The 72,089-nt window shown below is 36.3% G+C and overlaps 1 pseudogene; it reads right to left on the bottom strand.

The window, feature by feature from the left end:
* Positions 1-34,913: 34,913 nt before the first annotated feature.
* Positions 34,914-50,395, bottom strand: LOC134738447 (putative uncharacterized protein encoded by LINC00470; annotated as a pseudogene).
* Between the last annotated feature and the right edge of the window lie 21,694 nt (positions 50,396-72,089).

The following is a 72,089-nucleotide window of genomic DNA, read 5'->3' as shown; positions in this document are numbered from 1 at the left end:
TCTGTTCTTGTGTTAGTTTGCTGAGGATAATGGTTTCCAGCTTCATCCATGTCCCTGCAAAGGACATGACTCATCCTTTTTTATGGCTGCATAGTATTCCATGGTGTATATGTGCCACATGTTTTCTTTACCCAATGTATCATTGCTGTAGTTGTCTAACAGCTTAAGGATTTTTTATTGGCTATGGAATTTTCTATATATAGAATCACGTAGTCTGCAAACGTGATAGTTTGACATCCTATCTTCCTATTTTGATGCCGTTTATTTCATTCTCTTGTCTGACTTCTCTGGTCAGGACTTCTAATACCATATTGAATAGGAGTGTTGAGAGAGAACATCCATGTCTTGTGTCAGTTTTTGCCCATTAAGTATGTTGTTAGGTGTGGGTTTGTCATAGATGGCTTTTATTATTTTGAGGTATGTTTCTTTAATACCTAGTTTATTAGAGTTTTTAACATGAAGGGATATTGAATTTTATTAAAAGATTCTTTGCATCTATTGAGATAATTGTGTAGTTTTTGTATTGAATTCTGTTTTTGTGATGAATCACATTTATTGATTTGTGTATGTTGAACCAACTTTGCATACCAGGGATAAAGCCCACTTGATCATGTTGGATTAGCTTTTAGATGTGCAGCTGGATTTGGTTTGCTAGTATTTTGTTGAGGATTTTTGCATCAATGCTCATCAAAGATGTTGACCTGAAGTTTTCTTTTTTTGTTGTTTATCTGAAAGGTTTTGGTATTAGGATAATGAAAGCCTCATTGAATGAATTGGGAGAGCATCCCTCCTCTTCAATTTTTAGAATAGTTTTAGTAGAAGTGGTACCAGCTCTTCTTTGTACATGTGCTAGAATCTGCTAGAATCTGGTCATGGGCTTATTTTGGTTGGTAGGCTATTACTGATTCAAGTTTGGAGCTTGTTATTGTCTGTTCAGGGATTCAGTTTCTTCCTGGTTCAGTCTCGGGAAGGTGTATGTTTCCAGGAGTTTATCCATTTCCGTTAGATTTTCTAGTATGTTTGCATAGAAGTGTTTATAGTAGTCTCTGATAGTTATTAATGTATTTTTTGAAGTCAGTGGTAACATCCTCTTTGTCATTTCTAATTGTGTTATTTTTGGATCTTCTCTCTTTTCTTTTTTATTAGTCTAGCTAGCCTTATATCTTATTAATTTTTTTCAAAAAAACCAACTCCTGGATTTACTGATCTTTTGAATGGTTGTCTGAGTCTCAATTTCCTTCAGTTCAGCTCTGACTTTGGTTATTTCTTGTCTTCTGTTAGCTTTGGGATTAGTATGCTCATTATTCTCTGGTTCTTTTTGTTGTGATGTTACGTTGCCAATTTGTGATCTTTGTAACTTTCTGATATGGGCACTTAGTGTTATAAATTTCTCTCTTAATTCTGCCTTAGCTGTGTGGCAGAGATTCTGGTATGGTTTATCTTTGTTCTCTTTAGTTTCAAAGAATTTCTTGATTTTTGCCTTAATTTCATTATTTACCCCAAAGTCATTCAGAAGTAGGTTGTAAATTTCTATGCAATTGCATGGTTTTGAGCAATTTTCTTAGTCTTGATTTCTATTTTTATTGTGCTGTTGTCCAAGAGAGTGGTTGGTTTGATTTTGGTTCTTTTACATTTGCTGAAGAATGTTTTATGTCCAATTGGGTGGTCGATTTTGTAGTATGTGCCTTGCAGTGATGAGAAGAATGTATATTCTGTTGTTTTTGGGTGGAGAGTTCTGCAGATTTCTATCAGGTCCATTTTGTCCAGTATTGAGGTCAGGTCCTGAATATGTTTATTAATTTTCTGCCTCAGTGATTTGTGTAATACTGTCAGTGGGGTTGTGTGGCAGTCCAAATCTCTTTGATAGTTTCTAAGAACTTGCTTTATGAATCTGGATGCTCCTGCACTGAGTGCACATATATTTAGAATAGTCACATCTTCTTGTTAAATTGCAGCCTTTACCATTGTGTAATGCCCTTCTTTGTCTTTTTTGATCTTTTTTGGTTTAATGTCTGTTTTGTGTAAAATTAGGATTGCAACCATTGGTTTTTTTTCTCTTTTCCATTTGCTTCTTAGATTTTCCTCCATTGCTTTATTTTGAGCCTATAGATATCATTGCAAGTCAGATGGGTCTCTTGAAGACAGCATACCATTGGGTCTTGCTTCTTTATCCAGCTTGCCACTCTGTGCCTTTTAATTGGGGTATTTAGCCCATTTAAATTCAAGGTTAGTATTGATATGTGTGGATTTGATCCTATCATTATGTTGTTTTCTGGTTGTTATGCAGATTTGTTTGTGTGGTTGCTTTACAGTATCACTGGTCTGTGTACTTAAGTGAATTTTTGTAGTGGCTGGTAATAATATTTCCTTTCCATATTTAGTGCTTCTTTCAGGAGCTCTCGTAAGGCAGGTCTGGTGGTAATGAATTCCCTCAACATTTGCTTGTCTAAAAAGAATCTTATGTCTTCTTCACTTATGTTTAGTTTGACTAGATACAAAATTCTGTGTTGGAATTTCTTCTTTAAGAATGTTGAATATAGGACCTCGATATCTTCTCACTTGTGGGGTTTCTGCTGAGAGGTCCACTGTCAGTCTGATGTGCTTCTCTTTGTAGGTGACATGATCTTTCGTTCTAGATGCCATTAACTTTTTTTTCTGACCTTGGGGAATCTGCTGATTATATGTCTTGGGGCCGATCTTCTTGTGAAGTATTTTGCAGGTGTTTTTCACATTTCCTGGTTAAATCTGGCTTCTCTAGCTAGGTTGGGGAGGTTCTCATGGATGATAACTTGAAATATATTGTTTAAATTGCTTCTATTCTCCCTATCTCTTTCAGGGACACCAGTGATTCACAGATTTGGCCTCTTTTTATAATCCCATATTACTCAGAAGTTTTGTTCATTCCTATTCTTCTGCTTCTTTGTACTAAATTAGTGTTTTCTAGATTATATATGTTACAAACCTAATGATATATCATTATAATTATTACTTTATACAACTTTATGTCTTTTAAAGAAGCTGAGAAAAGAAAGAAGAGCAATTAAATATTTATGCCCTGTTATATTAATCTTTTTAGTTCTCTTCATTTGCTCCAGTGAATTCCAGGTACTATTGGTATCATTTAATTATTCCAATACTGTTTTGCTCTAATTCACCTTATTTGTGATATTTTCTAATATATCACATTTCTATGTGTTACAGGCCCAATAATACAATTATATACATATTATTCATATGATTGCTTTTAATTCAGTCAAGAAATTTGCAAATATAGTTTTTAAAAATAATTACATAAACAAGTACTTTTGCTGGCACTCTATTTTATCATGTGGACTTGAACTATGGTCAGAGTTCACTTTCATTTAGAACTTTAATGTTTGTTGCAAGGAATATCTGCTTACAACAAATTCTATCCATTTTTGTTCATTTGAAGATGCTTTTATTTCACTGTCATTTTTTAAAGTTAGTTTTATTGGATATATGTTATTTCTCAACAGGGTTTTTTTTTTCCTTTCAATTTATTACTTTACTTTGAATTTGACTTTCCACTGCCTCTGTCCTCCATTGTTTCTAATGAGAAGTCAGCTGCAAATATTTCAAAGCAAATATTAACTATTACAGTTTACTTGAAGTGATGGGTTGTTTTTCTCTTGCTGTTCTCAGAATTTTCTCTTTGCCATTGTCTTTCAACATTTTGAACATAATTTTCTGGATGTGAATATCTTTTGCATTTATCCTACTTGAAGTTTCCTGATCTCCTTGGATTTGCAGATTAATATTTGTTTTTTATTAAATGTAGAAAGTTACCAGCCACTATATCTTCATTACATCTTTGAATATTTTTGTACCCCTTTCTTCCTCTCCTCTCCTTCCTGTAGTCCTACTATATCTATGTTGTTGCACTAAATGTTGTCTGACATGTCTTTGAAACTCTGTTCATTTCTATTCATTCTGCTTTTTCATATTCTTCATATTTCATATTCTCTAATAATCAATCTTCAACATCACGCATTCTTTTGCCAGTTCAAACATACCATTGAGCCCCTCTATTAAATTCTTAACTTTGTTTATTGTAGTTTTCAACTTGAGAATTTTCACTCAGTTTTTAAAAAAATAATTTATTTCCTTCTTTGTTGACATTCTTTACATGATGAAACATTGTCATCATACCTTTTTCTTTTTAAGGCATGATTTCCTTTAGTTCCTTGAACATATTTTTAATATTTGCTTTGAAATTTGTCTGCTGAGTCTAACATGTAGATCCTCTCAAAGGCCGGTACTATTGCCTTTTTAAATTTTCTCTACAATTTACTGTTTTTACTTCTATGCAGATGTCATAATTTTTTGTTGAAAACTGGCCATTTTATATAATATTGAACTCTGAATACCTATTCTTTCTTTCTTGGGGCTATGGGTTCTAGTTATTTTGTTTGCCTGTTTATTTTTTTAGTTACTTTGTTGGAGTACTTTAGTGAATTTCATTTCCCCCACAGTGTGCATTCCCTGATGTCAGTTCAGGAGGGAAATCTTGGGCATATACATATACATCTTAGGATGAAAGTTCTTTTAGAAAGGCAATTTTTTACTATCTCTTTCTCTGATATCTCTAGCAAGCTACATATTTCTGTTAGCGTCACACTGAGCAGTTAGCCTCCACTAATTGCTGGCTGATCATGTCATTATTTCCATTAATTCCCTGGACATAAGTTGCTCCATAGTCTGATCCAATTAAATTTGGGCCCCCTTGCCAGGTTAATCTTTGAAGCCAGTCTATGAGGTTTGTTCCAACCCAACAACTGTCTCTTTCCCTGATTCTTTTTATTAATCTTCTGGTTAACTATCATTTAGCTCTCATGGTACTACCAGCCTCTTCTTAATTGCTTACAGCTCATTTACCATGTCTTTCTGTATTCTGACATTTTAATCTGGGGGCTTTTCTGATCCTGTAGGGAATGCCCATAACCAGGGTTAATCAATTACTAGAGATAGTAAACAACTCATGTGGGAGCACACTTTTCAAATGCAAACCAACCAATTCATAGCCCATACCCCTAACCACCTCTCTTATAAGGCTCTCACACTGACTCTACTATTTATCTGTCCTAATCATCCCAGAGCCAAGTATCAGAAGTCTAGGGATATTTTTTATATCCCAGAGCTCACCGAAATTATTTAAACTAACCAATCTTAAGCCTGTTTACCATCCCTTACTCTTTTCCCCATAGAAAACACAATAAAGGCTCTTAGTCACACTTTTCCCTGCTTCCTCAGGTCCTTAACAACTCCAGTGTTTCCCTGTGTGGCCTCCTTGTTTGGTGTACCATGCCTCCCATTTCCAGGAATCTATAAATATAATAAACTTATTATTTCATGACAACCAATTCTGATGTCTTCCCATCTTACCATGCCTGATTAAAACAAATCCAAGGTACTCTTGGTACTCATCTATTTTTTCAATAGTGCCCAGAATATTGAACTATACCGAATAAAGTCAGTTCCCTTGAAATAAGCTGTGGAACTCCCTGCTCTTACAGAATGCCCCTCCACCTGGGAAAAATCTCCATAGCCCTGCTCTCTAGGACAATTTCCAAAGTATTTAAGGGCTTGGGTGATTTTTCTTCTATAATTTTTATCAGTTATGGTTGTTTAATTAGGGAAGGGATTCACAGAGTTTTTCATGCACCATTCTGGAAGTTACCACTCAGGCATAGTCTTTGAGTTTCCTTGGCTTCAGGCTTTAATCTTATGTATTTTGCCATTCTTGCATTGCTATAAAGAAATGCCTGTGACTGGGTCATTTATAAAGAAAAGAGATTTAACTGGCTTATGCTCTTGCAGGCTGTACAAGCATGGGGCTGGCATATGTTCAGCTTCTGAGGAGGCCTCAGGGAGCTTTTACTCATGGTGGAAGGCAAAAGGGGAACAGGCATATCACATGGCAAAAGCTGGAATAAGACAGGTGAGGAGCCACATACTTTCAAACAACCAGATCTCATGAAAACTTACTCACTATTGCGAGTTACAGCATGAAGAGGATGGTGCTAAACCAATCATGAGAAATCTGCCCCAGTGATCCAATTACCTCCCACCAGGCTCTGCCTCCAACATTGAGGATTATATTTCAACATGATATTTGGACAGGGACAAATATCCAAACTATTTCACCTTGCAATCTAGCTTATACCTACTTCTGGCTCTTAGAAATCTATCTAGGTCTAGAAGTCTGTTTTCTACTTGTCCACAAGAACAGTTTGACACTCAGTCCTCCTTAGTCAGCTTGGATTGCTATAACAAAATATGACATATTGGGTGGCTTAAATAGCAGACATTTACTTCTCACAGTTTTGGGAGCTGGGAAGTCCCATATCAAGGTGCCAATATATTCAGTTCTTAATGATACGGCTCTTCTTAGTTTGCATATGGCCACCTTCTCACTGTGTCTTCACTTGTGGGGCAGGGGGAGAGAGAGCTCTGGTGTCTCTTGCTCATCTTATAAGGACACTAGTCCTATAAGTCTCCATCCTCATGACCTCATCTAAACATAATTACCTCCCAAAGGCCCCACCTGCAAATAAAATCACTTTGGAAGTTGGGACCTCAACATGTAAATCAAGGGGGGGATACAAATTAGCAGTCCATAGCATCTTTAATCGAAAGATGTACATTAAAGACACTTTATATTTCTGTGTAACTAAATACAATATTTGGCTCTTTCTTTTGAGGTCTTCACAATCCGTGAGATTTGAGAATACTTCAAACTTATTTTGATACATACACTTCCAATGTTCACTATGAATTTAAGATTATATTTGAAAATTTCTTACCTGATATTTTAAAAATAAATTATATTGGTCCTGGCATAAATATGCTTACCTATCTATATAAAAGGCTGGGAGCGTCACCACAGATTTATTTGATTAAATGCTAGATTCAGAAAAATAAAGGCAAGGAAACTATTTGGTCCTATATCATTGCATATTGACTTATAATGTGCCTAAGGAAGTTAATATTATAAAAAAATCTTGTCAAATTATAACATATGCCATATAAAATGTACTGTACTTGCAGAATGTCAAGTAAATTAGTAGAATGCATCAAGTAAAATATGTGATGAGGATAAGGGCAGTAGAACACAGAAATAAATTATGAAAAGAAAGAACAAGTGCCTTAAGTATAATTTATTAGTCTTAGTCTATCAAATCCTAGTTCAGCTCTTAAAAATTATTATTAAAAAAACCTAACAGTCCACAAAATTGAATGAAAATAAGAAAACTCAAACATGCCCATGCCTTTTTCTCACCATTTCTTCTATTCGTCATTTCTAAATATAACCAGTGAACAGGTGCTGTTCCTACTAGCCTGAAAAAGTCAATGCAGATTCCAAGAACCAACTTCACACTCACCAATAAATGCATGTCTTCTTATTGCCTAAGGATCCATTTGAATGTATCTAGGACTAATTATTGATTTGCTGAGCTCCAACTATATGTCTATCATTATACAGGGCAGTGTGGAACATACGGCAAAAGCATGATACAAGACCTCTAGTCTTAAACATTTTATGTTCTATTTGAGAAGAGAACTTTAATTAAAAAAGGATTTAATCATATAAAATATAACACAAATATATTGTACATAGTAATGAAGATCATTGTATGCTGAGATAGCTAAGAAATCAAATCTTAAATTACCCTATAAATCAGAAGATGTTGTTTTAAATCTGGCTTCCACTGCTTCCCAGTGGTATGATTTTAGGGAAATCACCTCATTTCTCTGACTCTTGGTCTCCTCATCTGAAAAGGTCAGTGATAGTACTTATGTCAGAGGTTTCTTTGGAAGATAAAAAAATGAGGCACTAGAAATGTAATGCGTGACATAAATAAACCATGTAATCAGCATTAGTTGAATTAGAAGATGAGAAGGATCTGGACAGGCTAAAATAAAGCAGGCAGATATTTCTAGGAGAAGCAAAACATAAATGTAAAATGTCAAACTTTAGGATATAAATAAATAACTTGTTTTCTCTTTTGTTTTAGACTAAGGTATATTGAAAATTTTGGTGGTCCTGTTAATTCGAATCACCAACACATTAATTTCTCAGTTGTATCAGAAATATTTTCTCTGGAAGTATTTGCTAAATCTGTGCCAGTTCTGAATATTTTTTGGCAGGAAGGGTGGGGACTATTTGGACCATTGTATCTTTTCAGATCTCTACTTAGAACCCTGTAAAATATTGCATACTCAAAATGGAATTCAAAGCATGTAATTCTGTATCAGCTCATAAGTAATTTTCTGAATTGTCACCTTTTCCTAATTTTGGATTGTGTTTTCTATTTCGAAATGAAATGTTGGCATGCCTACTATTTTTTTCTTCTTCAAATCTGGATACCCAACTGTCGAACTTCTAAAATTTTACTTCCTACAGCAGAATGAACATGTTCTTAAATACACTTTTAAATTTTTGCTCTGAGTTATTTTGCCAAAGCAAGGGAGTCTTTATGACAGAAGAGAGTTGCTTGCAACAAACAAAGAAGGAAGAATGAATTTTTCCAAACACAGACATTTTATAAATTACCTAATACGTGCAAGAGGTTATTGAAGCTGTCTTTTCAAGAGCTTACACAATCTCTTTGGCTTTTTTTTAATATTTCACATTTTAAATTTTGCTGCTGTCATCTGTATTTAGAGTCACATTATTTAAATGCAGCCACAAATAAGAAGATTTTGCAAAAGATTCAAATCTGTAGCATTTTTAGCTCACAAACAATTCCAATAGTGGTGTGTAATTGAAAGACTGAATTCTGGTACTATTTAGACTTAGTTTAAAATATGGGTCTTCCATTCATTAACTTCATGGCTTTGAAGAAGTCACTTCTTATCCCAGAGTCTGTTTCCCAATCTGTGAATTGGGGATAATAATAAATAACGAGCACATAGAGTCTATAAGGGTCATATTTGATAGTAAATGTAAAGGTAAATGGAATAAGATAGTGGAGTAAGACTTTCCAGCATTGTCTCCACACACACAAAAATACCAATTTAAACAATTGTCCACAGATGAAAATACCTTCACTAGAGCTAAGAAAACCAGGTGAGAGATCACAGTTTCTGGCTGTGGCAAAATGATGTAAAAAGATGCATTGAATAGGGTAGAAAGGACAATTTTACATTACCCACACCACCCTTTCCCCAGTCCCAGGCAGCACAGTGTGGAGAGAGATAGCATCTGCTTGGGGGAAAGAAAGGGAAGTGAGCCCAGGACTTTGTCTTGGACCCACATTGGGCCCACCAGAGTAAAACCCAGCACTGGGCAGACTCCCCAAGGACCCGTATACTAGGCCAGTATCACAGACTGAGCCCCTAGACCCACCCTGGCATGAGGTGGAATCATACAGCCCCAGGCTTCAAGCTTGTATGGTGAACTTGACCTATGGCCTGCACCAACACCAGACCAATGTCAGCAGCTTTGGGCTCTGGATAGCTCTAAGTGGCCTCTGGCTATAGGCACCTCAGTATTATATTAGCCAGAGCTGCCTCAGGCTTATCATGTGCTTTAGCACACATTTGTCATAGCAGGCCACAGGCTTCTGGCAACACTATGACAGCCATATCTGCCCCAGGCTACCAGCCTATACCAGGACTATACCTGCTGCAGGGCTTTCCAACACAAAGCCAGCCTGTGAAAACTGGAATAACCCAGTTCTGTACCCACTTCTTCAAATGTGCAGACATCAGTGAACAATAAGAAGAATCAAGAACAATCAGGGAAATAAGACATCACCAAGTGGACAAAGTAAGGTGCTAGTGACTGACCCTAAAGAAATGGATATGTATAAAATGACTGACAAATAATTCAAAATAACTGTTTTAATGAAGTTCAGCAAACTTCAATAAAACAGAGAAACAATTTAATGAAATGAAAAAAACAATGTAACCAGAATGAGAAATTTAATAAAGATATTAAAATAATTCAAAAAATCAAACAGTAAATGTCAAGTGGAAATTAAAAGGAGCTCTTTAATTATAGCTATTATTATTTTTATTAGAGAAAAAAACTGATCATCGTTCAAAGCATATGAAAAAAATTGTGGCATGGGGATATTGAGAAAGTGTGGTCAATTTCAGCTTATAGACCCTGAATTATGTAGGTGGTATCGCAAAATAACATATAATAGAGAACAAAATGAATAGGACAGGCAACAGGTGTATAGGAGTAATTGTTCATAATCTAAAATCATCAGTGCTTTATTTAGTGAAAATCAGTCATTACCTCATTTTCTCCAGGAAGATTTCGTAGAGGCAAATGGTAGCAGAAGGGATTCTTTTGCCAATGGTCAATGGGAAATCAAATCATTTTTGACATTAAAAAGACAAGCCCAGCTTTAAAAGTCTAAATATTCCTCAGTAAATGTATACTGGAAAAATCCCTTACTACATTTATTTTCTCTCTTAAGAACTTTAGAAAGGCAATTTACACGGCATTCAAAATTGTCGATATGGTAGGCTGAATAATGGTCCTACAAAAGATATCTTTTCATCACCAGGATTTGTAAATGGTACATTACATGGCAAATAAAAAGACTAAGCAGGTGTAATTAAATTCAAGATCTTAAGATGAGAAGATTATCCTGGATTATCCAGGTGGGCCCTAATGCAATCACAGGACTCCTTATAAGGAGAAGCAGAGAGAGAGACTTGACACAGAATAGAAAGAAATGAGTGAAAGAAGCAGAGTGAAGTAGAGTCAAAAGAAAAGATATTTTGCAACTGTCTTTGAAGGTGGAGGAAGGGGCCATGGGCTAAAGAATACAAGAAATGCTGTTCTAAACACTGGAAAAGGTCGGGATGTAAATTCTCACCTCAGTCCTCTTGAGGGAGCATGAACCTGTTGTCACTTTCATTTCAGCTCAATGATCCTTATTTTAAATTTCTGTCCTCTGGATCTGTGAAAGAATGTTTTTTTTTGTTGTTCTAAACTACAAATATTTTCCAGGCATAGGAAATTAACACAGTAGATAAAACATATGTGTCTATATATTTTTCTCCTAAATATCCATTAAACATAAGAAATTTTAGTTTTTCAACTATAACAATTAAAATAGGAGGGATAGCATGGACAAGAAATGTCAACAGATTTCTGGTAGAAGATAAAGTGACATAAATATATGCAGAGGAGGCTGAATTGTGAAAGGGCATGGGTGCCAAGAAGAACATAAGAGAAACTCAAGAATCTGTGAGGGAAGTGGTGGTGATGGATGGAAAGGAGTAATACACAGGACTAACAAGATGAATATTTACCAAAAATTTCTACATTGTTCACTTAGGGTCCTCAAGCCCCTCTTGCTTCTACATTCAGGATGATCTCCAGTCAGACATTCACATCCAGTTTCCAAAAAAGCACAGTTCTTTTTAAAACTAAAATTGAATAAACTGTATAGAGGGAACCAGGCAAATTTGTTTGGATGCTGGTATCTGGAAGAAAATCTTGCATTTTGGCATGTTGAGGAACTGTAGCATAACAACTTCCTGACCTTTCAGGCTGAAACAAATCCTGCTGTTGGCCCAGAGGACAGAGTTAGCCATCTATCTTATTTCTTCACATTTAAGTTTGAACAGGCAACAACACATTACCGCCTTTTGAAGAAAGCCTGCAAGAGAAAATGTAAGATAGAGAAACTGATCCAAGAAAAAAACATTTATCAGGAAAGGTAAAAAAAAAAAAAAAGTTACATTACAATTGTAACTAGATCCACTTTGATTTTGAAGATGTTTTACACATCAAGTAAGAAAAGGATGTCACGAATAAGGAACAGAAGACAGAATTTACAATTACAAAAAAGAAATCCAGAATTGAAACGTAAAAATTAATAAAAGCTTCCAGAACCTATTATAAGGACAAAGACAGAAATATGAGAAGGAAGAAAATAAAATGTATAAAACAGGAGTTCTAACATCAAATTAATGATTTTTTTAAAATAAATGGTAGGAAGGAAATTAGGAAAGTGAAGAAAACCTTCCAGAATTAAACAAAGCAATGAGTCTTCCAATTTAGAGGCTGACCGAATACTGACAAATTAAGTGTACTTAGACATATCATTGCGAAATTTTCTCACATTAGGTATTCTTAAAATTTCCAGAGAGAAACATACTTTATAAAATGTTTTTAAAAAGATGCAGAATCAAATTGGTGTCAGACTTCCCATAAGCAGCACGCAATGCTTGAAAACAATGCTCTGAGGGAAATGATTTTTAACCTAGAAAAATCTACTTAGTGAAACAACCAATCTACTGGGAGAGAGACAACTTGCATACATTTTCAGCATACAAGGATTTAGAAAATTTACCTCCCACACTCACTTTCCTAGGAAGCTTCTTGAGGGTGTATTCTAAAAAATAAGACAAAATATAAGAAAGAGGAAGTCATGAGATTCAGGAAACAATGGCTGAACGCCCAGGAGAAGAGTGAATGCAAGTGCCAGGACTGCAACTGCATAGCAGATCTAGGAAGCAACCAGTCAATATTGGAGCAGGAAGATGCAAAACTCTGCAAGAAATACCTCTGGGAAATAAAGAGAACACCATACAATAATAGTAACTGTGTGAGAGAGACTAGAAATATGAAGAACTGGATAAAAATTTTAAAAAATGCAAGAAAATAAAGACTACTCAAATTTCAGGAAACAAAAGTCAACAAGAGTCAAGTAGAACAGCATGGGCTACAGGCAATTGAGAGAATAAATATGAATTGGAAAAATATTGTGATTAAGTTTCTATTACCAGTAATAGTGAAAAATAGAAGCAGAAATTATAGAAAGCCAAATAAAACTCAAGAAATACACTGTCAAAATACAAAGTAAATAAAAGTTGTATCATGGTTTTAAGCATAGGCTGGGTATGAAAAGAGATTCATCATTTGAACATGATGCTAAGAGTACTTTCCTTTGGATATCTCCAAAATAGTGAGATGGAAATGATAATATCTCATTAAATAGCCCTGTAGTAGTTAGATCATCATGATAACTTAAACAAGGTTTGCCATTTCAGCTTTTAGAATCAACCTATATACAGAGCATGAAAGCCCTAATTATGGTCACGATAAATGAAAATATTATAAATTTTCATAAGGCAAGAGTAAAAATGACAGAAGTAGGGAGGTGGTTGGTATAGGGAGACATTAAATGGAAGGAAGGGTAAAGATACTAATACCATTATCTTAAAGAATTATGGCTTTACTTAAAGGAACAAATAGAGGTTTAAGTGCATTATTTAATGGGGCTTGATATAAAATTTAAAGTGAGTTAGAGTAATATTTATGCAAACAAAAGATGATACAATGATATTAGTAGAGAAGAGATTGATATAACTGAATTAAATTCTAGTCTATCACAGTAAAAATCAATATGTTGTCTTAAGTGTATAAATAAAAACTATAGTATATTACTTAGCAATATATTAATGCTTAGTAATATACTAATGTTGGATATTGTTGGATATAGAAATGTACTACTGCTGGATACACCAACAAAAGATTTTTATTTTTTTAATGTTAAAAAATAAATAAAATCTCTGAAGAAGAAAGGGACCAGATGTTAATACTTACTGAATCTCGATGGTCAATACACAATCCTTTGGATTTCTCTATACTCAAACACATACACACACACACACACACACACACACACACACACACGATTATGGAATAAAAAAAGACTCAATCAAACACAAATACCAGAACTAGCTATGTGACTTAGGGCATCTTCAATTCTCTGAACATTAGCATCCTGATCTGAGGGGTAGAGAGTAGTATCTATAATACAGTACTGTTGTAAGAATTAAATTAGTTTAAATTTTCAAAGGACTCAGTGTAGTTTCTGGCACCAGAAATCTACATAAATGATAGCTTTCTTACAGGAAAACTATCATTTATTCCCCTTTTGTGCAGTTGATAATAGAGAGCTGGAACCTGAGGTCCATTTATCTATATTAGCTCAAAAACAGAATTTCTGAAGACAATAAAAAAGTACCAAGCTTTATTATCTAAACTTTATAAAACACAGTCCAGAGAAGCAAAGGGTAGATCATCTTAACATAGATTTATGAAATAATTAAAACAATCATTCAAGGAAACTTTAATCAAAAAAGTATTAACAACCACCCCTTGCTCACTAATAATGTCATAATGTATGGTTCTATAACAATCCTGTTTACTATTTTATAAACTCCATGACTGAATACTGTTAGCACCTAATCAAGCAATTAATACATCTCTGTTGAACATTTATTAAATTCTGGGCACTACAAAATAGTATTTTAAGGGATAATTGGAAGGACAGCTGAGAAAGGAATGAAGCCAATAGACCCAAGTTTCAGGCACGCTGATTTATTGTCAGTCTTGCCAGGCTACCTCCTGACAAAAGCAGAGGAGGCAGCCCCGCTTATGGACTACAGCAGGACTTTACAGGGTGACGAACTGGGTCAGGGTTGGGGAGCTGAGTTGGGTGTGCAGGAGGGCTGAGTCGGGGTCGGGGAGCTGAGCTGGGTGTGAAGGAGGGCTGAGCTGGGGTGGGGGAGCTGAGTCGGGGGTGCAGGTGTCTTGACCGCGTCCTGGAGATGTTTTTTGTCAGCTTTGTTATGCGAGGTGAACAGACATGTTAACCGCATCCTGTAACTGTCTGGACAAACAGTTACTGGAGGGGTCTGTGAAGGGGGGGTTTGTCTTTTGCCCTGGGGTAGCTGTGTGGAGAGCGTAAGAGACTGTATTGTAAGGCCTGTGGGAGGGGAAGGGAATGGTCTGGTGGGGGTGACCCTAACAAGTATTCTCCAAGTTCTTATGATATGGTAGGAATATGCACAAAAAGGCACACCAGGCAGTATTTGATAAGCCCTAGACTTGTCCATGAGAATTATAATTAAGATCGCCACCACTACAAATAAAGGAGGATGTTGCAACAGAAATAGCACTAGCATTGATGTCAAGAGACCTGGTTTATAAGCCAGCTCTTTTGGGTGACTGTGTTACATTGTCACTTAATCTCTCTGAGCCTCGAGTTGTTCACTTGATATACCACCTGGCCTGACTACCTCAAGCACTGTTGTGAATGTTAAAATGAGTTGACACATGAGAAATTGCTCCTGGAGGACATATAAACTCTTGCTGGGAAGCTGTTCCCAGCTGTGTCCAAAAGAGTAGCTAAATGTTCATTGATTTCCCTAGAACAGATCCTCCAGTTTCCTGCTTTCATTTCAAAAGCTAATTTCAATCTTCTTTGCTCTTCCTGATACCCCCTCTCCTGCTGCAGCAGTTACAGAAAACAAGATCAAATCAGCAGAATGGCTTTCTTTCCAAGGGGACAAAATTATCTTTACTTACGTGTATAAATTCCTGGGGCCAGGAAAAGGGCAGATCTAGCTTAGGACTGCTGACTCCTAGCCCATTACTTTTGCAATGTCAAATTGCATATCTGTCTATCCAGTGAAAATTATAGCAGGGAAAATATGGGCACTTACAACTGGAAATTAAACAGTCCACTACCCAGCATTGCCACTGCCTCTACTTACCCACTAGTTGTCAAGAGGTCCAAATTATAATTGTTATCTTGACAATGCCAAATATCAAATTTCCCCTATTTTTCCCTTTCCCCTACTCTCCAATGTTTGATGTTATTGTCTGAGTCTATTTTGTGTTGCTATAAAGGAATACCTGAGGCTGGGTAATTTATAAATACAAATAGTTTATTTAGCTCCTGGTTCCGCAGGCCACATGAGAAGCGTGGCATCAGCATGTCCTTCTGGTGAGGGCCTCAGGCTGCTTCTACTCATGGCAGAAGGTAAAAGCCAGTGTGTGCAGATACCACATGTTGTGAGAGGAAGCAAGGCAGAAAGAGGGAGGTGCCAGGTTCTTTTTCACAACCAGCTCTGGTGGGAACTAATAGAGTGAGAACTCATTCACCCCTGAGGGACCGTATTTATTTATTCTTGAGGGATTCATCTCCATGACCCAAATACCTCCCGTTGGGCCCCACCTCCAACACTGAGGACCAAATTTCAACATGAGGTTTGCAAGGAATAAATATCCAAACCATAGCAGTCATTATGTAAAGTCTGAAAATATTTGTTAAATATCAGTAAATTTAGAGCAGTTGTTATTGGCCGATATCGTTATTGGTCTGTTGTGGATACTCTAAATGAAGAATTATTTTCTTTAGCTAATTGGATATGCCGGTAATACCATGAAACAAGCCAAACTTTGCAAACTTTCAACTATGAAGACCGCAATATTGTCTGAAGCTCTTCAGAATTGATGCTTTCCAAACCCAGAGAGGCAGGCTGAACTTTGCATAGAATATCTTATGAGTACAAACTCTTATAGCTGCATACAACTTCACATTTTTGTTTCTAGGCAACCAAAAACACAGAAATATGGCAGCCTCATATTTGTAATGCAGAATTCTGCTGTTTCAAGATTATTTATTGTAATAATTTCTGCCCTTTATATAAACTTACAGGCTTAAATTAGGCCCTGGCTGATTAAAGAAATGTAAAGGACTATAATTTTCTTTCCATAGGGTTCTAACTATGAGTCAGGCACCATTTAAAGGATAAAACTAATGCAAGATCCCTTCCCTAAAAAATCTTACAATATGACAGGGAGCTCTAACACTCTCGTAAATATCTAAATGAAACTGTTACAACAAATGTTATCCATTTTTACTGCAGCTATTTTCTTTCTTTATTTATAGTAATTGCTGTGTGCCTATTATTTATGCCAAAGACTGTATGAGGAATTAGGACTCAAACATAAGTGACGTATTATTGCTGCTCCCTAAGCTTGCAATCTAGAGAAAGAAGGAAACAATCAGAAACTGATTTTACATCATAAAATAATAAATACTATATAAGATGTTCAGATACAATATATGGCAACACCTGAGGAAGACATTTGGGCCCTGTTTTAAATAATTCCCTCCACTTAAAATGTATTTCTCCACTCCTTACTCCTTTACCATCTTGGTAACTTACTCACTTTAAAGAACTAAGCTCAATGCTAACCTTCGCTGACACCATCTTTACTATACATCTCAGGCAACTGTAGCTGCTATATGCCCTCTATGCCCATGTTAGCCAACTCTTGCATTGCTATAAAGAAATATCTGAGGCTGGGTAATGTGAAAAGAGGTTTAATTGGCTCACAGTTCTGCAGGCTGTATAAGCATTGTTCCAGCATCTGCTCATAGTGAGGGCCTCAGTAAGCTTCCAATCATAGCAGAAGGTGAAGGGAGAGCAAGCAAGTCACATGGTGAGAGCGAAGAAAGAGAGAGAGGGAGGAGGTGCCGGACTCTTAAACAACTAGATCTCGCAAGAACTTACTCACTATCCCAAGGACAACACCACGCCATTCATGAGAGATCTGATCCCAGGATGCAAACACCTCCTACCAGGCCCCGTCTCCATTGGGGATTACATTTCAATATGACATTTGGAGGGGACAAACATCCAAACTTTATCAATGCCTGCACCAATTCTTAACACGTAGTTAGGAAATTTGTAGCCTTTTTTTTCCCAAAGGAATGACTCTGAAGTGAGAATACTGGTATTTTCCTGTATCAAGTTTTTCTAAGACATGTACCTTTCTTCTTGAAGAACCAAAAAATATTGGCTACTAGCCATATATAAACACTGACGTTGAGTAGTTATTAAATTTAATTATTCATGATGTCTACACTATATAAATTAAACATGACATAAGTACAACTTTTTCCAGCTTACTAGGGGACCATTCTTAGTATACAGCAAGTGAATGCATTCCGTTCAATAGCTGGAGCATATTGCCTGGTGAGCACCCATATGCACATCAAGTGCTTATGAAGTTAACGCTGAATTCCAGTTCTGTGCATTTTAAAGAGAGAACCCTATCCACACTATATACATCTGTCTGGCTCACTAACATACAGTGATTTCTCACTTTTCATAAACTAGATTGTTAACTGCCTTAAAATATCTGCTTATTCAGAGGCAACATTAAACAGCTGCCTAAAGAAATACTAGTACTGGAGCAACATCCCCTTCACCAACCATCTTCTTGTTCAATATTTTTCTTAGAGTCTCTTTTTAGTTTTCTTCTTCCCTCTTTTTCTTTTCTGTGTAGATTTTGAAACATCATTTTGTTTTTCTTTGAGACGGAGTCTCTCTCTGTTGCCCAGGCTGGAGTGCAGTGGCATGATCTTGGCTCACTGCAACCTTCACCTGCTGGGTTCAAGCAATTCGCCTGCCTCAGCCTCCCGAGTAGCTGAGACTACAGGTGCATGCCACCACGCCTGGCTAATTTTTTTTTGTATTTTCAGTAGAGATGGGGTTTCATTTTGTTAGTCAGGATGGTCTCAATCTCCTGGCCTTGTGATCCACCTGCTGCAGCCTCCCAAACAGGCGTGAGCCACCATGCCTGGCCCAAACATCGTATTTTTTATGGTGCTCAAGACTACTCCTTTTATTCAATTTATCTATCTTGGTATTCCTTCTTTCAGGCAAAAGAGTTACTTTAAATGTTTGACATGTAAATACAGATAAACATCTAAACACTACAATTAAAATTCAGAGAGTATCTAAAATGATAAGTTAAAAAACAGATAAATAAATAAAAAAGTAAAGTAAGTGAGTTTCTTACAGGCAACCTATAATTACTCTTTTTCTCTTTAAAAGCCTGGCTATATTAGCTTTAGATGTTTTTAGCTCATGCAAAGTCTCAAAATATTATATTAAAAATTTACAGCAGAGTTGTTGTAGATCAAAATTTTACTTAAAATATTCAGAAGCATTTCCCCCTCTCTTAGAAAGCCAATCTAGTTGTTCCTTAAAATCCATTATATAATAGAGTGAAATACACACACACACACACACACACACTTCTCCATTAGATTTTCCAATCTAAGTATTGTAGATACAAAACAAGGACAGCAGGATTATCAATAAATTGATAAAATTATAAGTACAAAATTTGTTTAGAAGCCGTGGAATGTTATAATTAAAAATGAAAACCCCAAACAAGTAACCAATATCTTTGCTTTGGTTGATTGCTGTGTAACAAACTACCCTCAAAATTCAGTGCCTTAGGCTAGCACTTAATTATTCTCTCTCACACTTCAGTGTGTTGATTGGGTGAATATGGTGGCTCTCACTTGGGGTCTGTCATTGAATTCAAATAGCTGCTGGTGCTCGAGCTTGCTAAAGGCTTTACTGGCCTGGACATATACAATAGCATCTACACTCACATGTCTTCTCCTTGGCTGGGTTGACTGAAATAGCTGGAGAATGTCCACATATCCCCATTTTCCCCATGTTGCTCCACTGCTTGGCTAGGTTGGGCATTTGCTCACAGCGTGGTGTCTGCTGGCTTTTTCCAGAGTACTCATTCCAAGAGACCCAGGTGAAAATCTGCAAGGAATCTTATAATTTTATCTCAGAAGTCAGGCAGTATCACTTCTACCATGTTCTTCTGGTTAAAAACAAGTTACAGGGCCATCTCAGATTCAAGGAAAGGAGGTACACAGGAGTGTGAGTACTGAGATGCATGGCTCAAGTGTGAGCTATTTCTGAGGACCTGCCAGTCTAACCTCTAATAGTATTTGCTTAACAATAGTGATAACCTTAATTTAATTCTAAATTTTCTGTCCAATGGGTGGTACCAAAAGGGTTGGCAGAGAATAGAAATGGACACATCCCTCAATGGATTTTATAGGATAGTGTCTCACAAAAAGATAACTCACATTAGCAAGTGAAAAATGTATTTGATTTTTAAATTTTCTGCATTTGTGAATAGTTCAAATATAAAGATAATTTATAGATAATTCATAGGTACTCCTTTCTGTCACTATTATCAATCATTATTCTTTAAAAAATACTTCTATAAAGAAAGTAATAAAAATATTTGTTTCATATTTCTATAAAAATGTTGTTTTAAGGAAAAGCATTTGATGCATTTAAGTCTTACCTCATTTGCTTTGGTGCATATGCTAACAAGCAGCAGGCAGGCAATAAAAAAAAATTATTAAACAATAATATGCCTAAAAGATGGTATAGAAAAATGAGGAGTGCTGTTCCTTCCTGTGACTACAAGGGATGTAACTAAATAGCCTAAGGCTTGAGGGAGCCATGTACGTCAAAGGAAGCAAGCTCTCTACCACAACATGAAAAGACATTCTTCAACTCTAAAGTTTTATATCTCCCTGCTGAAAAGGCCTATGTTGCTTACATTTGAGATCAGTATGACTATGCATACTAATAATATGACTTATTCCAGCAATCACTGTTTGGTTAGAATTTATAACTTGATTTGGACCTGACTAGAGATGTGATTCTGTTCACTAATCCACTTTTGTCTTAGAACAAGCAGATTATGTTTGTCAGTTTTTGAATGCTATTACGTTAATTTGATTTAGAGAAGCTAATTGGTTCAGTGTGTTATTTTTAAGAGGAAAAATGATTCCAAACCTAAGATAGACAATAGATATGCGTGCTATCCCACACTGCTAGGAAAGTCTTGAAGTGTTTATAGAGTCAATAAAGTTACTCACAGAGGTGGGTGTTTCACATGGCCCCAGGCATGAATCGGACACCCCCTGAGTGTCTGCAGTTTTGAAAATGTAATGTGAGCAACAGAGTTTGTGGATTGCCTTAGAACAATGATTATATTTTCTTTTTTCTGAGATCATGTTACAAAAGGAAAAACTAGCTTCTTAAGTAACTAGGTAAGATGACGTGCTTCAAGCTGGTCTAGTTCTTGAGGTCTCATTAAACCTAAAGATTATTCATCATGCTGTGAGTTTGAATTGCTCTTTACAAAACTTTTCAAGATGTCAGTTTAAACATGCAAGTGTACAGTATTCTAAGAAATGAGAGTTTAATAGCCTGTATTGATTCTTCTGTAAGTTTCAGGCATTCATATGCTGCTTATAGTCTCTGGTGACTCAATGACTAATTTCTATCTAAGCTGTATGAACATCATTTTCTTTAGCCAATAGCCAAATACTGTGTTCCATTGTTTAGCATTGGCAATAGTGTTTCAGCTGAGGAGATAAGCCACAACCCAGATAGTTTGTTGCATTATGGTATATTTTGATTTGTAAATTGTCAGGGACAATAAATGTATGTTTTATCTTTTTTGACATATTTGTTTTCAAAGTAAATAACAATGTTCAGATACTTCTCTATCTAAAGCAATAATCTCACCTCAACCCATGGATCTTTTTGTTACTGGTTATTTGGAGTGTAAGATGTTGGCTAATATGGATCAGAAAATAAATATTTTATATTGAAGGAGAGAAATGTATCAGGATTTGTTTGTGGAAATAGAATGCATGAAGCCATTGAATTCCAATGAATATTTACAAATCTCTATGTCATTCTGGAGGAACGAACAACTAAGGACAAGAAGATTGCAAAATATTTACTTTCTTGTGACTCTGTTTGAGGTAAGCCAGAAATGGAGTTGAGAATTGACAATGGAGCGCAGAATTCAGCTGACAGTAAATTGTAGAGGCCCGGTTCCTGGTTGTCCCGGTAACAGCACCACCTCCTTATAATAAGGGTTTTATTACATGAAAAGACTTAAGCAAATGAAGCAACTATGGTTTAGAGGTAGAGCAATACATGGTCTGGATCAAGGGTTGGCAAATTACTGACACTGGCCTCTTTTTATATGGCCCTCAAATTAAGAATGGTTTCTACATGCAGTAGGTATTCCTAGTAGCTACTAGGTCAGAGGAATTTGCTTAAAAATTCAATCAGTTGCTAGTTAATGTTATGGGATCAGAAACAAAGTACTCTGACAACTTTAAAACTAAATAAAACATTTTTTATTTTCTGCATTTTCTGTCTCCTTGTTTATAAACACAAAATCTGTAGCAGTTATAACTCTTCACAGACATCTTCCTACTATATGAAATGTTAGTAGAAGTTTAATTTTCCCATTTACCTCATTAGTACTTCTAATCACCATGACTCAGATACTACAATTCCTAAAAACAGAAGTGGTCAAGAAGTGGCATTGTTTAATAAGAACCCATTTTATCTTGGTCAGTACATTCCACGAAATGCTCGGGGTTGGATACTTCCACATCTAGTTGAATGTCAGAAGTCAGAGCCTGTTAACGCTTTTGCAAAGACAACTAGAAAAATCTAACAAACTAAAATTCTAGAGGAGAAAAAGTATATCTTAGGTGAGCTTACAATCACCTAGGGGCATTTATCGATTCTGAGAGTGGGCTGAGGATCAGATTTAGCCCAGGCAAAAAGTCTCCATGGGAAGGTGAAGGGAGGAAAGTTGGGAGGTGGGTGGGATGTGGGGATGTGGGTGGGAGAGAGAAGGAAAGCATAAGCACTTGAGAGACCATGTGAGGCTGGAGACATAAATTCCAAACTCGAGGGGCCTCACATGCACTGTCTGTTTTTCCCAAAGAACATTTGCTGAGTTTAGAAGCAGTGTCGGAGGCCCAGGAGTTTGGAAGAAAGCTTCTAAAGACTGTAAATCTCCCACAGTCTCACAGTACAGAGGAAATACAAATGTGTTGGCGAGAGGGCCTTCCTCATCTACATGCCAATCTCCCCTTCAAGACATTTGTCATATTTTGAAGTTGCATGTGGCTGGAGTCCGGAGCTCTGACCTAGGAAAATCAGGGCAGAGCTTAGTCATCTCAAGACATTCCAGAATGTAGACATAGACATTTTGATAGCACTTAATCAAGAGCCTGGAAGGTCCCATGAAGAAATAGTTGTAAACTGAACCTTACTAAAACTATAACCCCTCTTCAGTACAATTCAGTCCCTGACAGGCTTGAAGTGATCAATCCCTAATCCTAAATGCCTAGTGAAGGAAAGTGAGATAACTCTCTGATGAATATGGAGGTCATCTGAAATCTTTGTAACTCACAATGTCTGGTTTATAATAAAAAATACTGATATGCGAATAAGCTATGTATAATACATAAATCCAACAATATCCAGATATATATATATATCTCCAACAATATCCAGATATATACATATCCAACAATATCCAGATACATATATATATATATATATATATCCAACCATGAAAATAAAAATAGGCAATAGAAGTCGACTCATTGACAAGCCAAGCAAGAACTTTAAAATAGCCAATAATTATGTATTTTTTTTTAAATAGAGGAACTCCATTTCCAGTTTCTGGTCTGGCATGTAAGAAGCTTGGAAGGCATCACTCTTATTCACACAACAATAAAAAAGCATAACAAACTGAAAGTCAACCATTTCTTTTTACATCCATTAGAGAATTGACAGCATAGGGCAAACCACTGCCTCAAGAATTAGAGAGACAGGCAGATGGAGAAAATCACAACTTGAGCAGAAACACAAGAGCAGAAACCACCACTGGAACCAGTACTGGAGTCAGAAAATCTCAATTACAATTGGAAAACTGCTGGAGGGTTTGTGTGTACAAATCTGAGAGTTAAAAACTCCCGTGGGCTCAGTACTTGGAGGCCCCATCCTTTTATGAGTTTTACCTCCAGGAGTTTTCTCAGGATCTGAAAGTGAAAATTGGGGAATAACCTCTACTTGATTTTGGAAGAGGGAAGGGGAAAGCAGCCATCTTGAAATATGATCAGAGAATTCTGTATTTCTTAATAAGACCTGTTCTCAAAGGAAACAATTTCACTAGAGCCTAATTGACTTTAATTTTACAAGAGGCTATCCAACCTGGGGGAAGGAAAATATCCAGCTGTAGCCTGCTCTAGCCTTTCACTTGGGAGAAGCAGTTTGCCCAGCTCTAGCCTCTCTCCACTTCCCATCCCACTGAAGGAGGGGTGGGAACTGAGAAGCATTTATGAAGGTTATAGCCCAAGGGCAGAGATTCCCTAAAGGCCAGAGATCTAAGTATAGAAACATAGAATACTTTCCATTTCCCTGTATCTTACTACCACGTCAACAGGACTCCTGTGTAATAACAGGATAATATAACTAAAGAACTGCATATTAGACCTGATTTAAGAAGTCAGTAGGAAACCCCAAAGACATCAAGGGAGACAACATCATAAGCACCAGAGGAAACTTTAGCTTCTGATACCTAAAGCTGCAGCTAATAGTAAACACAACCTAACCCCTAAAAGCCAGATAAAAATAACACTTTACACGAAGAAACCTGTTTACTAGTTACTTTTGCCCAGAACCTTATGCCCAGCTTTCAACAAAATATTACAAGGCATAATAAAAGACAAAGACCACAGTTTTCAGAGATAGAAGAAGTACCAGAACCAGACACATAAATGGAAGATATATTGAAATTATCAGACAGGGAAGTTAAAACAACAATAATTAATATGCTAAGGGTTCTTATGGAAAAAGTGGGCGACATTCAAGAACACGTGGGTAAGAAAAAATCAAAATCACATGTAAGAAATCAAAAACACTCAACTGGGTGTGGTGGCTCATGCCTGTAATCCCAGCACTTTGGGAGGCCGAGGCTGGCGGATTATGAGGTCAAGAGATCGAGACCATCCTGGCCAACATGGTGAAACCCCGTCTCTGCTAAAAATACAAAAATTAGCTGGGCATGGTGGCACACGCCTGTAGTTCCAGCTACTTGGGAGTCTGAGGCAGAAGAATCGCTTGAACCTGGGAGGAGGAGGTTGCAGTGAGCTGAGATCGTGCCACTGCACTCCAGCCTGGCGACAGAGTAAGATTTCATCTCAAAAAAATAAAAATAAAAATAAAAATAAATAAAAACCACTCTAACAGAATTAAAGATTGCCTGTGATGGCTTCCTCAATAGACTGAACATCACCAAAGAGAAAAATAATTAGCTTAAAGATATGTCAATAAAAACTTCTAAAATGGAAATGTGAAGAGAAAAAAGAATGGAAAAATGGAACAGAATATCCAACAACTATGGGACCATTAGAAAGCTGCAACATATACACACTGGGAATACCAGAAAGAAAAGATAGAGAAGAAGAAATGAAAGAAATATTTGAAGCAATAATGAATGAGAATTTGACAAAACAAATGATAGAAACCAAATCACAGATCCAGGAAGCTCAGTGAACACTAAGAAGAATAAATGCCAAAAACATCTACATCTAGGCATATCATATTCAACAGGAAAAAAAAAAAGAAAAAAATACCTAGCAGACAAAGGAAATACATTGAAAGAAGCCAGGAGGTTGAGGGGAAACCTTACCTATAGGAGAGCTAGGGTAAAAATTAGATCAGATTTCTCTTCAATTACTATACAAGCAAGAAGTAATTGGAGTAAAATATTGGAAATGTTAAAAGAAAAAACTGCTAAGTCAGAATTCTGTATTTAGTGAAATTATCCTTCAAAAGTTAAAGGTCACCAGTAGACCTGCCTTGTAAATAATATTAAAACATATCCCCCAAACTCTTATACACTGTTGGTGGGAATGTAAACTAGTACAACCACTATGGAGAACAGTATGAAGGTTTCTCAAAAAACTACAAGTAGTTTTGATGGCCCAAAAATCCCACTCCTGGGAATTATCCAAGGGAAAGGACATCAGTATATCATGGAGATGTCTGCACCCCCATGTTTATTGCAGCAGTATTCATAATAGCCAAGATATGGAATCAACTTAGGTGTCCAACAGTAGATGAACGGATTAAAATGGTGACATATATATATATATGTACATATATATGTATATACACACATACATACATACATGCACACAGTGGAATACTGTTCAGACATAAAAAAGAATAAGATCTTGTCATTTGCTGTAATGTGGATGGAACTGGAGGGATTATATTAAGTAAAATAAGCCAGGAGCAGAAACTTAAACACTGCATGTTCTCACTCATATGTGGAAGCTAAAAAAAAGAGTAAATCTTATAGAAATAATAAGTAGAACATAGGATACTTGATGCTGGGAAAGGTATAGAGAAGAGGGGACATGGAAAGATTTGTTGAGGGACACAAAATTAGAGCTAGATAGGAATGAGTTCTAGTGGTTTTTTTGTTTGTTTGTGAGACAGAGTCTTGCTCTGTTGCTTAGGCTGGAGTGCAGTGGTGCTATCTTGGCTCACTGCAACTTCTGCCTCCAAGGTTCAGGCAGTTCTCCTGCCTCACTCAGCCTCCTGAGTAGCTGGGAATATAGGTGTATGCCACTAGCTCAGCTAATTTTTGTAATTTTATTAGAGATGGGGTTTCACCATGTTGGCCAGTTTGGTCTCGAATTCCTGACCTCAAGTGATCCACCCACCTTGGCCTCCCAAAGTGTTGGGACTACAGGCATGAGCCACTATGCCCAGCCAGTTCTAGTGTTTTATAACACTGTAGGATGACTATAGTTAACAATGATATATATATATAAAATATATAATTTCAAATAGATAGAAGGAGGATATTGAGTCTGTGTTCACAGATGCCCACATCGAAAAGTTAGAAAGCTCTTAAATTAATGACCTAACAATGCAACTAGAGGTACTAGAAAAAAAAAGAACAATACAACTGCAAAGCTAGTAGAAGAAAATAAATAACCAAAATTAGAGAAGAACTGAATGAAATTGAGGCCCCCAAATCCATATAAAAGATCAACAAAACCAAGAGTTTTTCTTCAAAAGAATAAACAATGTTGATAGACTGATAGATAAGTTAACAAAGAAAAAAAGAAAAGAGATGATCCAAACAAGCACAATCAGAAATGGTAAAGATGACATTACAACCAATCCCACAGAAATACAAAAGATCCTCAGAGACTGTTATGAACACCTCTATGAACAGAAATTAGAAAATCTAGAGGAAAGGATAAATTCTTGGATGCATACACAACCTCTCAAGTTTGAACCAGGAAGAAATTGAAACCTTGAACAGACCAAAAACAAATTTGGAAATTGAATCAGTAATAAAAAACCTACCAACCAAAAAGAGCCTTGGATTAGATAAATTCACAGCTGAATTCTACTAGATTTACAAAGAACTGATACCAATCCTACTGAAACTGTTACAAAAATCGAGGAGGATGTACTCCTCCCGAACTCATTCTGTGACGCCAGCATCAGCTTAATACCAAAATTTGGCAGAGACATGATAAAGAAAGAAAACTTCAGGCTAATTATCTCTGATGAATGTAGATGCAAAAATCCTCAACAAAATACTAGCAAGCTGAATCCAGCAGCACATCAAAAAGTTAATTCACCAAGATCAAGTAGAGTTTACTTCTAAAATGCAAGGTTGATTTAACACATGAAAATCAACAAACGTGTTTCACCACATAAACAGAATCAAAAACAAAAATCACAGGATCATCTCAACAGACACAGACAAAGCCTTCTATAAAATCCAACATCTCTTTATGATGACTCTCAGCAGACTAGGCATAGAAGGAGCAGACCTTAAAATAATAAGAGCCATCTATGACAAACCAACAGCCAACATCATACTGAATGGGCAAAAGCTGAAACCATTCCCCTTGAGAACTGGAACAAGACAAGTGTGCCCACTCTCACCATTCCTATTTAACATAGTACCAAAAGCCCTAGCCAGAGCAATAAGGCAAGAGAAAGAAAAAAAAAAAAGGCATCCAAATAGAAAAAGAAGAAGTCAAATTATGACTCTTCACTGATGATATTATCCCATACTTAGGATAGCCTAAAGACTCTGCCAAAAGGCTCCTGGAACTGATAAATGAATTCAGTAAAGTTTCAGGATACAAAATCAATGTACAAAAATCAGCAGCATTTTAATATACCAATGACATTCTAGCTGAGAACCAAATCAAGAACACAATCCCATTTATACTAGCCACAATGAAAATGAAGAGTATAGGAATTCATTTAACCAAGGAGGTGAAAGATCTCAACAACAACAACAAAACCTAAAAACACTGCTGAAAGAAAGAAATCAAATATGACACAAATAAGTTGAAAATATTGCATGCTCATGGATTGGAGAAATCAATATAGTTAAAATGGCCCTACTACCCAAAGCAATTACAGATTCAATGCTATCCTTATCAAAATACCAATGTCATTTTTCACAGAATTAGAAAAGTCTATTCTAAAATTCATTTGGAACCAAGAAAGAGCCTGAATGGCCAAAGCAATCCTGAGCAAAAAAAACAAAGTGTCAGAGGCATCATATCGCTTGACTTCAAACTATACTTTAAGGCTATAGGAATCAAAACAACGTGATACCAGTACAAAAACAGACATGTAGAGCAGTGGAACAGAATAGAGAACCCAGGAATAAACTGGCACACCTACAACCATCTTCAACAAAATTAACAAACATAAGCTATAGGAAAAGGACTCCTTAGTCAACAAACGATGCTGGCATAACTGGCTAGCCATATGCAGAAGCATAAAACTGGGCCCTTACATCTCACTAAATGCAAAAATTAACTCAAGATGGTTTAAAGGTTTAAATGGGATACCTCAAACTATTAAAATCCTAAAAAAAAATCTGGGAAATACCATTTTCACCATAGGCTTTGGCAAATAATTTATTGTTAAGTCCCAAAGGCAATTTCAACAAAATAAAAATTGATAAGTAGGACTTAAGTAAACTAAAGATCTTCTGCAAGGCAAAAGAAATTACCAATGGAGTAAACAGAGAGCCTATAGAATGGGAGAAAATATTTGCAAACTATGCATCTGACAAAGCTCCAATATCCAGAATAGACAAGGAACTGAAGCAAATCAACAAGCAAAAAAGAAAAAATTCTATTAAAAAATGGGCAAAGGGCATGAACAGACACTTCTCAAAATAAGACATACAACTGTCCAACAAACATTAAAAAATGCTCAACATCACTAATCATTAGGGAAATACAAATCAAAACCACAACGAGATATCATCTCATACCGGTAAGAATGGCAATAATTAAAAAGTCAAAAAACAAAAAACAAAAAGAAACAAACAAACAAACAAACAAAAGGCAGATGCTGGTGAGGCTGAGGAGAAAAGCAAATGGATATACACTGTTGGTGGAAATGCAAACTAGTTCAGCCACTGTGGAAAGCAGTTTGATTTCTCAGATAACTTGAAATGGGATTGCCGTTTGACCCAGCAATCCCACTTCTTGGGTATATACCTAAAGAAAAATAATTCATTCTATCAAAAAGACACATGCACCTATATGTTCATTGCAGCACTATTCACTATAACAAAGAAATGGAATCAACTCAGGTACTCATCAAAGGTAGATTGGATAAAGAAAATGTGGTATGTATACACATGGAATACTACACAGCCATAAAAAGAATGAAATCATGTCCTTTACAGTAACATGGATGGAGTTTGAGGCCATAATCCTAACTGAACTAACATAAGAACAGCAAACCAAATACTACATGTTCTCACTTATAAGTAGGAGCTAAACATTGAATACACATGAATGTAAAGATGGCAACAATAGACATTGGGGACCACTAGACGGTGGAGGTAGGGACAGGAGTGTAGCCTGAAGAACCATCTGTTGAGTACTATGCTTACTTTCTGGGTGATGAAATCACTGGGACCCCAAGCTTCAGCGTAATGCAATTTGCCTATGTAATAAACCTGTATGTGTACCCTTTAATTTATAATGAAAATTATAATTATTAAAAAATTTTTATTTTTTACTTTATTTTTTTGTTGTTGTTGAAACTAAGACCAAACATACACATTAGCCTGTTAGCTTAGGCTTGCACGGATCAGGATCATCAATATCATTGTCTTCCACCTCCACACTTTGTCCCACTGGAAGGTGTTCAGGGGCAATAAGATGCATGGAGCTGTCATCTCCTAGGATAACAATACCTTCTTTTGGAATCCCTCCCGAAAGACCTGCCTGAGGTTCTTTTACATTTAAGACTTTTTTTTAATAAGTAGAAGGAGTACACTAAAAAATAACAATAAAAAGTGTGGTGCACACATAAACCAGAAACATAGTAGTTTATTATCATTATAAAGTATCATGTACTGTATATAATTGTATGCGTTGGCCTTTTATACTATTGGCAGCACAGTAGGCTTTTTTACACGAACATCACCACAAACATGTCATTAATGTGTTGCACTACAAAGTTATGATGGCTGAGATGTCATCAGACTATAGGAATTTTTCGGCTCCATTATAGTCTTACGGGACCGCCATTGTATATGTGGTCTGTCAGTGACTGAAGCATCATTATACAGTGTGTGACTGTGCATCTATGGCAGGAATATCACAGAAGTGATGTTTTCCTCTCCTTGCATTCTATCAGGTTGCACTTGATTTTGACATATCCTATTACTTATGGTGTTCACTTTGATTATTTGATTAAAATGGTGTCTCTCCAGCTTTTCCATTGTAAATGTAAGCCTTTTCCACTTTACACTGAATAGGCATATTTTGTGGGGAAGTGCTTTGAAACTATGTAAGATTCCTCTTCTTCATCAAACTGTTAATTAATTCACTTGTATTAGTAGGGGGTTCATGGTTTTCTATTTAATTTAATGTGTTACAATCCATTGCTATCATTTTTTAAATCAACTTTGTCAACTAAGACATAATTACGTATTATGAAATATAGCTGTTTTAGATATAGGGGTTGATGAGTTTTTAAGAATATGTGCGCCTATGTAACCACCACACCAATCAACATATAGAAATTTTTCTTTCTTTCTTTTTCCTTTTTTAAATTTTATTTATTTATTTATTGAGACGGAGTCTTGCTCTGTAGCCCAGGCTGGATGCAGTGCAGTGGCGTGATCTAGGCTCACTGCAAGCTCCTCCTCCCGGGTTCACGCCATTCTCCTGCCTCAGCCTCCCGAGTAGCTGGGACTACAGGTGCCCACCATCATACCCGGCTAATTTTTTGTATTTTTAGTAGAGACGGGGTTTCACCGTGTTAGCCAGGATGATCTTGATCTCCTGACCTCGTGATCTGCCCACCTCGGCCTCCCAAAGTGCTGGGATTACAGGCATGAGCCACCGTGCCTGGCCCTTTTTATTTATTTTTGAGACAGGGTCTCACCCTGTTGCCTAGGCTGGAGTGCAGTGGCACAATCACAGCTGACTGCATCCTTGACCTCCTGGGCCCAAGTGATCCTCCCACCTCAGCCTCCTAAGTAGCTGAGACCACAGGTGTGCACCACCACGCCTGGCTAAATTTTTTTATTTTTTGTATAGAGACAGGGACTTTCTGTGTTGCCTAACCTGGACTTGAATTCCTGGGCTCAAATAATCCTTTCACCTTGGCCTCCCAAAGTGCTGGGATTATAGGTGTAAGCCACTGTGCCTGGTCCAAAAATTTTCATCACCTTAAAAAGTTTCCTGGTAACTATTTGCAGTTAACCTACTTAACCACTTACTTGTTTTCTGTCAAAATACCTGGACTTTTCCTCTTCTAGAATTTTATATAAAGGGAATCATACACTACGTACTCTTAAAACATAATGTGTTTGAGATTCACCCTTGTTGTTGCATGTATCCATTGCTCACTCCTTTTCATTGCTGAGCAGAATTTCAATATATAGATATACCACAATTTATATCTCTCCAGTTGATGGACATTTTGAGTTTTCCTATTTAGAAGCAATTTTGAACAAAACTGCTGTGAACATTTGTAAACAAGTATTTGCATGAACATATGTTTTATTTGATATGTATTTATTGAACCTTATAACACATTGCCAAACTGTTTTCAAACATTTCTTAATCCCACCATCAATATATGAGTTCCAGTTGCTCTACATCCTCATGGACATTTAGAATTGTCCTTTTTATAATTAGCCATTCTTGGTGAGTGTGCAGTGTATCTCATTGTGGTTTTAATTTGCATTTCCCTGATAACATCTTTTCATGGGCTTTTGGCCATTTGTATACTTTTGGAAGAGTCTTTTTATACATTTTCCCCATATTTACTGGGTTGTATGCCTTCTGAATAATGTGTCTCAAGAGTTGTTCATAGCTATATATCCCTTGGTGAATTCATCTGGGTATAAACATAGGATAAATCCTTACAAATGTAGTTGCCAAGTCAAAGAATGTACTTTTTAAACTTTTGAGAGATCTGATTAATCACCCTCTATAGAAACTGTACCAATGTATAATCCCCTAAACAATGTAGGCGACAGAACAAAACTATCAATATTATAAAGTTCAAATTAATTTTCAAATTTTATAGATATCAAAAAATGTGGACACAATGCACCTGGGGTAGAATTTCTTCCACATTACTTCATATAATATAGATAAAATCATTGAAATAATGGAATGTAGCCAAGAATTGTTTTTAGGAGAAAATTTCTTTGCAGAAATTTTGATTCTTTGCAGAACCAAAAAATATTATTGTTATGGCAAGATTCTGGTATCAAATAAATGCTCAAAAATAAAATTACAAATTAGCTTATAAAAAATTTCTTATAACAGGTCCTAATATATGAGTACATAAATTCAACTTACCTAATTAATTAAATATATTTGGAAAAAGCCTCTCTTTATTTAAAATATTGCTACAATATAAGACACTGCTGTAAATATATTTAAATACCAAAGATAAATTTTATGGTAGTGTAAATAGATCAAGGTGACAAAATTATTCAAAATATAACTCTTTAATGAGTGCAGAGTTTTAGTTGGGGATGATGAAAATGTGCTAGAGATGGAGAATAGTGATGCTTACATAATAATGTAAATATACTTAATGCCACTGAACTATACACTTAAAGTGGTTAAAATTGTAAACTTTATGTTACATATATTTTACCACCATGAAAAAATATAGACAAAATCTAACTATTGTATTAATTCAATATTTTTCTATATATCTATGTGTATTTAAATGATTTCACACCATGTAAAAGCTTTTTATCTTACTAAAGTGAAAACCAACAAAAAGCCACTTCCTGTCCCTAAGTTTTTTCTGTAACCCTTTGTTTTAATTCTACATTATATCAATATTTGATGATCAATATATTTCATATTTCATCAGATAATATATCTGTTTCTAAAACCTATTTGAAAGCTTTTAAGAGGCAATGAATGATTATGTAAAGTCATTATCCCATTACCTATTTCCCCAACTAATCTATTTTGCAAATACGGGTTTTCATATGTGGAGTTTCTTAAACACCTATATTATTGTTAAAACACTTTGTTTGAGTTTTCTTAATAATTATGATTCCATTGCCTGTTTGCAAACTCCTGAAGTTTTTATTGACAAAGAAGACTCATCATTTTCAAAAGAAAAGGTCACTATATGAAATAGTCATGGTTCTGACTAAATAAAGATTTATAAAGACATTACAGATTTTATTTACTGCAATTATATTGAAAGCTCTTTCTCATAGAAAACAAACAGAAAGGATTATCTCCTTCACTAGTATAGCATTAAGCTTTTATGAGGAAATAATTGTATTTTACATAATGGCATTTGTCAATGCTAAAGGTTAGCATGTCCAAATATAAGATAAATGATAGCAATTTCCATTTGTGGGTTTTAGGTTTCCGAAGAGTTTCCATTGCTTCTTTTGATGGAGCAGTCTGGTAGCACAGTATCCAGGGGTTTTATTCAAATATTTTACAGAGAGATAACTGAGGTTTAAAAAAATTCAGTGAGTTACCCAAAATCTCACACTGAAAGACCTCCATCTTGAACCAGGGTTCTTTGTGTCATTCCCAGATTGTCTCCCATGACTATAGTAACAGACTACCTTAATCCTTGGTTCATCACTAGTTACAATTGTCACAGGCAACAAAAAGGCTGGCAGAGTATGTGGAATTGTGTAATGCGACTATTACCAATGTAGGAACACCTTAAAGAACATATCTTCATGATGTCACTGGCCTACTTTTTATGAAATAATAAAAGCTCACAAAATTCTGTAAAGTTGACCTACCATTTCTGCGTTTATTATTCTATTTGATATTCAGGTATACTTACAACACATCTGTGAGGTAGCAGATAAGGCAAATGGCTGACAAACTCATTCATTTGGTAAATGGATAAACCAAAGCTTAGGGAAGCCAACAGATTCCTGAAGCTCATACAGTCAAGTGTGTTGCATAGTTGAGTTGGGATACAGTGCTAATTGTGCCCAGGTCTTCTCAGTCCAAATATTAAGTGAGTTTCATTAATGTGGAAGATAAATAAAAACATGGTGGATTTCATTACCAACATTATCTAAACTTTCTAGCACCTAATAATGGGATCTTATGTTAAATGAATATTTTCCAGTCTAAAGTTTTAAATTTTTACCTCTAGAAGATACATTTTTGATTTAAAAATTATACCCAAATAGCTATGCTTAAGATATTTGAGCTGAATTCAAGAAATCCTTCAGTTTCACAGCAGACATCTGTAATGCCTAAGCTCTCAAGCCAGTTACTGAGAAAAGCAACTTGATATTTTTTCTTTCCTCTCTAAAAGATGAAAATGAAGAGTTTTCTCCTGAGAAAAGTGAGACACTGAAATATTTTCTGCCAAAAGAAATGTTATTAAAAAGGTGAGGTGTGTGCAACAAAATTCTGAGGTACCCTTCTATAAAATTAGAGATTGAATTCCCTCATCAGTAATTATATAAATCATATTTATGGAATTCTGCTTTTCACCAAATGAATAAATCATAGCTGCTAAATGCTGAGTATACCCATGTTCCACGTACATGTCCTGTGGTCCCTGTTGGAATCCTGTTCCCTTGAACCATGCATTCTAGCCTCTGGCTGCCAAGTATTTTTATGTCTTCAATAAACTAAACTGAACCAAGCTATTATTACTGAATTGCAGACTATTAGAAGCCAAATGTAGCTGTTGGTGTATCACCATGGGAAATAAAAACTTATTATGTTCATTTTGTATGTAACCTAGACAGTTGCATTTGCAAGCAATCAGCATTTGCAGGGGCTGTTTCAGATCTGGAGAGGTTGCACAGGAGACCTCATCATGGTTTCTATGCCTGCTTGGGATTCCTAAGCTACCTGCCACAGAATTAATTGTGCAGAAATTGAAGGATCAAAGTTGTTTCCCAGGTTGCAGTGATATCTTGTTCAGTTGCTTAAAATAGTCTTGTTCTTCATGCACACGTAAGTGGGCTCTGTGTAAAAACAATAATAATAACAAAATAAAGTAATGGAGGATGAGCAAGAGCCATGTACATGGATTGCATGAGGTTAAAATCAACAATGAATTTAATGTTATAGATAGTCATCTCCGAGGAGACTGTAAATTTCCAGAGAAACATTGATTTTTAAAACATTTGTTAAACAGAAATAAAAAGTTGTTTTTCCCAACACAATATCTATAGCAAAAGTAGTTTGACTGCTAGCTAGTATCTCTACCTCCATTAAGTGGAAGCCAAAAGTAGATATAAAAACAAAGCCCAGATTAAAGCAATTATCAGTTTAATTATTGAAGTCTCTCCTAGTCAAAAAGCTATCAAAGCCATAGCTAAGTAATCCATATAGCACAAGTTTCCAAAGCCATGTAAAGTGTTTTAGGCAATAACTGCACAAAATCTGGAGGCTTTCCCAAAACTTATCTTATGCTCTAGTGAGTTAATAAAATTAATCATCTTGTTAACTACTTAACAGAGAAAAAAGCATTTCTCTTACCCTAATTTGAAAATAAATTGTCTTACTAAATTTTTCTATTGCTATGTAACCAAATTCTCCTGCTTCAAAAAGGATATAAACCTCATGCAACAGAGTTCTGTGTCTTCTAAATACAAAAAGGATTGTATTCAAGCCTACTAACTCTGTTATTAGAACAATCTAAATCTATCACTTTTACAATGTTAGGTCCTCTCCAAAGGTCTTCTTCAAAATGACTAACCAAAAGCCAACAAATGTAAAGAAATGGGAAATTTCACTTTCTTTTTATTAGGAGGATAAATAATACTCTAAAAAGGAAGCAGACAACCATGAATTGGAAATTAGAGTCCATATCAAAAGAATGACAGCATTTTCTTGTGTGGCTTTTGCATTTACACAGAGGTCCTTCCAAATGATTTAAGAATAACACTCCCTTTTTCACCTGTGGTGGGCAAAATAATGGCTTCCATGTATGCCCACATCTTAATCCTTGAAACCCACAAATATGTTACCTTACATAAAAAAGTGGATTTAAGGTAAAATTTACCCAAGCTACACATCATAGAGAAATAAGATTTAAAAAGTGAACAGTAAACCCACTTGTAATCTCCCATAAAAATAATTACAGAAGCAAAACATTTCTAGATTTGTTTCTGCAACTCAGCGATGGCAATATTTCTGCCTGTTGCTCAGCGTGTAGGACTGTTCCTCAGGCTTGTTGCTTTGTGGTCACAAAATGGTTACTAGAGGTCTGGGCCTCACATCCAATGACAGGAAGGAGAATTTTTCTTTGTTTGGTTTGTTTTTTGAGTGAAGTGTTGTTTTTGTGGGATAAAAGCTTTCCCAGACACCCATGTTATGACTTCTTGACCGTTTAAACATATGCACATGCTCTGGGTGTAAGGAAGACTGTAAAAGCAAACATCTGGCATTTTCAGCTTGTAAAATGAGAGACAATCTCTGCCAGTAGAGAGGGGAGTGAGGAAGGCTGGGGAATGGCTTTTGGGTCAGAACCAGCATGGCTTAACAAATTCATTTTTTAAATTGCCAATAAGTTCCTAAGGAAAAATTTCACAGATTATTACTTCCTCTTTCTTTTCTTTCTTTCTTTCTTTTTTTTTTTGATATGGAGTCTTGCTCTGTCGCCCAGGCTGGAGTGCAGTGGCGCGATCTCAGCTTACTGCAAGCTCCGTCTCCTGGATTCACCTTCCTCTTTCATTTCTAATGCCACAGAATTGTCTCAAACCCTATTGTTTTACCAGCCTCCCCTCCATTAGTTTCAATTTCCTTCCATCCATAGGATAAGCTAGATTTTCAACAGTATCCTTGATTACCTCATTGCTTCTTTCCAAACTCCACAGTAGTTCACAATTGCCTTTTGAACCCAATGAGGTAATGGATTGTGTGTTTTTAAGGATTTCCATCACAAAAGTGTCTTTTGTGGTATTCCCAAAAATTATTCCCCAAACTCATCTCGTTTCAAGCGTTTTATTGATAATCATAAAGAAAAGACAAAAAACACACCAAATATAAACTCAGTGAAAATACAAAAACTATGAAGTTCTTATGGTTACAATCTTTTGTCTACAGCTCCTCGTCACCTTACGTCAATACTAACCTAAGGGTGAATCTTACCACTCCGACCCCACTCCTACTGACCCAGGGCTCCCTCCACCACCATATCTCAGGTTCTAAAGTACAATAGAGGCTGTCTTCCCCAGACTGCAAATCTGAAGAAGAGATCCCTCTTGTCTCCAGCAGGTAATTTCTTGAAATTCAGACTGGCCGATGTCAATTTCAGTGAGTTAATCTGAACTGCAGAAATGTGATATCTCAGATCAGAACTTCATAAAATAACTCTCAATAAATCATAAACTTTTCCATGATTTATTCCCATTTTCTAAAAATAAAAATAAATATCTCATTTTTCTTCTCTACTGCAACTTCCATTAATACACGTTTTATCAAATACCAGATAAAAGTAAAAAGTTGATGCCATGAATATCAAGAGAAAAAAGAAGGAACTTATCACATAATTATTTGTTTTACCACAAGAATATTCCGCACCTTATTTTTTTAAGGTCTCATGCAAATCGGCCTATATGTTCATTTATTCATCCAACAAATACTTATTAGATGTCTACTATGGATTGGCATGTGAACTTGCTCCCAGTAAATGAGTCATCTGGGAATGGAAATGTTAATACAGGTGTGTCAATATTGCATGTCAATATTTGACTGAATAAAGGTGACTCTAGTACAACCACTGTTGTCACAAGGCATCTGAATGGACATTAAGAAGGAGACATGGGGTGAGGGTAGGGACATGTGTCCACCTTTTTCCTCAGTAATTATAAAACCTCAGAACTGGAACACTGCATTCCCTTGTATAGCTCCATAAAGCTTTGAAGGGTGTTTTGAATGCATCATTCACAAAACAAATGATTTCTGAGCTTCTGACAATAATTTTTAAAAATAAGACTTCTTACTATTCATAAGAATATTACAGATAATATATAGATAACATAATCATCTGTAATATTAGATTTAGAAGTTACTTTAGTAGTAAAGAAAACTAAAAATTAAAATGCAGACAGGTTATCTGATATTTATGTATTTGAACATCACAGACAAAATAGCCTTTAAGAATATGTAAAATGTTGTCCACCAAATTATAGACCAAATATCATATAAGGGAAGAAATGTACCAGATTACATTTACAGTGCCCATGGCATGGTTTTTAAAGAAAATACTAAGAACATTGCCAGTGTGAAGCAGCCTCAACTTGGTGCCCAGAACAGAGTTAACAATATGAGAATAATGAGTCTTTATGATTTTTCCCCTCAGAAATATAGAAGATAGTGTATTTGTAGGAATGAATTATCATCTAACTGGAATAAAATCCTAAAGATCACAAATCTATGTGTAAAACTGTATCTTTATTTTCTATATCTCACCTTGCTCTGGCACTTCCATGCCCATGATAGCATCAGAGGAGGATAGGATGGGGAGAGGGATTTCTAAAAATTGCCAATTAAAAGTAATCCAGCGTCTTCCAAGTTAAAAGGGTCCTTTCAGGTAAATATTCATTCAATTCTCAGTTCAAACCCCTCTAAGAGAAAAGTTTAAATCATCTTATTACTTCCTTGCCTCTTCCCTGTCACTCTCTGTATGTGGGGATCTGGGTGCAAGGGAAGTTATGGCAGCCAAGAAAGACCTGTGGTCTTTATTCTGCCTTTTAGGACATTACTGCATCCAGAAAGATGGCACGCTGAGCTCTCTGGCTTTTGCACCATTGCCTCCCACAGCAAGGTGCATTCACTCCACCATTTTCCCACCAGATCCCAGGTTTCCCAATTTCTCACCACATCCTCATTCCCCCACAAGGACAAAGGGGGCACTTAGGATATCCTATAAGCTGCTCCCGAGTGGTGACAAGTGAGAGTAAAATCTCTCTGAAGAATCTCAAACCAAACACCAAGCTACTCGGAAGTGGGAAATGGTGTCACTGGCTCCCTAGGAATAGTCCTCAAACTTATGAGGATATTTTAACTCTCCCCACTCACCTCCTATGAGTTTCAAAAGAAGGAGGTTAGAAGTTGGAATTCTCTCTTTCTCTCTCTCTCTCTCCTTGAATATTCCCACTTCCAAGTCAACACTAGATGTTCTTCTCCTCCTTTACCTTTCTAGAAGAAACTACCCCTAAGTCACATCCTTCTCCTTCTTTAGGTGGTCTTCAGCTAGAGCTAGAAGGCCAGAAAGGCTGCAGGAAAAGGAACTGGAATGTGGGGAAGGTAATGCACAAGTGATACATTTTGAATCTATTATACCTAAATCAGAGCATGCTCAGTGAGCTTTGAAAGTCTCAAAAATGCACTCAATAAATAGAACTGTAAGTGTCCCTCTATTTTCATGGCTTGGTGTTTCAAAACTGAGGTGTGGCCATCATCATTAGGGAGGATTCCTCTAGATCTATTGAGAGCAGAGGTCCCTCCCTGGGTCTTGGATATTTAAAGGTTGTAAATTTTTCATTTCCTTGGAAGTTAATCATATTTACCCTATCAAAGGATACACCTTTACCAAGAGAGAGCCAGTCTTCAGGAAACTGTCCAATGTGATATGGGAATTCAGTCTCCTAGACTTACCTTGCCAATGATGACTGTACCATAAACTTGGTAAAAATTAATTAGGAGGCTACATATAAAATTTCAGATGTTACCAGTTCTCATTATTTTTAGTTTAAAAATATGGAAAATAATATAATAAGCTAAGGCACCCTAGATTTAAAAGCAATTCACCAACTAGGAGAAGATTGCAACATAAATAAAAAACACAAATAACTTTAAATCAATATGAAAACCACAAACAATATAGTAGAAAAATGAGAAAAGGACACTTACATTAGAGGAGGAATTTCAAATAGCCGATAGCATGAAATGACAATTTCACTAATAATTGGACAATTGCTTCCTGTAACAGTAATGAGAAACTATTTTTATCTATTTACCTCAGATTAGCAAAACTCAAAAATTTGTCATTACCAAAGTTGTACAGACCAGAAATGAAACCACTCATATACTGCTGGATAATGTGAAAATTACCATCACACTTTAGAAAGTATATGGATGTACAAGAGAAAAGATTGTTAGATATAGAATTAATTTTTAAGTTTAAAATGTTGAAAACTAATACAAATCTCTATCAGGAGAGGAGTAGATAATTGTGGTATTGTTATATAATGGAATACAGTAGTCTGTTAATTTGAATAAATAAACTGTATAGACATGTTTATATGTTTTCACTACAAATGTATTTTAAAATAACATATAGCTACTCACTTATGCTTTTACTGATTATAATTTTTATAAAAATTACATAAATCATTTACAAAACATTCTCTGGAGTTGGAGAGATTGGACTTTGGAGAGGAACAACGGAGATCTTTCCCTGCACTTTACAGTAAAAATAATAAACTATTAATAGCTAATAATATAGTAAACTATTATAATCGAGGTTTATAATAAACTGCTTTGTTAGGTTTCTTTAGTCCCTAAAATTTGAACTTTCTCCTGCTTTTTAAAATTACTTTTATTTCTAGAAGAATCTAGATCACTGTGATTATTTTCTCATGTTATCATTTAACTGTTTTCTCTAGCTCTTGTATTTTCTCTAAACCAGAAGTTTGGCTTAGAAGTGTATAAATTGAAGTTAATATTTAGAGAAAAAATATTTTATAGGTAATGGAGTGTGTACACCATATTGTATCATATCAGGGGACACAATATAATCTAATTATTAGAGATAGTAAATTTACTCACTCTTTGAAAGAGGTAGAAGTCAAGTCTTGCCACTGTGAAGGTTCACTTTTCTCCTTTGTAATTATCAAGTAATGTGTGATGAGATACTTTGACACTATGCACATCTCCTGACGCTATGCACATACCCAGTCACTTTTCCTGCAATGGTTTTTGTACCCATTTTTGAGTTCCTCCTGAGTTTGGAGGAATGACAAAATGAATATTTTCTGATCCTATCATTCTTTCTATAAAAATGAGCTTTTCTTAGTCAATATCCCTGTAGCCATCTTTCTCCTTTTATTTAATCATTTCGAGTATTACAGCTGACTCATGGATTTGTTTAATTCAACCAATTATTGTCCTCAATGCTCAAACGTTCCCAGATCTAAACAGTGGAACTGCTTCAAGCTGGTTCCATGGCTTTAAAATAACCTCATTTGTCTTTGGACATTCCTTTGCTAATACATGCAACAACATGTCCCAAGCTCACTCTGTACTTTCCTGCCTTAGATTTGGAATTAGTTTTCTCCAAGGGGCCCTAATTCCTTTTGGTTGAAAATTATTATTTAGAGAACAGAATTTGAGCACTATGTATGCTCATTGCCACTGGAGGATCATTGCTTTTAGGCCACTTTAGTGGAAAAAGCTGAGGTGTGTATGAGTGTGTGTGCGCGCATGTGTGCATGTGTGTGCACGTGTGTATATGCACGTGAGAGAGAAAGTGAGCTCATATTGTTAGTTACATACATATTTGCACCCCTTTTAATTAAAAATCTTTTATTATAATATCAATCTATTTACTTTATGTTAAAATATAATAAAATAGTTTCAACTGTACAATATATATACTCAATAAGGTTTAATATTTAGTGCAATATATGCACTAACAATAAATGCACCGAATAAGGTTTAATGTTATTAAAGATTAAACATACTAACATACTAAGGATATGCAATCAGATTATTTTGCCCGTAGATTAGTTGAACTTATTCTGTTCTCTATGATTACATTATCAAGTTGATATATTGTTGAGTTCATACATATGCCTGTATTCAATTTTAGAGTCTTCTTTTTGATTCCTTTTAATTTTAAATTTATTTTGAATATATAAAGCATTAACATTATCCAAAACTGAAAACTACATTGAGAAGAATTGCTCCCATTTCCATCCTCTCTGCCTTATTCCTACCTATCCCCTAAAAGTAACAATTTTAATTAGGTGATCTGAGACACAGGAGTAAAAACTAAAAGGTTTAAAAGGAGTAATGAATTTGTTTTGATGATCTCCAACTGCTTCTTTCCTCAAGAAATTTCCTAATGGGTGCAGATAGAGACTGAGAACAAGGCTTGGCCACAGAGATCTAATGCTAGGGCACAGAGGAACCAGCACATACTCTAGTGGTTGCACAGGTTTGTAGTGGCAATACTGGAGACACAAGGGAAAGGGGGAAAATGGTAGACTGAATTAAATTAATCTTCAAACAAACTTCCAACCATATCAGCCTAGCAGAAAAAATGGTGAACTATCTCTGTTGGAAGACAACATCATTTAGATTCTCTCCTGATATTGTTTGGCTGTGTGTCCCCACCCAAATCTAATCTTGAATTGTAGCTGTCATAATTCCCATGTGTCATGAAAAGGAACTGGTGGGAGGTAATTGAATTATAGGGGCAGGTCTTTCCCATGCTGTTCTCATGATAGTAAGTCTCACAGATCTAATGGTTTTATAAAGGGGAATTCCCTTACACAAGCTCTGTCTTTTCCTGCCACCATGTAAGATGTGACTTTACTCCTCATTTGCCTTCTGCCATGATTGTGAGGCCTCCCCAGCCATGGGAAACTGTAAGCTATTTAAACCTCTTTCCTTTATAAATTATCCAGTCTGGGGTATGTCTTTATTAGCAGTGTGAGAACAGATGAATACATCTCCTGTTTTTAATATACAATGTCCAACATTCATTCAATCTAAAGTCACCAGGGATGTGAAAGAGTCATGTCCATATGACCCATAATCAAGAGAAAAAAAATAGGAAATGAAATCAGAGCCACAGTATTATTGCAGTTAACAGATAAGGACTTTAAAATAACTATGATTAATATGTTCAATAGAATAGAGCAAACATTGGACCAAGTGGATGCAAAGAAGGAGAATTTTAAGAGTCAACTGGAACTTACTTTTCTAGGAATCAAATGAATATTCTAAAACTAAAAAGTTACTCGCTGAAAAAAGCATTCAATAGATTGGAGACAAGTAAAGTTAGGAGTAGGAAACTGGAAGACAGGTGCAATTGAAAATATACAACCTAAACCATAGAAAAAGAAAATAAAAATAAAACTAAAAGAGTGTCAGACATAAATACAATGCAGTTGAAAGATCTAACATGATATAAATATGGTTGAAGAAAGAGAAAATTGGAAGAAGTAATACATTAGGAGATAAAGACCAAACATTTTTCAAATATGAGGAAAGACATAAATCATAGATTCAATAAGCTCAGCAAACCCAAGATGAAATCTATAAAACAAAATATATAAAAATAAACCACATCAGAGTAAGATAGCCAAAACCCAAAGACGTAGAGAAAATTTAAAAATAGCTACAGGAAAGATATATTTTCCTGGGTACTCACCCACATCCCTAGAGGTAGCAGCTGCTCCTACTTTGCTGTTTTGAAAGTCCTTAGAATTGCCACTTGCCTCATTAGTGGTTAGGTTAGCTAATAAATTTGTTTCTTGTTGTTGCTGTAAGAAACTACCACCAATTTAGTGGCTTAAAAGTAACACAAATCTACTACTTTACAGTTCTGTAGGACAGAAGTCCAAAATGCATTTCACTGGGCTAAAATCAATGTGTTAGCAGGTCTACATTCCATTTGGAGAATCAAGAGGAGAGCATTCCTTTGCCTTTTCCAGCTTTTAAAGGTTGCCTGCACTCCATGGCTCATGACCTCATCTTCCATCTTCAAAGGCAGAACCATAGCATCTTCAAATCTCTGACTATGACCCTGATTTTTTTATTGCATCTCCTTCTCTGATACTGACTCTCCTGCCTCCATCTTCCCCTTATAATGACCTTTGTGATTATACTGAGCCCATCTAGATAATCAAGACAATTTTCTCAAAATCTTTAACTTAATCATCTCTGCAACATCCTTACTGTCATAGAAAGTAACATATTAACAGGTTCCAGATACGAATATTTGGGGGAGGGATGTCTATAAGCCTTCCCCAGCTATCTTTTACTAGTTAATAATTTTTATATTAAATTCTTCTTGTTAAAATTACTTATGTGGTTTCTGACTTGTCCCTGATACATAGAGAAAACAAAGGATAAGATTGTAGATATTAACCTAAACATACAAATAACTAAATGCAAACTGACTAAGATTCTCAGACAAGTTAACAATAACAAATAAACAAATAACAAATAAAGGTATATGCTGCTTATAAGAGGTACAAGATTTATATAAAGATAAAAAAGTTGAAATTAAAAGAATATAAAACAATAAATGTCAAAAATGTTCTACTTTAAAAAGTTGGCATAGAAATACTTTTAAAAAAATAAAAAGCAAAATATATTGCTAGAAATTTCATAATGATACAGGGGTCATTCTACTAATTAATAATAAAAGTCACATTTTTTTAAAAAGCACAATGAAACATTTAACAAAGAATACCATGTAAAATAAGCCTTGATAAATTCAAAATATTAAAATCATTTCCCTACCATAGTGGGATTAAACTAGAAATAAATAATAAAAACTACTAAGTGTTTAGAATTAAACAATACATTTATAACTAAATCCATAGATCTAAGGCAAAGTAGAAATTATAAAAGATTTCACACTGAATGCTAATGAAGATATTGCGTACTAAAACTTGTAGGGTGCAGCTCATAATATGCTGATTAGAGAGAGTCTAACCTTAAATAAATATAACAGAAAAGAAGAAACATTAAAAATTAGTGACCAAATCTTCCACCTCAAAACACTAGAAAAGAAAGAGCAAATCAAAACCGAAGAAGTAGAATCAAGGAAATAGTAAAAAATAGGACCACAAATCAATAAAATAGAAAATAGATATAAAATAGAAACAAATAATTGATTCTTAAAGATATTTACAAAATTGATAAATTCCCACAAAATTAATGAAGGAAAAAGTATAGAAACCACAAATTACCAATAACAAAATAGAAACAAAGACACTACTACAGACTTAGAGACATTTAGCAGATTATAAGAGGACATTATGAACAAATACATGCCAATAAACATGCTAATTTGAATGAAATGGTTTAATAAAACACATTACACCAAAATTTATGAAAGAAGAAATAAATGATATTTAAAGTGCAATAACAATTAAATAAGTTGGACATTATTTAAAAATCTTCTTACACCCACAAATGTCTATACATAGTGGGCTTTAAAAGTGAATTTTTCAAAATATGTAGGAAATAATGAGTTATGCAAAATCTTCCAGAGAGTAGAAAAAGAACAAACACTTTCCAACACTTTCTTTAAAGACAGCAGGTTCTTCTGAAGTCTACTAATTTAGATGCAAAATAATAAAGAATTATTTAGCAAATAGAATGCAGTGGTATGTAAGAAGAAAATACATTACTACAAAATGGGTTTATTCCAGGAATTCAAGGATGATTTAACACTCAAGATAAATGTAATTAAGAATTAACTTATGTGATTAATTCAGTAGGTACTAGAAAAGTATTTAATAATATTAACATCCTTTATGATTGAAAAAACAGTCTCAGAGGGAGACAAGATGGCTGACTAGATGCAGCCAGGAAGAACGTCTCCCACTGAGAGAGCAGACCATAAAGGCCAGAACGCTCCAGGCAGATCCTCGGAAGGAAGTCTTGAGAGTGGATGCAAGGAGGAAACAGACCCTAGGCTAAAGAGACAGGAAGCTGGGAACCCTATATGGGGCTGCCAAGCACCAGGACTCATTCCTGGCCCCAGCAGGTCCTGGGTAAAAAGTGAGTTAATAGGCAAGGAGTAGCCACCTCTCACCATGGACTTTTGGAATCCTAGCTGCAGAAGACCTCACGACCGCCACAGTCATTTCAGCTTGCAGACAGAGCTGCTTGGACAGCTAGCATGAACAGGACTCCACTCCTTGCAGAGCCGAGAGGGTTTGGTAGTTGCAGTAGAGCATGGCCAGAAATGCCCATCCCCCAAGGCTCACCATGCTCCCCCAGATGGCTTTGGCTTCGTTGACTGTTGGGTCTGGACAGAGTAGGGGTGTCTTACCTGTGGGATAAAGCCAGTCTAATATGAGTGCTCCCCTGTCTGCCAACCTTTCCTGGGGTCCCTTCCTGGTGGACCTGCTTGTAGTGCAGCCTCAAATGCCCAATCCGGGTGCTTCCCAGTGGCCACTACCATACCTCTTCTGCTGGCAGACCCTGTCTAACCATCAAAGAGCTTCAGCAGATGGGTCCCCACCAATGTACACACATTCACAGTCTCCCCCACTCCTTCGATGGCGCACACTTGCCCACAGCCTTTTCCCACCACTTTGATGGCATGTGTGCACGTGTGGACCTCACCAATTCAATGAAGTGCTTTTGCTGGCACCCCCATCAGGGTGTTGTTGCAGGCACACCGGAAATACCTTGGCTCCTCCAGTGCAGCAGGTGCTTAAACTAGAGGGGCCAGAGAACAAAGCTGTAAGCCTGGTTCCAGCTCCTCAGAGTTAGAGCATGCAGGCCAGGAGTGCTGAGTTGAGCCCCGATCTTCTGAAATCATCCAGAAATAAAACCTGTTGACAGAACCCAACTTATACTGCAATCAAAACCTCAAGGGCCTCAAAGAGTATAAAGTAAAAATCCCCATCCAAAGAACACCAACATCAAAGACTAAAGAAACAGCCCACAAAGATGAGAAAGAACTAATGCAAAAATTTTGGCAACTCAAAAAGCCAGAGCAACTTCTTACCTCCAAACTTGCTCCCCAGCAATCATTCTTAACCAGGCTGAAATGGCTGAAATGACAGACTTAGAATTCAGAACCTAAATGGCAATGATGATCATTGAGATTCAGAAGAAAGTTGAAACCCAATCCAAGGAATTCAGTAAAATGATACAAGAGCCATTTTAAGAAAGAATTGAATTGGTCTGATAGAGCTGAAAAATTCACTACAAGAATTTCATAATACAAACAGAAGTATTAACAGCAGAATAGATGAGGCTGAGGAAGAAATCTCAGAGCCCAAAGACTAGTTATTCAAATCAACTCAGACAGAAATTGAGAAGAATCAAAAAAATGAATAAAACATCCAAAAAACTTGGGATTATGTAAAGAGACAAAAACCTATGACTCTTTGGCATCCCTGGAAGACAAGAAGAGAAAGCAAGCAATTTGGAAAACATATTTGAGGATACTATCCATGAAATTTCTCCAAACTCACTAGTGAGGTCAACATTCAAATTCAGGAAATTCAAATAACCCTTTTGAGATACTATATAAGACGACCATCCCAAGACACATAGTCATCAGATTCTCCAAGATCAATAATAAAGAAAAAACATTAAAGGCAGCTAGAGAAAAGGTACCCCTTCAAAAGAACCCCATCAGACTAACTGCGGACCTTTCAGCAGAAACTCAACAAGCCAGAAGACATTGAGGGTTTATGTTCTGTTCAGCATCTTTAAAGAAAAGAAATTCCAACTAGGAATTTCATACTCATCCAAACTAAGCTTCATAAACACAGGAAAAATAAAATCCTGTTCAGACAAGCAAATGCTAAGTTAATTCATGACCAAAAGACATGCCTTACAAGAGGTCCTTAAGGGAGTGCTAAATGTGGAAATAAAAGGCCATTACCAGCCATCACAAAAACACACTAAAGTACATAGACCACTGACAGAAGAAAGCAACTACACAATCAAGTCCACATAACAACCAGCTAACAACACAATAACCGGATCAAATCCACACATATCAATAATAACCCTGAACATAAACAGGCTAAATGTCCCATTTAAATGACACAGGGTAAAGTGGTAAGTTGGAGAAAGAAGTAAGACCCAACTACATGCTATCTTCAAGAGACCCATCTCACATGCAGTGACACTCATAGGCACAGATTAAAGGGATGGAGAAAATTCTACCAGCAAATTAAAAACAGGAAAGAACAGGGGTTGCTACTCTAATTTCAGACAAAGTAGACTTTAAACCAATGAAAAAAGGACATTGTATAATGTAAAGGGATCAATCCAACAAGAAGACTTTACTATCCTAAAAATATATGCACCCAAAAATCAGAGAACCCAGATTCATAATGCAAGTCCTTAGAGATGTATGGAGAGACTCAGATAACCACAAAATAATAGAGAGAGAGAGTTCCAACAACCCACTGACAGCATTAGACAGATAATTGAGGCAGAAAACTAACAAGGATATTTGGGACCTAAACATGACACTTGACCCAATGGACCTAACAAACATCTACAGAGGAATTCACTCAACAATAACAGAATATACATTGTTCTAATCTGAACATGGCACATACTCTAAAGTTGACAAAATGCTCAGCCATAAAGCAATTCTTAACAAACAAAACAAAACAAAACAAAAACAAAATCACACCACCCATACGCTTGGACCACAGCACAATAAAAATAGAAATCAATGCTAAGAAGATTTCTCAAAACCATACCATTATATGAAAATTAAACAACCTGCTAATAAATTAGTTTTGGGTAAACAATGGAAATAAGGCAGAAATCAGCAAATTCTTTGAAACTAATGAAAATAAAGATACAAAATACCAGAATCTCTGGGACACAGCTAAAGCAGTGTTAAGAGGAAAGTTTATAGCACTAATGTCCACATCAAAACGTTAAAAGGATCCCATGTCAATAACCTAACATCACAGCTAGAGGAACCAGAGCAAACCAACCCCAAAGCTAGTAAAAGAAAAGAAATAACCAAAATCAGAGCAGAACTGAATGAAATTTAGATGTAAAAAATCATACAGAAGATCAATGAAACAAAATATTAGTTCTTTGAAAGAATAAATAAGATTGATAGACTGCTAGCTAGACTAATGAAGACTAATATCCAAATAAACACAATCAGAAATGACAAAGGGGACATTACCACTGACACCATATAAATACAAAAAACCTTCAGAAATTATTATGAACACCTCTATACACACAACATAGAAAACCTAGAAGAAATTGATAAATTTCTAGAAACACAACCTTCCAAGATTGAGCCAGGAACAAATTGAAACCCTGAATAGACTGGTAATCAGTTTCAAAATTGAATCAGTAATAAAAAGACTACCGACCAGAAAAACCCTAGACCAGATGGATTCACAGCTGAATTCTACCAGACATATAAAGAAGAGCTGGTAACAAACCTGAACCATACTAAAACTATTCCAAAAAATTGAGGAGAAGGGACTCCTCTTTAGCACATTCTATGAGGCCAGCATCATTCTGATACCCAAATCTGGCAGTAACACAATGAAAAAAAATCTTTAGGCCAATATCCTTGATGAACATAGATGCAAAAATCCTCAACAAAATGCAAGAAAACGAAATCCAGCAGCACATCAAAAAGTTAATTCACCATGATCATTTGGGCTTTATTCTTGGGATGTGAGATTGATTCAACATATGCAAATCAATAAATGTGATTCATCACAAAAACAGAACTAAAAACAAAAACCACATGATCATTTCAATAGATGCAGAAAAGGCTTTTAATAAAATTCAACATCCCTTTATGTTGAGAACTCTCAACAAAATAGTTATCAAAGGAACATACCTTAGAATAATAAGAGCCATCTAGGTCAAACCCACAGCCAATATCATACTGAATGGGCAAAAGCATTCCCCTTGAGAACTGGAACAAGACAAGGATGCCGACTTTCACCACTCTTATTCAACATAGCACTGGAATTTCTAGTCAGAGCAATCAGGCAAGAGAAAGAAATAAAAAGCATTCAGCCAGGAAGAGAAGAAGTCAAACTATCTCTCTCTTTGCAGATGATATAATTTTATACCTAGAAAATCTCACAGTGTCTGTCCAAAGGTTCCTAGACTTGATAAACAACTTCAGCAAAGTTTCAGATACAAAATCAATGTAAAAAAAATCAGTAGCATATCTATATACACATAACATCCAAAATGAGCATCAAATCAAGAACACAATCCCAGTCACAATAACCACAGAAAAAAATAAAATACCTAGGTATACAACTAATCAGGGATGTGAAAGTTCTTTGCAATGGGAATTACAAAATGCTGCTGAAAGAAATCAGAGACAACACAAACAAATGGAAAGACATTTCATGCTCATGGATAGGAAGAACCAATATTGTTAAATGAAATGGTCATACTACCCAAGGCAACTTACAGATTTGATGCCATTCCTATCAAACTACCAATGACATTCTTTACAGAATTAGAAAAAAAAACTATTGTAAAATTCATATGGAACCAAAAAAGAGCCCAAATAGCCAAAGCAATCCAAAGCAAAATGAACAGAGTCAGAGACATCACATTACCGAATTTCCCATGATACTACAAGGCTACAGTAATGAAAACTGCATTGTCCTAGCACAAAAACAGACACATACAGCAAATGAATTGAACAGAGAATTTGGAAATAAAGATGTATATCTACAAACATCTGATCTTCAACAAAGGCAACAATAACAAGCAATAGGGAAAGGACTTCCTATTTAATAAATGGTTCTGGCAGAACTGGCTAGTCATATGCAGAAGAATTAAACTGGACCCCTTCCTACTATCATATACAAAATCAACTCAAGACTGATTAAAGACTTAGATGTAAAACCTAAAACTACAAAATCTCTAGAAGAAAACCTAGGAAATACCATTCTGGATATAGGCGTTGCCAAATATTTCATGATGAAGACTCCAGAAGCAACTGTGACAAAACTAAAATTGACAAATGGGACCTAATTAAACTAAAGACCTTCAGCACAGCAAAAGAAACTATCAACAGAGTAAACAGACAATCTACACAATGGGAGAAAATATTTGCAAGTTATGCATCCAACAAAGGTCTAATATCCTGAATTGATAAAGAACATCAACAAATTAACAAGCAAAAAACAAACAACCCTATTTAAAATAGACAAGGACATGAAGAGACACTTCTCAAAAGAAGACATACAAATGGTCAACAGGCATACGAAAAAAATGCTCAACATCACTAATAATTACAGAAATGCAAATCAAAACCACAATGAGATACCATTTCATACTGGTCAGAATGGCTATTATTAAAAAGTCAAAAAAACTACAGATGCTGGTGAGGCTGCAGAGAAAAAAGGAATGCTGAAACACTGTTGGTGGGAATGTAAACAGCTCAGCCACTGTGGAAAGCAGTTTGGAGATTTCTCAAAGAATCTAAAACAGAACTACCATTAGACCCAGCCATCCCATTACTGGGTATATACCAAAAGGAATATAAATCATTCTACCATAAAGTCACATGAATGTGTATGTTCATCACAACACTATTCACAATAGAAAAACATGGAATCTACCTAGATGCCCTTCAGTGGTGGACTGGATAAAGAATATGTGACACACATACACAAACACACACACACACACACACACACACACACAATGGAATACTATGCAGCCATAAAAAAGAATGAAATCATGTTCTTTGCAGCAACATAGATGAAGCTGGAGACCATTATCCTAAGGGAAATAATGCAGGAACAGAAAACCAAATACCGCATGTTCTCACTTACAAGTGGCAGCTAAACTCTGAATACAAATGAATGCAAAGAAGTTAACACCAGAGACTACTAGAGGGTGGAGGGTGGGATGAGAGTGAGTATTGAAAAACTACCTGTCGGGTATTATGCTCATTACCTGGGTGACAAAATAATGACAAGCCCCTGTGACACACTATTCACCCATATAACAAATCTGCATGCGTACTCTGTGAATATAAAATAAAAGTGGAAAGAAAAAAGCAAATTAGGAATAGAAGAGAACTTCCTAAACTGAAAAACAGTATTGAATAATATCCTACTTAAAAATTATCATAATGGCAAAACATTAAGTGCTTTTCCCCTGAGATTCACAATGAGACAAGAATTTCTGCTATTTCCACTTTTTTATTGTTTTGCAACATCATACTAGTCACAAAATTTTGCAATGAGGAAAAAATGAAAGCAAAATTCATGAGGTTTGGGTAGGAAGAAGTAAAACTCTCAGGGTTTGCCAAAAAGATAATTGTGTGCATTTAAAATTCAAAATAATCTGTAGACAATTTAAAATTAATAAATGATTTAGCAATATCACTGGACATAAGGTCATTATAGAAAAACTATTTAAATTTATGTCTCAACTGATATGGTTTGGATCTCTGTCCTCACTGAGGTTGGAGGTGGGCCTCGTGGGAGGTGATCAGATCATGGGGGTAGAGTTCTCATGAATGGTTTAGTGCCAGCCTCTCGGTGCTAGTCTTATGGAAGTAAGTGAATTATCATGATATCTGGTTGTTTTAAAAGTGTGTAGCATCTCTCCCACCTCCTATCTTGGTCCTGCTCCTGCCGTGTAAGACGTCTGCTCCCACTTTACCTCGTGTTATGAGTGAAAGCTCCCTAAGGCCACCCCAGAAGCAGATGCTGCCATGTGCTCTGTACAGCCTGCAAAACCATGAGCCAATTAAACCTCTTTTCTTTGTAAATTACCCAGTCTCAAGTATTTCTTTATAGCAGTGTGAGAATGACTAATACATCAACAAAAATTAGAAAATAATTACTTTGAGACTACTATTTACAACATGAAAAAAGATGAAATACCATGGGAAATATAACAAAAAGCCTTCATTTACAAAATATTTTTGTCTTCTTTCACTCATTTCTTTATTGAGTTTAATCAGGTCTTGTTTCAAATCCTTTCTGTTACTCAATTTCTGAGATGGTTAATTTCAGATTCATGTTATTCTCTCATGTGAAATTTATTTTTTAATGATATTTAATTAAACGTGAAGGGCTGTGGAATGATATTCCTCTGCTACATGTTTTTTGTTTGTTTGTTTGTTTGTTTTTTGAGACAGGATCTCACTCTGTCACCCAGGCTGGAGTGCAAGTAGTGTGATCTCGGCTCACTGCAACCTCCACCTCCCGGGTTCAAGCAATTCTGCTGCCTCAACCTCCCGAGTAGCTAGGATTACAGGCGCCGACCCCCATGCCCGGCTGATTTTTTAAATATTTCTAGTAGAGACGGAGTTTCACCAAGTTGGTGGTCAGGCTGCTCTTGAACTCCTGACCTCAGGTAATCTGCCCACCTCAGCCTCCCAAAGTGCTGGGATTATAGGCGTGAGCCACAGTGCCCGGCCCATGGTTGTTTTATATAGCCTGTGTTCATCAGCTAGAAAGTTTTTATGCTTACTTTCTATTTTCTTCTAACAGTAACGTTATTTAAAACTTTTAAAAACAGGCTTATTGAGATAAAATTCTTCTACCATACTATTCACTCATTTAAGGTGTATGACTCACATTCATTTAAAGTGTGTTTTCTAAGGTCATGCAACCATTATCACAATCTAATTTTAGAACATTTTAATATCCCTTAAAGAGAATACTCACACCCATCAGCTGCCGCACCCCACCCCAACCCCACCCTTTTCACTCACTCCCCCATACCACTGAGAAATCACTAATATACTTTCTGTCTCCATAAATTTGCCTTTTCTGGGCATTCCATATAAATGAAATTATACAATATATATATTCTTCTGTGACTTGCTTCTTTCGCTTATAATGTTTCTACATTATATTTAATTTATAATGTTACTACAAGGTTCACCCATGTAGTAGCTGTATTTCATTCCTTTTTATTCCTGAATAATATTTCATTGTATAAATATACCACATTGTATTTCCCTTTTCATCAGTTGATAAACAATTGATTTGTTTTACTTTTTGATTATGAATAATGCTGTTGTTAATATTTGTGTACAGGTTTTGAGTGGACATGCGTTTTTTATTTTTGTGGGCATATACAAGGGAGTAGAATTGCTGGGCACGTGATAATTCCATGTTTAACTCCTTGAAGATTTGCCACTCTGTTTTTTAAAATGGCTGTACTCTTTTACATTCACACGGCAGTGTACAAGGATTCTTTCTCATCTTCACTAACACTTATTATTGGTCTTTTAAAAATTATCGTATTCTACTAGTGTGAAGTGGTATCTTGTGGTTTTGATTTATGTTTTCCTAATAATAAATAATGTTGAGAATCTCTTCATGTGCTTATTGGCAGTTTGTGTATCTATTTTTTTAATGAAATGTCTCTCTATATCCTTTGGCCACTTTTAGTTTTTTTTTTTTTTTTTTTTTTGTCTTACTACTGAGTTGTAAGAGTTCTTTACATATTCTAACAGTTCCTTCTCAAATATATGATTTGCAAATATTTTCTCCACTTCTATGGGGTGTCTTTTAACTTTCTTGATAATATCATTTGTAGCACAAAATCTTATACTTTTGATGAAATCCAATTAAAAAATTTCTCTTTTGCTACTCCTTCTTTTGTGTTGCTGCTAAGAAAACACTGCTTAACTCCAGGTCATGAAGATTTACCCCAATATTTTCCCCTAAGAGTTTCATAGTTTTGGCTCTACATTTAGGTCTTTGGTTCATTTAGAGTTAATTTTTTTGTATGGTGTGAGATAGGGGTTTAACTTCATTTTTTTGCACGTGCTTGTGCCAGCACTGTTTGTTGACAAGACTCTTCTTTCCAGTTAAGTTGTTTTGACATTTTTTGGAAAATCTGTGAATCATAAATATTTATGGACTTATGGGTTTATTTATGAACTTATGGGTTTATTTCTGGACTTTCAATTCTGTTCTACTGTTCAATTCTGTCCTTACACTAGTGTGACACTGTCTTGATTACAATAGCTTTGAGGCAAGATTCAAAATTGGGAAATGTGAGCTCCCCAACTTTGTAATTATTTTTCATAGTTATTTTGACTATTTTGGATCTTTTACATTTGCATATGAATTCTAGGATCACCTTGCCAAATTCTGCAACAAAGCCAGGTAGGATTTTGAAAGGGATTTTTGTTGAGACTGTAGATACATTTGTTGAGTATTATCATTTTAACAATATTTAGTCTTCTGATCCAGAAACATGGAATGTCTTTTGATTCATTTAAATATTTTCTAATTTTTGTCAACAATTTTTGCAGTTTTTAATGTACAAATCTTGCACTTTTTTTGTTAACACCTCAGAGGGGTGCTATTATAAATGAAATTGTTTTATTCACTTTATTTTCAGGTTGTTTGTTGTATCTGCAGAGAAATACAATGGCTTTTTTACAATGTTATTAGATTTTGAAGGCTTGCTGAACTTCTTTGTTAGTTCTAATAGTTTTTAGTGGATTCTTCAGAATTTTATATACAAAATTATGTCATCCATGACTAGAGATAGTTCACATTTAAAAAAAATCTAGATGTCCTTTATTTCTTTTCCTTGACTAATTACCCTCGGCAGAACCTTCATAACAATTTGAATAGAAGTGGTTAGAACAAGTATCTTTGTCTTGGTCTTTATCTCAGGGAGAAAACATAATACATAATGGTCTCTCACCTTTGTCTGGTTTGGGTATCAGAGTAATAATACTGGCCTCATTAAATGAGTTGCAAGTGTTCCCTCCTGCTCTATTTTTGGATGAGTTTCTGAAGGATTAGTATACATTTATTTATTTATTTTTTTGAATGGTAGAATTCATCAGTAAAGCCATCTGGTGCTGGGCTTTTCTTTGTGTGAAAATGTTAAATTACTAGTTTGATCACTTTATCTGTTGTAAATTTACTCTAATTTTTAATTTATTTTTCAGTAAGTCTCAGCAGTGTATGTCTTCGTAGAAATCTGTCCATTTTATTTATGTAAATTTTGGCATACAGTTGTTCATAGTACTTATTTATAATCCTTTCTATTTCTATAAAGTTGGTGGTGATATCCCCTTTCATTCATAATTTTTGTAATTTGAGTCATCTCTCTTTTTTCCCTGGTCAACCTAGCTAACGTTTGTCATTTCTGTTTTTTTTTCCCTGCAAAGATCAGGTTTTATTTATTTTTATTTTCCCTATTGTATTCTATTCTCTATTTTATTAGTTTCTGCTCTAGTCTTTAAGATATCCTTCCTTCTACTTGCTTTTAGTTAAATTTGGTCTTCTTTTTTTTAAAAAAATTTAAGGTGTAAGCTTAGGTTATTAATTTGAAACATTTCTTCATATATAATATGACCATTATAGGTATAAATTTTTCTCCAAGCACTGTGTTAGTTGTGTCTCAGAAGTTTTGTAAGACATGTTTCCATTTCCAATCATCTCAAACTATTTTCTAGTTTCCTTTTGATTTCTTCTTTGACCCATTAGTTACTTAGGGTATGTGCTGTTTAATTTCCATATATTTTGAATTTCCCAAATTTTCTTCTGTTTTTGATTTCTAATTTACTTCAGGAGGTCACAGAACATACATTGTATAACTTCACTAATTTTAGAAATATTGAAGCTTGGCTGGGTGTGATGGCTCATGCCTGTAATCCCAGCACATTGAGAGGCTGAGATGGGTGGATAGCTTGAGCTCAGAAGTTCAAGACCAGGCTGGGAAATATGGCAAAACCCTGTCTCTACCAAAAAAATACAAAAATTAGATGGATTTGGTGGTGTGTGCCTGTAGTCTCAGATACTGGGAATGTTGAGGTGGGAGGATGGCTTGAGCCCAGGTGGTGGAGGTTGCAGTGAATGGAGTGTCACTGCACTCCAGCCTGGGCGACAAAGCCAGAACCTTAATCCCCCTTCCCCACCCTTGCAAAAAAAAATTATTGACGCTTGTATCGCCTAACATGAGTTATCCTATAGAATGTTCCATGAGAGCTTTATAATATGTATTCTGCTGCTGTTGTATAGTATGTACTTTAGATATCTGTCATGTCCAGTTGGTTTATAATGTTCAAGTTTTTTATTTTCCTGTTGATTTTCTCCCTAGCTGGTCAATTCTTTACTGAAAGTGGGATATTGGGTTCTTCAACTATTACTGAATTATCTGTTTCTCCCTTCAAGTTTTTTAGCTTTTGCTTCATCTTTGGGCACTGTGTTGTATATACATTCCAAAGTTTTATCTTTCTGGTGGGTTGGCCCTTTAATAATGATGAAATGTCCTTCTTTATCTCTAGTAACATTTTTAAGTTTATTTGTCTGATATTAGTATAGCCACTCCAAGTCTTTTATAGTTGTGGTTTACGTGGCACACCTTTTTCCTTCCTTTTACCTTCAACTTATTTGTATCAATATATTTGTATTGGTACATAGAATATTTTTCCTTTGTTTTACTCAACTTATTTGTGTCAATGTATTTGTATTGGTACCACATGGCATATAGTTGGATCTTGTTCTTTTATCTCATATGACAATCTCTGCCTTTTGATTGGATTGTTTAGTTTACTTAAGATTTATATTAATTTAACTCCAAGGAAACAGAAAAACTTTACTCCTATAGAGTCCCCTTTACCCTCCTATAGAGTCCCATTTACCTGATCCCCTTTTTGTGCTATTACTGTTATACATATTACAACTTTATATGTCACAAACCCAATGACATATTTGATGATTATCAGTTTGTATAATCTTAAATCTTTAAAGAAGCTGACAGAAGAAATAGAAGAATATATTTAAATTTTTATGTTAACCTTCATATCCAGTTCTCTTCATTTCCTTAAGTAGATTTAACGTACCATCTGATGACATTTTCTTACTTCAATAGAACTTTGTTTCCACCCACCTCCCTTGTGCTGTTATTATCAAACGTATTACATTTCTATAAGGTACAGCCACAACAATGCAATTATATGCATATTTTAATAAAATTTTTAAATTAGCCAAGAGAAAAAAGGAAAAGAAATATGCAATTATAATTTCTTTTACAATTATCTACATAATTGTACCTTGTTTTGCAATGTGAGCTAGAAATACTTTCTGGTGTTCAGTATTTCTTGTAAAGCAGACCTGCTAGCAACAAATTCTCAAGGTTTTATTATTTGTTTGCTTGTTTTTAACTGGGAATGTATTTCACTTCCTTTTTAAAACATAATTTTAACTTATTTTAGATTCATGGGGTATATGTGCAAGTTTGTCACATGGGTATATCTTGTAATGCTGAGGTTTGGGGTATAAATGATCCTATCACACAGGTAGTGAGCATAGTACCGGAAAGGTAGTTTTTCAGATTTTACCCCCTTCTTTTGTCCTCACTCTGGTTGTCCCCAGTGTCTATTTTTTCCATCTTTATGTCCAATGTGTACTCAGTGCTTAGCTTCCATTTATAAGCAAGAACATGTGGTATTTAGTTTTCTGTTCCTGTGTTAATTTGCTTAGGATAGTGGCCTCCAACTGCATCCATGTTGCTGCAAAGAACAAGATTTCATTGTTTTGTATGGCTGTGTAGTATTCTATGCTGTATATGTCCCGCATTTTCTTTATCCAATCCACTGTTAAGGGGCATTTAAGTTAATTCCATGCCTTTGCTACTGTGAATTCACTCCCTTTTTTGAAAGATAGATTTGTAGACTGTTTTATTCTTGTCTAATACATTTTTATTTTCAGCTCTTTGAATATGTTGTTCTACTCCCCTTTTTTTCTGTTGAAAAGTCAGCTGTTAATCTTATTGAGGTTCATTTGTATGTGATAAATTATTTTTCTCTTTCCAGTTTCAAGGTTTTCTCTTTGTTCTTAGCTTTCAACATTTTGGTTATAATATGTCTGGATGTAGATCTTTTTGCTTTTATTTTACTTAGAACTCATTGAGCTTGTTGGATGAGTACATTAATGTGTTTCATCAAATTTGGAAAGTTTTGAGTCATTATATCTTTGATTTCCTTTTTCCGTCCTTTCTCTCTCTCCTCTCCTTCTCATAAATATTTTAATGTACATTTAGTGATGTTCCACATTTCTCTGAGGCTCTTTATTTTTATTCATTCTTTTTTTTCCACTGTTTTCTTTAGATTGAATAATCTTTACTGCTTTATCTTCAAGTTCCATGATGCTGTCTTCTACTAGCTCAAACCTATTTCAGGTTTCTACTAACCTAATTCCAAAGAAATATAGAAACTTTATCCTACTAGTGAATTTTTTTTTATTTCATGTATTATAATTTTTCAACTCCAGAGTTTCTGTTTGGTTCTTTTTAGTACTTTCTATCTATATTCTTTATTTTGTAGACATTTTATTATAACTTTCTTTAATTTTTAAAACTTTGTTTCCTTAATTCTTTAAACACATTTGAAATAGCTTTTTTGAAGACTTTGTCTGCTCATTATACCATCTAGAATCCCTCAAAAGCAGTTTCAACTGCCTGGGTTTTTTATTCTTTTTTCTTTTTCTTTTTTCCCCCTCTTGTTGTTTGTTTTCTTGCATATGTGTTACATTTTCCTCTGTTTTCAATTTTTATCTCACATTTTTCTTGAAAACTATACATTTTAGATAATATAATGATATATTATAAAAACTCTGGAGGCTGCACATTGTGACTCACACCTGTAATCCCAGCATTTTGCAAGGCCAAGGTGGGTGGATCACCTGAGGTCAGGAGTTCGAGACCAGCCTGGCAATGTGGTGAAACCCTGTCTCTACTAAAAATACAAAAATTAGCCGGGAATGGTGGAGGGCGCCTGTAATCCCAGCTACTTGGGAGGCTGAGGCAGGATAATCGCTTGAACCCAGGAGGCGGAGGTTGTAGTGAGCCAAGGTTGTGCCATTGCACTCCAGCCTGGGTGACAAGAGTGAAACTCTATCTCAAAACAACAAAATAAAACAAAACAGAAAAACTCTGGGTACTAAACTCCCTCTCTGGAGGTGGTGGTTGTTTACTTGGTCATTTGATTATTTGTTTAATGACCTGGCTGAGCTAATTCTGCAGAGCCTATTTCTCCTGCAGTGTGCTCAAATTGTTTTTTGTTGTTTTTGTGCTAGCCTGGCAACCAATGGTCACTACAAGTCAGTATAAGTTATTTATTGGGTGAATGTTGTGCTTAAGCCTCCGTAGCCTTTTACTACTAGACCTTTACCCTTCACCATTGGATGTATGTATAGCTTGGGGGCTATGATCATAGTGAAAACAGTTTTGGTTTTCACCCCATGTTCAGGTAGGGACTAGTAGCTTGGAAGTTCCCTCTCTGATTATTTCTGAGAGGGCACAGTTGTCAGCATACACACAGCCTTCCAGACTGCCAGAAGTGATCGTCATGTTATTTTTAAATCTAGCTTCCCAGGAGTCATACCTGTGCCAGACTAGCATATTGCTCAGTAAATGTTTGGTCATCAGAGATTGTGTTTAAGAAATTTGTGCCAGTGAGGCTTCTACCATGTGTTGATGTGTCTGTGTATGCCTTGGAAAATGCTTTCAAGTTTGTTCTATCTTCTGTTCTGATTTTTCCAGAGCTGGGACAACCACTTAGTTGCACGGTTTTTCCAACCCCCAGAGTTGACTGTGATCCCGAGTGTTCTTAATTGCTGTTTCCTTGCTTCTCTCTATAAGGCATCTGGCTGCTCATCCACTTTGCTGCATTACAGAACTACCAACTCCTTTTAATTGCTTTCCTTCAAAGTTCGTTTTGTTTTCAACAAAGTCTTTAAACATATACTTGTCCTCATTCTGATCCCAAAAGTTCAGTCTCTTCAACCGTAACTATAGGACTCTTTACCTTTATGATCTTCCCTTCCCCCCAGGAAGAACCCTCAAAACACTGCAGCAGATTTGGAAGTGGGGGCCTGCTTTTCCCAGAGTGACATCACTACTCTACAAGTAGGCACAGGAAGAGGTGGCAGCCCCAGCCTTCTTGGGCTACCTTTTGCAAGGTGGAACCACCAACTGCCAAGCCAGTTGTGGTGGTGATTTACAGCCCGGTATTCTTGGGTAGAGCTTCTGTCCTATGAGTGGCAACTGAGTTGGGGAAGGGTAGATCTGGTCTGTTCAGTCACATATGCCTAGATAGAGCTTGTGCAATACAGATTTGACAGAGATGAAAAATGCCAGAAATCTGCCACTCCTGATATCAACTATAGTTCCATACTGGGAGCAACAAGGTAAGAGAGCTCTTGTCTTCTGACTGCACATACAGAGTTTTCATAATACAGAACTTGGGTTGGAGGTGGAACATGTTGGGGCTGAAATGTCAAAAACTTTTGCTATTACCAAGATTTGGTAGGCATACTTGAATAAATGTTTATCCATTGGCTATATGCCTTTAGAACAATTTCCAGATACTTTAAATAATTGGTTTTTTGGATACATAAGCATGTAACAAAATTTCTCATGTATCTCATAAATTTGTACAAATAAAACTGGTATTCAGATTATATAAATAACTTTCTCAACTCAATAATAAGAAAATAATTCCCCCACCCCCAAAATGGCAAAAGATTTAAATATATAACTCACCAAAGAAGATATATGAATATACAAATGGTAAGTAAATAAGCAAAAGGATGCTTAACATCATTAGTCATTAGGGAAATACAAATTAAAACCACAATGTGCTACAGCTACTAAGGAAAAAAATAGACAATACCAAGTCCCAAGAATGGGAATGAAAAATACAGCTATTTTGGAAAACAGTTTTGTAGTTTTTTAAAATGTTAAATACTGACGGTATTGATCAGGGTTCCCAGAGAAACAGAAGCAATATGATGTGTATGTGTGTGTGTGTGTGTGTATGTCTCTGTGTGTGTGTGGAGAGAGAGAGAGAGAGAGAGAAATTTATTATAAGGAATTTGCTCATGCAATTACAGAGACTGACAAGTCCCAAAATCTACAAGCTGAATCAGCAAGCTCAGGACCCATGAGAAACTATGAGTTAGTTCTAGCTGGTGTCTGAGGGTCTAGAATGAGGAGAGCCAATAGTATAGTTCCAGTCCAAAAGCTGGTAGAATTGAGACCCAGGAAGCACCAAAGTTTCAGTCCAAAGGTAGGGAAAAGCTAATCTCCCTTGCCCAAGGTAGTCAGGCAGGAGGAATCTCTTTTACTCAAGGGAAGCTCATCTTTTTGTTATAGTCAAGCTTTCAACTGATTGGAGGAAGTACACCCACATTAGGCAGGGCAATTTGCTGTACTCAATCTACTTATATAAATATTAATCTCATCCAAATACACCAACACAGAAACACTCAGAATAACATTTGACCAAATAGCTGGGCACTGTGCATATGGCCAAGTCGACACATAAAATTTGCCTTTTTATTTACCAAGAGAAATAAAGATGTCCATACCAAAAAATATATGTAATTATTTGTAGTAACTTATTCATAATCATGAAAACAACCCAGATGTCCATCAGCTGATGAATAGGTAAACAAATTGTGGTGTAAGCATACAATGAATTACTATTTAGCAATTAAAATTAGGCAAATCTCAAAAGCATTATGCTAAGTGAAAAAGGCCACATTCAAAAGACTACGTATTATGATCTATTTATATGATGTTCTGAAAGAAGCAAAACAATAGAAACAAAAAAGAGGTCAGTGGTTGCCAGGAGCTGGGGAAAGGACCACAAAGGGCACAGGGAACTTTCAGGATGAGGGAAATATTCTATATCTTAATTGTGATGTGGGGGGTCATATGACTGTAGGCTTGTCAAATTTCACCAAACATTAACATGTAATCAGAATGAATTTTTCTTCATGTAAATTACATCTCAATAACATCTGGCTTAAATAAATGGCACAAGTTTTGAAGGAGACAGGTCCAATTGTGTGATGTCATCTGCTTTCTTAGGAATCATCCACCATTTGATGGCGTCTTTACCTTTGGACTAAGCCTCCAAAGGACATTCCCCCTTCTAAGCTGCATTCTCTCCCGAGAAGTGATGCCTTTGTCAATAATTCATCTCTTTTCCACATGCCTACCAACTCCCTTCATTTTGATTTCCAGGTAGCCCTGCTCTATCTGACTCGTCCTAAATATTTCCCCTTTCTGAGAGGGAGTCTCTCCTTCAGGTAGTGTGTTCTGCCAATGCTGGGACCCATTGCTCTTTTCATTCTTCTGTGCAATCTCCACCTAACTCCACTCTAGGAGGCTCCAGTGATCTTCTGGTATTCATTCATTTTCAAATTTACATGAAAATGGACGTTTATAGAATTTGCTATCTTTTACTCTGCAGGTTATATGTGATTTTGTTTGTCCTCCTTGGTTTTACTGGTTTGAGAAATGTAGAGAGATTTAGATTATTCTAACTGGCTTCTAATTTTATTGCAATAGTCTCAGACATGTTGTTCTGCATGTTAACTGTCCTTAGAAAATTCTTGAAATATTTTTCCTTATTCTGTAGTAAAATTTGGTAAATTGTTTATATATTCTGAAAAGAGTATACATTACCTTGTTATTGAGCACAGGAGCTTGTTAGCTATATTGATAAATTATTCTAAAACTTACTGAATTTTTGTCTGCTGAAAGAAAAATTTCTGATAGAAGGATGTTTTAAAAATCAATTTGATACAGATTTTTTCAAATATAATACATGCATATTTCCAAAATAAAATAACCTATTTGAAGTAACTTTTAAACTATGAGTGCTACAGACAGTTATTGCATTAGCCATGGAAACAAGATAAAATATATGATAACACTTGGCATAAAAGTACCAATTAAAAGTGTCCTGAAGAGAATTCATTCTGGATATTACAGTTTGTCTGACTGAGAGCATTAATCTTATTAGCCAAAGAGGCTGCCTTAAAACCTTTGCATAATCACAGTAAAAAATGGCGTAACCTTGATGTCTATGAGTTGCCAAAAGACTTTATTATCTCTACGTTGATTCAACTAGAATGATTACTGCTCTCAGGATATATCAGAGTGAAACAGGAGAGTTCCCTGATTCCCCTGGCAGGCTATGCGACAGGGGTGGCTGGCATGCTTAGTCACCCCGCAGCTCAAACCTCAAGGGGCGGCGTAGAGATGGGCAGTGCAGAGGCTGGAGCCAGCACTTCTGGGCTCTGGCCTCAAAGTAGCATCTAGGGGTGGCTGTCTACCTCCCAAAGCCCAAGTGGGTGTGGGTTACAAAGCTCTTTCAGATTTGCCGTCTGCAGGTGGGTTTTATGTTAATCAGTTCAATAAACGCAAGGGCAGAGGGCCAGTGTGACAGCCTTCTGTATCCTGAGCTCTTGCCCAGTGTCCTGAAAGAATGAATCACACGTGGGCTTGAAGGATGAGTGAAAGGTTTTATTGGGTGGTGGAGGTGGCCTCAGTGAGATGGATGGGGAGCTTGAAGAGGGGGATGAAGTGGGAAGGTGGTCTTCCCCTAGAGTCAGGCCAGCCAGTGGCTGGACTCTTCCCTAACAAGCCCCCAGCTGAACTATTCTGGACATACAGACGTCCCTCTTCTTCTCTCTTCCTCTGCTGCATTGTTCTGCCGTTGCTGGTCTACTGGTCTGCTGGTCTCGACTTACAGCTACTTGTGTGTGTGCTTGCTATAAAGGTCTTGGGTTTATATGGGCACAGGATTGGGGGGTGTAGTGGGCCAGAATGGTCTTCGAAAATGTAACATTTGGGTGGAAAATAGAAGCGCCTGTTCTCACTTATGTCTTTGGGCACAGACCAGAGGATGGAGACTTCGCCTGGGACCCTGCCCTTCTCTATCCGGCACTTCCCTGTCCCCCTCCCATATCAATAGATATGTAATTTTACCTCTATCTCTTCCAATAAAATCCTATTTGATTTCAATAAATCTCACACAATATTTTGATACAACATATAAACCTCTGAGACTTAAGAATATCAAAGCACATTTTGCTAGTCATTTGGTAGAGTCCCAGGGAAATTGAACTTTGAGATATTTTTCAATCATGGGTTTTACTCAAACAAACAGTGTAGCTGCAACGAGAGACTGTCAGCAGACAATTAGAAGGATATACATTTTAAAGGTCATTGTTTTCATTGTCTTCTCTGTGTTAATGAGCATGGCATTAAGACATGAGGATTTCAAGCAGACCCTGCAGGGTTACTGTGAAATATAATTGGATGTCATGACAGTAGGAGAAAGAACCCCTGATGTTTCTCCTCAATATTCTACTCTACCAGCTCATGAACCGTGTTAAGGGTGGGAACCAAATACAGTAAAAGGATATTTTGTCTCTTTGCTAGTGACTCTGTATTTTTCTGTGGGCAAGTGGGAAACCAAACACTTCTTGCATAATGAAAGACTAATTAGCTTTTCTCTAATGAATAAAGAGACTTCAGGGCGAAGGACATGAACAGACACTTCTCAAAAGAAGACATTTATGCAGCCAAAAAACACATGAAAAAATGCTCACCATCACTGGCCATCAGAGAAATGCAAATCAAAACCACAATGAGATACCATCTCACACCAGTTAGAATGGCAGTCATTAAAAAGTCAGGAAACAACAGGTGCTGGAGAGGATGTGGAGAAATAGGAACACTTTTACATTGTTGGTGGGACTGTAAACTAGTTCAACCCTTGTGGAAGTCAGTGTGGCGATTCCTCAGGGATCTAGAACTAGAAATTCCATTCGACCCAGCCATCCCATTACTGGGTATATACCCAAAGGACTATAAATCATGCTGCTATAAAGACACATGCACACGTATGTTTATTGCCGCATTATTCACAATAGCAAAGACATGGAACCAACCCAAATGTCCAACAATGATAGACTGGATTAAGAAAATGTGGCACATATACAACATGGAATACTATGCAGCCATAAAAAATGATGAGTTCACGTCCTTTGTAGGGACATGGATGAAATTGGAAATCATCATTCTCAGTAAACTATCGCAAGGACAAAAAACCAAATACCGCATATTCTCACTCATAGGTGGGAATTGAACAATGAGAACACATGGACACAGGAAGGGGAACATCACACTTCGGGGACTGTTGTGGGGTGGGGGGAGGGGGGAGGGATAGCATTGGGAGGTATACCTAATGCTAGATGACGAGTTGGTGGGTGCAGCGCACCAGCATGGCACATGTATACATATGTAACTTACCTGCACATTGCGCACATGTACCATAAAACCTAAAGTATAATAATAATAATGATAAAAGAAAAAAAAAAAAAAGAGACTTCAATAAATGCCAATGGCTACAGTCTCACGTAGTTTATATAATGAAGGAGGGGCAATTTTTTTTGAATGTGCACACATTTGCATTATAGAGTCCTTTCTAACTAATTATCAGGAACATTCAGTGATGTTTTTAAACTCACTCACTTTTAGACAGTGTATAGACCTGGAAAGTGAATAATGGGATTAGGAATGATAGGTCAACTATTCCTGTCTAGACAAGGACATTAGTGTTCATAAATGATGATTATGGGACTGCTATCTTAGCCTATTGGAATGGAATCAGCATGGGGATCCAGTGCTCAGGTGACCTGGTAACCACTTTGACACTTCTCAAAGAGGCACCAGTAGCAGAGCCGAAGGTCTAGAGAAGAAGTTAAGTGCATTTTTTGTCAGGAAAGTGCTAGGTAAATCAATGAGAAGATAAACAAAATGAGAATAGATGAATGAATGTAGTTCTATGGCCATCCTTAATTTCAGGAAGAGGATGTTTTCCTATTAGGAAAGCATATTTTACCAATGATATTTGTATAGTTTTTTTTTTTTTTTTTTTTTTTTTTTTGACAGTCTTGCTCTTTCGCCCAGGCTGGAGTGCAGTGACACTATTTCGGCTCACTGCAAGCTCCGCCTCCCGGGTTCATGCCATTCTCCTGCCTCAGCCTCCCGAGTAGCTGGGACTTCAGGCATCCGCCACCACGCCTGGCTAATTTTTTATGTTTTTAGTAGACAGGGTTTCACCATGTTAGCTAGGATGGTCTCCATCTCCTGACCTTCTGATCCACCCGCCTCAGCCTCCCAAAGTGCTGGGATTACAGGCGTGAGCCACCGTGCCAGGCCAATATTTGTACAGTTTTACAGATGTTGGAGGTGAGTTGTCAGGAGGAAAATGTTAACTAGAACCAGCTTGCTTTTCTGTGACAAAAAAGCAATATCAGATATAAAGCTTTTTTCTCCATTATTTGAATTACGTATTTTTCTCCCTTATCCACTAGTTGTTCTCACGGAATAAGAGAGAGGGTGGTTGGACATAAAGAGCACCCTTTGGCACTGCTGATCCTAAGCTTCTTGTCTGCCTCCTGTGGATGGACTGTAGCCTGCCATATCCCTTTCAGCTTCACTTGGATACAACATTTCCCTCTTTCATGCTTTGGTGGGTGGAGAGTGTGGTGAGGAGGAATAAAAGCAAAAATATGGTCATTTTCACGATATTGATTCTTCCTATCCATGATCATGGAATGCTTTTCCATTTGTTTGTGTCCTCTCTGATTTCCTTAAGCAGTGGTTTGTAGTTCTCCTAGAAGAGTTCCTTCACTTCCCTTGTTAGTTGTATCCCTAGGTATTTTATTCTCTTTGTGGCAATTGTGAATGGGAGTTCATTTGTGATTTGGCTCTCTGCTTGTCTACTGTAGCTGTATGGAATGCTTGTGATTTTTGCACATGGCTTTTGTATCCTGAGACTTTGCTGAAGTTGCTTAAGAAACTTTTGGGCTGAGACGATGGGGTTCTCTAGCCATAGGATCATGTCATCTGCAAACAGAGATGGTTTGACTTCCTCTCTTCCCATTTGAATACGCTTTATTTCTTTCTCTTGCCTGATTGTCCTGGCCAGAACTTCCAATATTATGTTGAATAGGAGTGGGGAGAGAGGGCATACTTTTCTTGTGCCTGTTTTCAAGGGGAATGCTTCCAGCTTTTGCTCAAAGTAATTTATAGACCCAGTGCTATTCCCATTAAACTACCATTGACATTCTTCACAGAATTTTAAAAAAACTACTTTAAAATTCATATGAAACAAAATAAGAGCCCATGTAGCCAAGACAATCCTAAGCAAAAAGAACAAAGCTGAAGGCATCATGCTACCCAACTTCAAACTATACTACAAGACTCAGTAACCAAAACATCATGGTACTGATATAAAAACAGTCACATAGACCAATGGAACAGAGTAGAAATCTCAGAAATAAGACTGCACATCTATAACCATCTGATCTTCAACAAACCTGACAAAAACAAGCAATGGGGAAAGGATTTCATATTTAATAAATGGTGCTGGGGGAACTGGCTAGCCATATGCAGAAAATTAAAACTGGACACTTCCTTACACCTTATATATAAATTAACTCATGATGAATTAAAGACTTAAATGTAAAACCCAAAACTATAAGAACCCTAGAAGAAAATTTAGGCAATACCATTCAAGACAGGCACAGGCAAAGATTTCATGATGAAAACATCGAAAGCAATTGCAAGAAAAGCAAAAATTAACAAATGGGATTTAATGAAGCTAAAGAGCTTCTGCACAGCAAAAGAAACTATCACCAGAGTGAACAGACAGCCTACAGAATGGGAGAAAATTTCTGCAGTTTATCCATCTGACAAAGGTCTAATATCCAGAATCTACAAAGAACTTAAACAAATTTACAAGAAAAAACCAAACAACCCCATTAAAAAGTGGGCAAAGGACATGAACAGGCACTTCTCAAAAGAAGACATTTATGTGGCCAACAAATATATGAAAAAAAGCTCAACATTATTGTTCATTAGAGAAATGAAAATCAAAACCACAATAAGATATTGTCTCATGCCAGTCAGAATGGCGATTATTAAAAAGTCAAGAAACAACAGATGTTGGCAAGGCTATGGAGAAATAGGAACGCTTTTACACTGTTGGTAGAAATATAAATTAGTTCAACCATTGTGGAAGACAGTGTGGTGATTCCTCAAAGACCTAGTAGAACCAGAAATACTATTTGACCCAGCAATCCGATTACTGAGTGTATACCCAAAATAATATAAATCATCCTATTATATAGATACATGCTCACGTATATTCATTTGCAGCACTATTCACAATAGCAAAGACATGGAATCAATCCAAATGCCCAAAAATCATAGACTAGATAAAGAAAATGTGGTACATATACACCATAGAATACTGTGCAGCCATAAAAAGGAACGAGCTAATGTCCTTTGCAGGGACACGGATGTAGCTGAAAGCCATTATTCTCAGCAAACTAAAACAGGAACAGAAAATGAAACACCACATGTTCTCACTTATAAGTGGGAGCTGACCAATGAGAATACATGGACACAAGGAGGAGAACAACACACACTGGGGCCCGTTGAGGGGGCATGGTGGAGAGGGAGAGCATCAGGATAAATAGCTAATGCATGCGGGGCTTAATACCTAGGTGATGGGTTGATAGATATGGCAAACCACCATGGCACATGTTTACCTATGTAACAAACCTGCATGTCCTATACATGTATCCCATAACTTAAAGTTAAATTAAATTTTTTAAAAAAGTAAAAGTAATCTCCAGTTATCATATCTGCTATCGTTATCACTGTTAAAAAAAAAAACAAACAGAAAAGAAAAGTCCTTGCTCTTGTTCAAGTTTCTCAAAAATGCAACTTTTATTTAGCCCAAATTCTAAAACATTAAATAGTGGGATTATAAAACTTAACAAAAACAAAGGTGAGGGAAGTTATTCTTTGTGAAGGGATATCAGATCTTAAAGGTGAAATTGAAAATCAGTTTTTGAATAGCACATTTTTCTTTTTTAAAATGAAATGCTATTTCTCACTTCTTGAGAATTATAAAATGCTACTTCGATCTTGCCATTTCTCGTTCTCCTGTCTTTATTTACATTGTCAGGTGAACTTGTTTTTCATTAATGAATCAGGCAAGATGAGGATGCCCATTATTTGGGCAGATGCCTGCAAACATCCATGCGGGGTGGGAGGAGAGTACCAGTATATCATACCGAATCAAGAATTATTTATTTGTTCTAGAGAAACCATTATTCTCAAGTATAAAATATTTTTGATGTCACAAAATCTGCTGAATTACAAGAGGATTCTGGAGCACCATATTCAGACGTTTTAGCTGTGCAGAAAAGAAAAGCTTCATGGGGTAATGGTGATTGTTTTGTTTTGTATTTTTTTTCTTTTTTTTACTAAAATAATGGAAGATTCAATCATTCCTGCCAATTCAAGTTCAAGCTGATTCAAACAAGGAAAGTAGGAAAGAGGCCAAAGTTTGGCTGTAGATTCAACTACCCTATCAGGGAATAAATTATCTGTGGCTGGAAGAACAAAAATGGAGCTTGGAGGCAGTGAGTGATTTTGGAGTTCTGCTACTTACATAATCATATATAGGTATACATATAGATATATAGATGAATATTTTCTCACCTACATTATTTGAGAACGAGAATTGTGGATTAATCTTTTTATTTTTCACCCTACCTAATTCCTCACCCCTGGTGATTTCACTCATACCCATGACTTTAAATGCCAGTTGAGCATTTAAAAGTATAACTTCCAAATTTGTATCTCAATAAACTCACTTCATTGAACTCCGTGCTAGTGAATCTAACTGTCTGACATTTGGATATTTAACAAGGATCTCAAAACTAACATGTCCAAAAGGGAATTATCGATTTTCCTCTGAAAACCTGCTTCACACAACATTTTCCAATTCTGTGCTTGGAACTACTACCCAATTACTGAAGCCCCAGATGCAGATGTCATCCTCAATTCTGTCTTTTCTCTTGTATCACCACCCTCTCATTTAGTTCAGCAGCAACTTCTATTGGCTGTATCTCCAAATTATTACCTGCATCCATCCAATGTTTTCCATGTTCACCACTGCCGCCTTTATCCAGGTACCGTGGTTTTTTGCCTCTTCTACTGAAGCAGCATAACTGGTCTCCCTAATTTCATTCTTAACCTGCTACGACCTATTCCAAACATTTACTTAAAATGTAAAGCAAACAATGTCATTGTGCTTCTTTTTGATGGCACAGAGGAAAGAAAATCCAAACTCATTGCTATCATCTACAAACCCACACATAATCTAACGTTGACCATCTCTCCAGGGCCTAACATCAGCAAGTCAGACCAGAGGTAGGCTTGCAAAACAGGTTGGTGGGGGAGTCAACACAGTTTTTAAAAACAGTTGAAAGGCATTTAAAAGGATTATTCTGAATTCTTTGTTGGACATACCACAGATCTTTAATTCCAAGTCCATTATTGGAGCTTTGTTGGTTTCTTTAGGTAGTGTCCTATTTCCCTGAGTTTTCGTAATTTTTGTGTCTTTACATTGATACCTGTGCATTTAAGGAGACAGCCACCGCTTCCAGCTTTTGCAGGTGTTCTTTAGTGGTTTTAGACATTTACTACTTAAAATCAGAACTTAATTATTGGTCTGCTGTGGCTTCCTTTTCTGGGGAGGGCTTATAGTGAGCACGAGGACTAAAACACTGCACAGGAACTAATTGCCCTGTCTGGGGAAGACTTAAACAAACACTGGAACTTAATTACTAACCTTTCAGTTGTTTCCCAGTCAGGGGAAGGCTGCACTCAAGCAGCTGGGTTTTGTGAATATCCGGCCAGGAGTCTGGCCTTCCTGTATATTGTGCCCTCTGCAACCCTGTGGCACCAGCCAGTCTCCTCAGCATGTTATCTCTGCTGATCAGACTGTAGAGCAGCTTCCAAGGTAGCCACGCCAGTTACTGCAATCACCACCCCTGCTTTTCATCGCCCAATTTACCCCAGGTGCTTCAGCACTTCTGGTACTTCCAATGATTCCCATGGGACGGGACCAGAGTGGGCTTCCCAGGAAGATTCCCTGACTGGTGGAGAGATCAAATGTCTACCTCCAATTCCCTCCTTCCACCTCAGAAATCTTGGGTCTAGGGGATTCTCTAGGAGTGTAGTTCTGACGGCTTGAGGGAGGTGTGGTGCAGTCTAAAATGGCGGCTTCTCTTGCTGCTGGCAACTTCTCTCAATTGTGTGCCCAGTGGGTGTCTCCACTTCTCCAGGTTCTGGTGAATTCAGGATGATATTTTTGTCTTTGAATAGTTTCCGGTTGCATTTCTGTAGTGGGGGTGAAGCTAGGGGAACTTCTATTCTGTGAGCTTCCTGAGGTGACTTCAAAACGCCTTCAGTGAGGGAGAATGTGCTTAGGCAGAGCAACTCTTTCTCCTTACTCATTCTCAGCTGTATTTCTAAGACTCGGCGATTTTCACCTACAACACAACTTTGAAAGAAAAAGAATTCTAAAAGAGTATGACTGAAAAAAGCCAGCCGCCGAAACTGTAGTTCTTCTCTAGCAGAGAGCTT

The sequence above is a fragment of the Pongo pygmaeus genome, chromosome 17 (genome assembly GCF_028885625.2).
Source record: "Pongo pygmaeus isolate AG05252 chromosome 17, NHGRI_mPonPyg2-v2.0_pri, whole genome shotgun sequence".
NCBI classification, from domain to species: Eukaryota; Metazoa; Chordata; class Mammalia; order Primates; family Hominidae; genus Pongo; species Pongo pygmaeus.
The sequence above is the reverse complement of the archived record's forward strand: the minus strand, read 5'-3'. Positions and strand labels throughout refer to the sequence as shown.